Consider the following 72089-nt stretch of genomic DNA (forward strand, 5'->3'; position numbering starts at 1 on the left):
CTCCACAACTCTGTGATGGGTCTTGAACTCAGTTCTAGGCCAAGGGCAGGATCATCTCTACTCTGTCCTCATGGATCCTTCAGAAACATGGAATACAACAAATATCCGAAGATCTGATAACAATACAATACTCAAAGTCTAAGAGTACTATATGATCTTTCTGACATGTTACAACAAATATGTAAATGCCAGATAATCTTTTTTTTTTTTTTTGGTTTACTGCCAGGTTTGGGGTCCTTTAAAAATCTCCTTTAGCAATTTCTTCTGTCCCAAATTTTCAGGCAGACATGAACTTGGCAGTTTCTATAGAAATGAGGAAATTACAAGGCAGGGTGAACTGCTCAATGACTAGATTTATCTTTGAAATGCATTTTCTCTTCATTCTTTCTTCCTTGTTAATTATAACTTTGAACATTTGAATAGCAGATAAGTTGACAGAAGGATTTGCCCCCTCTGGTTGAAACAATCATAATATAGTGAGTAGTTCTTCCAATTGTGTGACCCCAGACCGTGATAATTAGAATTGTGTTTTTCCTAGCAGGAGAGTGTAAATGCCTCAAAATGCCTTGACAGTGTTTGAAACGATGGCAGTCACATGAAGACAGCTAGTAGCAATAGAAGACACACTAAAAGATCTTTAAAATTTCAAATAGGGCCTGGGGTAGAGCACTGGTGTAGCTCAGTGGTAGAACATTTGACTGGCATGTTTAATCCCCAGTACCATCAGAAAAAACAAAAAAGGAAATGGAAGTTTGTGATCAAAGGTTGTCATAGTTGCACAGTGTCATTTGCAGTTAAGTCCTTCTGACCAGAAAATTCAGTTATGGGGAGGAATTGTGCCTAGAGATTGTACTCAGTGAGCGGTTAAAATAATTAATGGTGTGTATCACTGTATGTCTCCTTTTGTGCACATCTCCATCACCATGTGTGTTTCCAAGAGGAGTTAATGAACATGAACATTTGGAAATGACTACCAAAGCAAAGAATGTTCCTTAGCACCCATCTCCACCCCTCTGAGAATGAACTCTGCTAAGTCAGAACAAGGTTTTCAGGGACTGCAAGCAGCATCTTGTCAGTGAGATGGGCTTAAATGATTGCAACATCATTTGCATGTAGTATCAGATTAATCACTGACCACAGTCAGGACAGATCTGAGATTAGTGATACTCAATGATGTCACCTGTTACCAGTCCATATGTGTCAATCTCAGGAGCTTGATCCTATATCTCATTTCCATGGGTTCACTGGCATTTGAAATTTACTTTTTTTCTTATATCCTGCACCCTTTTGTTTGTATAAATCGAATATCACATAGTCAAGGCTGGCCTCAAGTTTGCTATATGTTGGATACGTTGGAAGTTGTACTGTAAACTTCTTGCCTCCATCTGCTGACTGTTGGAATTAGAGGCATACATTACCACATCCAGTTTTATAGGGTTCAATAATGGGGTTTAGGACTCCATACATGCTAGAAAAGCACTCTACCAAGGGACCCACATCCCCAGTAGCTTTTATCATGTTTCATTTGATTTCAAAACAACCAATGCTCTATCATTTAAGAATATTAGCCATTTGTCTAATATAAACCATAAATATCTTTCTGATTTTAGATGTATATAATTTTCTCATATAGATCACTTTAGTTTGTACAAATGCAAAGCACTCAACTGTTCCTTTATGGTTCCAACTTAAGATCATATTTAGAGACTCTCCTACCAACCCAAAATTTGGAAAATACTTACCTTATTTACTATAGGCTAAAATGTCTTTCGTTTTTCTTAACAGATAAACAGGTAAAAGTGAATGACCTTAAAGCAAAGGAAGATACATAAATTCAAGTTTATGTTTTTTAAAAAACTATTAAATTTACTTATTTATTTTGAGGAGTGTGCATGTGCATCTTTGTGCGTGTGTACATGTATAAAATTGTGTGTGTGCTGTGGGTTCTTGGGATTGAATTTAGGGCATCAGGCTTAGCAATAAGCGCCTCTACTCCCTGAGCCATCTTGCCTCACCCAAGTTTATATACATTTAATGATGATGTTTAACCTCATAAGACTTTGGATCTAAGGTAGAAGTGAGATGTATACAGTAGGTTTATATACATATTTAAAGACAGAATGAAAAGGGGGAATTTTAAATGATGAATTTTTAAAGATTACAAGGTTTTGAGTGATTTGTAACTAAACACGTTGCTTTCCACATGACCACACAGTTAACAGCACTGTGACAAACCATGCACCACACAGGACTCTGCAGGCACATGTGTCTACTATCCCAATTAATGCATGCCTATCACTAGCCAACAGCAGAACAGTTAGTGGTGTTTACATCTGCCTCCCGAATTGCACCTTTTCAGCGATGTGGTTACATGCTCACATGTTTACATAAATGGAATGTTCTCATGATATTCTATTGCCCAGAGAAAATGCCTAGTGAATTGCTTAATGATCCAAAGTATGACAAGAATAAAAAGAAACCAATGATTTGCTTACTGGATGCAGCAGCACAGTCACGGTGGAGGGCATGTGCTGAAGAGATAAATTATGCACTAAAGCCATTGCTCTTGTTCTACTCCATATTTAGACAGGGCAGTTTATGCCATCCTATAAAAAGCATATTGTGACTGAGAACAAATGATATTCTTACATACTTTCCCTACAAGGCACAGTATGGCTCTTTTTAAACACAAATGCAATTGTCTTTATCAAACTAATGACATGCAATGAAAATATCTAGAGTAAGAAAGAAACACGGACTGTATCCCTGTCCCTTTTCATCACTATCAATTTCAAGTGTTAAATTTCCAAGGTAAACTTGATGAGATTAAATGTTCCCAGAAATAATTCAGGCAAGCCAGTGCAGGCTTTCATACAGCTTACAAAAACATCCAAGAGAAGAGTTAGTCTACTTTTTATATTCTGTCCAAATTCTTTCTTTTGGAAAAATAGCCTCTCCTTAAAAATGCTTGGAAACCCTATCTCTAAATGCTTGAGAATGGTAGTTTTGGACTGGGGAGATGGGCCAGTAAGAAAACCCTACACAAAACTTGCAACAATGAAATCAATAATAAAAAATATCAGCCAAACAAACATAACTTTTGCTCAGTACAGTAAGTAGTTCATGCCTGTTATCCCTGCATTTATGAAGTTGAGGCAAGAAGACTGTGAATATGAATTATCCTGCACTACATGGTTCCTGGACAACTACATTATTAATTAAGAATTTGTTTAAAAAAACTGAAAAAGAAAATAGAACTTTACTTTTTTTACATAAACAAAGTGAAAACTAAGCAGTAACAAAATGAATAGACTTTCTGTTTGGAGAAAGTGAAAATTTAGGAAAGAATTATTAATAATTACAATAAGAATAAATATGTCTAGGTGGAAGTTTACAGTGTGTTCACTTGCCTGAAAATGACTTTTGGGGCAAGAATTCATAACAAATGAATTAAGCCATACTTTGGATCATTTAACTAGAATTAGGTCTTCCTTTGTGGTTTGCTTTTCTAGGGGCCAGAGAAATTATGGTTCCATTGGTGCATGGTGCAGGGCTGATGTGGATGTTCTGAACCTTTAATACAAAGTTGGTGAGGTTTCCTAGTGTCCAAAGAAATGTGGCTATGGCCTCTATTATCTGAGGTCTCAGAAGAATGTCTTTTTTGAAGTCTCTGGCCTCAACTGTCATCCCCATTCTTCTCTCCTCAGGGTATCAAGCTCTTCATGTCCACCTGAAGCAGAAGATGGAGGAGCAAAGAGTCTTCTGCAGACCAATGGGTTCTGGAAAGTCATATGGCAGCAACAATCCATGTTGTGACCCTTTGTAGTCCAACACCTAGTAGCTGATTTTTCCAGTTTCATTTCTACCATGATAAAACATCCCCACAAAAGGCAATATAAGGTTAGGAAAGGGTTTATTTTAGTTTATAATTTCAGGTTATAGTCCAAGGATAGCAAGGCAGGAACTTGAATTAGGTCATTTTTATATCCATAGTTAAGTGCAGGATGAAACAGATGCACCCACGCTACCTCTTCATTTGCTGCTGATTATGCTCAGCTTTCTTCATTCTTATGCAGTTCAGGCCCTAGCCTAGGGAATAGTATCACCCATATTTGTCTGGGTCTTCCTCCATCAGTTAACAACACAATCCTCCAGACACATCCATACATCAACATGACCTAGTTTCAATTCTTTAACTGAAGCTCTCTTCTCTGGTGATTCCAGGTTATATTAAGTTGCCAGCTAAAGCTAACCAGCACAGTGACACTATTTCCAGATGGAATCCTTTTCTCAACTTTGACATACCCACTGAGATGCTAGTTGAACATGTTGAGAAACAGATTGTAAATTTCTAAATAATAATTTCCCTTTCAAACAAATAAATGACTGACGAACTTGGCTGTCTCCATGCCTCTCTAGCATGCCTGATAATGGCCTTGATTCTCTACATTTACAAGGAAGACTTGAGAACCAATCCCTGATTAGTTCCTATTTAATTTTTATCACTACTAATTCCTATCAGTACCCCCAAACAGTCTCCACAGAGATATTGCTCATTGTTCTAATAGGAAAATGCTGGAGACTAAGTCATCATTATACATGATTATTCCTGTTGATTGACAAGGAGGTTCTAGACTTAGGTCTGCTAAAACAGAGGCCACAAGAAACACTTGTTTTCATCATGAAGACAATTACACTTCTGTAGAATTGTGGATGGGAGGCCATCCCCAGGACAGCTGAGAGTTATGTGTTAAAGATGATGGAAATGTGTTGAGTCACCAAGTCAATGGTAGAGGGAGAATCTGCAAAATTCTAAGACAATGTCAATTTTGGTTGATTTCCCCCCAACTCTTAGAGTTGAAATCCAGGTGAGTAAACCAATCTTTTGTTAAAGTTCTTCATGGGCAGAATCTACAGATGGCAGGTGAAACTTCAACCTTGTAGCTAAGATCAGTCTTCTCAGCTTCAGAAGGAAACTACATCAGAAGATGTTACCTTGGTCAGGGTCATAGACGTGTAAAGTCCTTTATAAGAGTGGACTCCTTCAGGCTCATATGTGAGGATGGGCAGTGATGTGACATGCTGAGGTGTGCTGTGACAGTATTAAGGCCAGATGAGTAGCAGAGAAGTCAAAAGTGACTGCTTCATCTCTTCTCACTATGAGCATATTTCCATTTGCCCACTGCCTTGTACAAATAGTCTGCGACCAGGGAAAATGCAGAGAGAACAACTTTATTGAACTTGACCTTTTAGTTGATGGCATTCAGCCGAGGCTCTCTCTAAACATTACTATGGTCTGCAAATAGCTGCCCTACCTACATGACATTTTCTGTGGACAGCTCATATCTAGGGATTTGTACATAATTTTCTAGAAAAACTCAGCTACAAACTAAAGGAAGGGTCATTCTGAAGGGCCATCCCTGCTTCAAATCTGATAGTACCAGCTGAGGCTTTTCTGGAAAATACACCTGTTGTGGAGCTATTCCTTTAAGAGGAAATATTCTGTTAAAGTTTCAGGAAATAAATAAAACTCACAAGTCTCAGTAAGCCCCTGAAACTAACAAGATTCACAGACCCATCTCAGAGCATGTGAAAGCAATAATTATTACTAGGAGAGGAGATTCTAGGACCAGCCAAGTTGCCTGTCAATTATTTTGGGATCTCCAGGGATATAGCTTGCATAGGTCGTCATCTGTGATGAGGCAGCTTTTTTTTTCTTTTTTTTTTTATATTTCAGCTGACTTTGAGCTACCAGTGCTTCTTTAAGGAAACCTTCACTCACAATCCTTTAAGTAACCCTAGTCAGCTACTTGGGCTTAGGAAGCTAGACTTTGGTAGAATTATTTATTTATTTCATCTGTTGTCTATGATCTGTCCAGAGTTAATGGATATTTGTTCATGTCTCCCCAGGAAAAGCAATGCAATAGCATTATAATAGCTCCCAATTCCTCTGTTTGCTTGCCTTACTGCCTTTCCTGCCTTTTGAGTGTTCATACCAGAAGTTCACCCCAGTAGATTTCATATAAAGACCCATCTTAGAACACGTATTTCAGAAAATACTCTAGGACAGGTTAGATATACAACAATCACAGTAGGGGATTTAAATGCAGAAGCTGAAGGTAACAGTGTGACAGTGTGAGGCAGAACACATCATTAAAGCAGTCGATAAGAACAGAGGTCCTGTACACAAGCTAGCTGGGACCACATCCAGGCTCTGTCGATTACTACTTCTACAATTTGCTTCCACTTTTTTTTTAACCTTTATAAACCTCTGTTTCTATAACTCCACCACCATAGAAATATTAATAGCACCTAGATCACTGAGTTATAAGAAGGGTAACATAATAAAACACCTGAAAATAGTGTAGACATTTCCTGGCTCAAAGTAAGAATTATAATTGTATAATTGAATGAACTAATGAAACAGAGTAGATACAACATTATTATCCTACCCTGCCTTGTCCTTTGTTCCTTTTGCCTTGAGGATTTGTTTTATATTTCTCTTTATATTAGTCTTTGTTGCTCGGTGAATATGATTTTATTATACTCCTTTTTGATTCCCATGAATGGCTAAACAATAGGAAGGATAAACCTGCTTCTGAAAATTCCTACTCACAGACATAAAAGCTAATGTAAAAAAATTGAATTTAGAATACAGTTGCTTTTATTTCTTAATAATTTTTCTTTTCCTTATAAACTTGAAGACAACTCCTCTGTTATAGGAAAGGAAACATTACTGGAACGTAGCTCAGTGTGTCACAGCTGTGGTTCGAATATGTCCACCATAGGGTTTGTGTGCTGGGAGCTTGTTCCTTAGTGTGGTGATATGAGAGGTGATGGAATATTTAACATGTAGAGCTCATAGGAACATCCTCAGGGATACTTCCTTCAAACGAGATTGAGCATGGTATCCTGGAATGAGTTAGTTGTCCTCTCAAGACTTATTTGTGATAAAAAAGAGTAAACCTGGCCTCTTGATCATGCTCTAGATTCCTGCATCTCCATGGGAATTCTTCTTGCATGACTCTGCTACTATGTGATGTCGTTAACTGTTTCCACACAAGCTCTCTGGTGACATATTGTTGGACTTTCAGCCTCCAAAACCAAACTAAAAATTTAATAACATCTTTTCCTTACAAATTACCCACCTCAAATGTATAGTTACAGTAATGGAAAACTGAGAAATAAAATCATATATTAAAACCAATCATGCTGTGGCTAGAGAGATTGCTCATTGTTTAAGTGTGTGTAGTGTGCTGCCTTTGTAGAGGACTTAAGTTTGGTTCTGGGTCACTAGATTTGGTGGCTCACAACTAATTGTAACTCCAACTCCAGAGCATCCAATGCCCTCTTCTGGCCTCCACAGGCACATGCATTTAGATATGCATACCCCATACACACATATACATATAAATTTTCTTTTAATCATATCTTTGTTTAGTGCACACTATTCTTCATGATCAGTATTTGATTAGTGACTATTTTTTTTTCTACCCTAATCTCAAGGGGTTTTCCTGGCAACAACTGGAGACATTGGGACTTGTCATAAGTTGGGAAAAGATCTACTTGTACTCTAGAAAGAAAAAGAAAGAGATGCTAAATATCCTACAGTGCACAGGACAGCCCCTCACAAGAAAGAATTCTCCTGCCCCAAACATCAGTAGGGCCAACACTGAAAAACTGACCTAGATGTGCGTATAGCATGTGCTTATTCTCTATAGCCTTTGCGCTTGTTGGCTGAGTTTTGGTCACCAGATTTTAAAACTCAAGGTATGTTAAAAATATACTAAACATAAGCATGCTTAGAATTATTTTGATTACCAGGATCCTAATGAGTTCTATCTGATGGCAGCATTGTCCCCTGCCCAGTATAAGGGATTTAAATGCAGGAATTGAGAGTGTCATGATAGTTTGTTTAGTGAACACTATCAATGCACTGTGGGTAAAAACAGAACTCCTGTAAACAGGCTAGCCAGATCCATATCAAAGCTCTGCCAATGACTACTTCTAAGATTTTGTTTCCAAGTTATTTAATGTTATACATTTCCATTTCCACAACTCCACCATAGGAATTATTAATAGCAGCTAACCTATGAATTAGAAGGAAGGCTACAAAATGTAACACTTGAAAACAATATAGACATTTCCTGGGTTTTCTCCTCTTTCTGATATGCACATTGACAATGTGATCTCTAGGTTCTTGTCTACTGAGGTAGTGTAAGTAGAAAGTCAGATCCCTTGGAGTTGTATGAGTACACATGTTGGAATAGTCAGAGGGCCTATCCCAACTTAATAGTGTTGTGTGTGCAGTTTGAACTGTTAAGAGATAAGCACTCTCCAAAGACAAGTAGTACATGTCTTCATATTATCCTGTCTTCTTTACAATGCTAATCTGAGTTGTATGATGCCTGAAAAGAAATGATGAGATGAATATCTCAGTGTGGTTAAAGGTACTCTCTGAAATCTACATGAATGCTTCTCTCCACCATTAGCCTTGAGACATGGCATCCTGGCTCCACAATATCCCTGGGAATTGGCAGTTTCAAAAATTATCTTTAGATTCATTGAACCCCTTCTTCTCTGTGGTCTATAATAAGGTGGGAAGCAAAGAGATGGAAGCACTAAAGACTGGACAGTGGAAGAACAACAGGTGAACTTTGCTGATAGGAATGGAAGGCAGGGAATTTCTATCCATTACAGTACAATTCAAGAGTCACCCTAACTACATGAGATCCTAGAATTTTGTATATAGGAAAATCTGGTCCACTGGCCTATTTCTTTCTGTCAAAATTTATTAGTGCAGACTTTATTTTGCCCTGGAGATTTCTCTATGAAATCTAAGAGAACTATCAAGGACTTTCAAAGATTTTACTTATTTATTTTTAGTTTTTTTGTGTGTGAGTTAATGTGCAAGATGTGAGTGAAGTACCCTTGGAGGTTAGAAGAGAGTAGAAGATCTCCTGAAACTAGAGTTATGAATGGTCATGAACAGCCTAATATGGATGTTGGGAACTGAACCTTCATCCTCTGTAAGAGCAGCAGGTGTTCTTAATCACTAAGCCATCTCTCCAACCTCAGTCAAAGGCTTTTAAGCAGAGTAAAAATGATGTAACATGACTAGATTCTGATTTCCTAAGATTACAGCAAAACCATGTTAAAAAAAATGATGGGGAAACAGGGTTAACAACAGGGAGATCTATTATAACTTCACTGAGGGGATCCAGGTGAGAAGTGGTGAAGGCCCAGACTTAAGCAGCTTCTGTGTGAATGGAAAAGAAGAGACAAATTAAGAAGTCTCTACAGAATTAGAATGCACATTCTTGCCAATCCATCAAATGTAAAGGTGTCGAATAGGTCTGGGTACAATGAAGTAGGAAATGTCTGGATATCTCCAAGAGGTTGAGATTAGCTGACAAGGTGGGTGTTAATGCCACTAATTAAACAATAAAATCAGGGTCAGTCCCCTAAGGAGAAAATGACAAATGGAATGAGATGTTGACATGGAGGTGACTATGGAAACCCTCAGCTGAGATAATGAGAACGTTGATTCAATAAGCAGGTTTGCTGCTTAGCAGAAATAGCTAGCATAGAAAAGTTTGAGGTCATTAGAATATAATAATGAACAAATATAAAATATATAAAATGACTTGCCATAGTCTTAAACAATTATAAAAGAAGATTGAGACTGTCTCCTGATATAACTACAGTTCTGTGTGAGAACTATACCTTTACAAGAAAATCCCCTGTTTCTCCTCTCTCTCTCTGTCTCTCTCTCTCTCTCTCTCTCTGTGTGTGTGTATGTGTAAGCTAGAGGTCACACTGAGTGTCTTCTAATACGGCCTTCCACATTAGAAGGTCTATCATTGAACCCAGAGCTCACTGATTGGTGGGACTAGCTGGTCAGGAACTCTATGACTCTACCTAACTCTGCCTCTTCCAGCCTTAAAGTTACAGAAGCCTATATCCATGCTGATTTTTACATGAACATAGGTGAGCTGAAGTCAGGTTCTCATGGTTACATAGCCCTTTATAGACTGAACTATCTCTCCAGCCCTAAACATGTTACATTTTACTTGCTCTTGTTTCATAACTTATACTTTCAATATTTGTATTGTATTTATTTGTATTGTATTTAGAGTTGATCATTGCTATAATTCATGCTAGCAATGCTATGATTTTTATAATTTTTAAGTAAACAAATTACAGGAGAGATTATGTGCTCAGGTTGTTCTCTTGGGATATTTTTGATGTGATCTTGGATATGGAGAGGGTAGCAAGTGGGATTGGGCAGACTCTATCAAATTGGTCTTCAGTCAGAATCTAATCCACTTGGAAGGAAGAACACCCACCCGTGTAAAAGTTAATGCATTTGCATGAATGGAAATTGATTGAATTGATTTTTGAGGTGCTCGTTCATTTACTGCCATTTCAAAACTCAATACCATGGAATGTTCTAGAATAGGGTCATTATAAAGAGCAACAGGGAAAAGAAAATAAAAAGTTGTTCTTAAAGCATGAAGATCCTGCATTTGCAAAACCTTTCATTACACAAGGTTTCAGTGAAATTTGAAGTTTTAATTTAATCATAAATCTATAACATTCAAGTAATCTTGTCCTTTCCAGTGCTAAGAAATCTATTCTTCCATTGGTGTGTGAAAGATGTACGTGACCAATAGCTCTGAACACTAATAGCTTCGCTTGTTTTCCCTTCATGCGTCTGCAGCATACTTTGCAATTGCCCAAAGGACTCTGAGGAGCATTGCTAAGCACATTTAAGAATGAAACACTAAAATCCTCCTAAATCATGATGCCAACATGATAAACCACCAGTGGCAAACATACGCATCAAATTATGACACAGGGCTTTCTTTATTCCATTAAAAAAATAAGAAGAATCAATAATTGAAATTTGTATTCAGACATTGCTATTTTTATTTTTTTATTGATTAAATCTGTTCGTTGACAGTTTCACACATGTGTAGAGTGAATTCTATTTTCTTTAATTCCTTTATCTGTTCTTATCTCCCTTCCACCCCTGTAATTCTCATTTCTTCCCAACAGGCCTCTTCCCACATTCATTCTTGTTGTTGTTCTTCTGTTTTGTGACCCTCTGATTTTAACTGGGACCATCTGTGTGGTCATAAAGTTGGAGCCGGGTAGGTATACAAATGTAGGAAATGACTGTCCCTTCCTTAGAACTCTCCTGTTGACTACCCATAGTTCAGTGAGGTGGGATGGGTGCCCATAAATCCCTCCCTGATCCATGATTGGCTGTTGACAAGCCTGGTCTTGAATTTTTTTAAAGGGTCTCTTTACAGTGGTGATAATTAACAACAACAACAACACTAACATGCTTAAACAGTATGCGTTTGTAATAGTTTTAAGCATAGTAAATGATTTCAGGAGGCAATGTTTCATGATTTTTAAATTGTGCTGTAGACCTATAACAAATAAAGAGGTGTGTATGTGTATTCAGCTTACTAAAAGGATCAAAACAGAGAACTAAGTGCTGTGGGATGGTCTGTATGCCAAGTGTGTTGCTGATTGGTCAATAAGTAAATCACTGATTGGCCAGTGGCCACGCAGGAAGTATAGGTGGGACAAGGAGGAGAATAAAGCTGGGAAGTAGAAGGCTGAGTCAGAGAGACACTGCCAGCCGCCACGATGACAAACAGCATGTGAAGATGCCGGTAAGCCATGAGCCAAGTGGCAAGGTATAGATTAATGGAAATGGATTAATTTAAGCTATAAGAACAGTTAGCAAGAAGCCTGCCACGGCCATACAGTTTGTAAGCAATATAAGTCTCTGTGTTTACTTGGTTGGGTCTGAGCGGCTGTGGGACTGGCGGGTGACAAAGATTTGAACTGACTGTGGGCCAGGCAGGAAAACTCTAGCTACAACTAAGGGTGTAGTTTAATGGTAGAATCCTTGTTTAGCATGTTTGAAAGCTCATATTCAAGGCCTGCATAGCAAAATAAAACATAAACAAAGGACATGAGCTATTTCTTGATTCCTCTCTTATATAGCAGAAATATTACAGGACACCAGAAGAAATTCAAGCAGCCGGCACATTGTGTCTCACTGGGGTATGCCATTTGAATCTTGGTAGGGCTATATTCTCTTTTGACCTCCTTGGGATGACAGCTTGAAGTCTTCACAGTCCTTATGCTTCTGCTGCCAGGTTTAGACCATGCAGAATTGTATATATCTGCACCCTGCCCATGCCATGGAAGAAGGGTCTTCCATGTTGGCTAAAGAATGACTTAAGCAAGTACCTATGTCCTTATGAGAGTATGGTTCTCTTCTCCACAGAGCAAACATGTGTTCTCTTGTCCGCAAATGCATTAGTATGATATCTCTGACTCCTTAGGCTCTGGTGATTCTCATTGATTTTTTTTTGTTGGTTTGTTTTTCCTTTTCTAGAGTTTAAAATATATATCTAATATCCATTATTTTCTCCCAAAGAATGACAAAAAGTGATAGAGGAAAAGGAGACCCTGGACGGGAAGCTGCTGCTGTGCAAGGCATATAAACACATTTCAAATCTAAGAACACATTTAATCTTCATAAGGATGTTGTGAGACCAACGTCATTTCCATTTCACACACGATGAAAGCCAAAACGACAGCAATTAAACAGAGTGTTCTATTTCTATAGCTAATGCCGAGGCCGGCAAAATTCACCCCCTTCCGGCATCAGAAGTCATTCAAGTTGCATTCTTTTACAGACAAGTTCCAAATGATTTTAACTGCAGAATCATCTTTATTATACTATTATCAATAGTAATTACTCAAAATCCATTACTGGTTTGTATGTATACAGTTAAGGATCTCTTTATTCTTGTGAATGGTTTTTATGTAAATGAAGATTTGGGAAGAACTGAGTTTGTCATATTGTCCCAAAGTTTGTTGCATAAATATGATCAAAACTTGACTCTGCTTTACCCAAGTGTGAAGTCATTAGCCCAGCTAATAACTGATGTGCACAGCAGATGGATCCTTGTGTTGACAGTGAGTTGCTTAAAATAAACCCTTCATCTCCATTTGAGGCCACCCTCTGCTGTGTGTCTGATGGTTAACTGTGTCTCTCCATAAGAACTTCTGTCAGTCTTCACTCATTTACAATAGCTATGTCTCTTCCATTAGTTTATAGTAACCCATGGTACCTTCTTTCTTCTTGACTAAGCCAGCCTGACAACAGGCTTCTACACTGTCCCTTCTGTTGGTTAATCTGGGAGCATTTTCCTGTCATTAATTTTCGGACCCTTGTAGATTGTGCTAACTCAGGTCATTGGTAAAACTTCCAGGCCACCTGCTAGAGCATAGCACTTCAGTCTAGTGATTTTTTTCTTCCAGTCTTTCCCTAAGATTCCAAATGAAATGCTTCTATTTGTGTTTGCCAACTTGTTCAGAGTTATGATCACTGCTGAAGCTCAAAGTACCATTTTCTCTTGATCTAATGCCCAGTTTCTAGGGTTTTGTTCACCATTATATGTCTGAGATGGTTTTATAGATGATTTGTTAAAGTTAGAAAAAAATAACAACAACCAGAAAAGCTAGTTGTCTCTTTAAGACATTAATCAAGATCTGGCTGGAAACATATTCTTAAAAGCAAGAACTTGTGATTAATTTTACCGACATGCCTTGTAAATAAAAGTAAGTACACAGGAATCACATGAAAAAATACTGCATTAGCAATAATTCCATTTCAGAGATCTCAAATATGCACTGAAATATTTTCCTGAGAAATACATTCTGGGCTGGGGATGTAGCTCACAGATGACTTCTATACCATGCACAAACCCAGAACTATAAAAAAAATCTAGATAACAATGATTCATTTCAGGGAAAAATAATCAAGGGAATTTATCAAATAGTTGTAGGCCACTGGAACTTAGAGTTTAATATCTTTATCCCTTAAGAGAATTTAAGTAAATGTATAGAAACTATATGCAGAAAGTTTATAAGCAGGTGTGTATATTAGAAAATCAAAGTGAGAGATGACATGCCTATGGAATCCAGGAGACGTCAGAGTGATGCATTTGTTAGCTAAAACCCAGGGAAATGGAGTCCAATAACTCAGGCAGGGTCTAGAAAAGTGTGTGGGGGGAAGCAAGGAAACAGACAGACAAAAGACACATAGATATATACTTATACACTTCTTAAAACTTGTGATGGTAGATCAGTTAATACTATTTTAAAAACTTCTAGAATAAAAAGCCATTACAAGTAGCATAAAATCTATGGACATTTTATTTTCAAGTGACTGAAAATTCTTTGTCTTGACTGCTGTGGTCAGTCATGAGTGTATATTGATCAAAACACTTCAGATTGTCTATTTTGTAAAATGTATGCAGTTTGCAAAAGAAAACTTTACATTAGAAAATTCTGGAAAAGCATGCCCAATAATAAAGAAATGCTTATTCAAAAAAGCGGAGGCTGAATCGTATTCAGCAGCCTTACTTTTCCCACTTATGATGATAAATTGCATAACTGCCCGTGATTGGTAGTATAATGGGCCCCCAAATAGTTCTGCATTCTAATCCTTATAGTCTGTAAATGTTAATTTACATGGCAGAAGAGACTTAGGAAATGTGTGTAAGGCTCTCAAAATGGGGAGATTACCCTGAACTACCCAGACAGACACACAGTAAACAAAATGGTCCTCCGAGGACAAGGGAGGCAAGAAGGTCTACAGGACAGGAGCTGGAAGCAACCATGAGTCAGAAGTCAGAGGTCAAAGTGATGCATTTGCTGGTCTGAAAATAGAAGGGGAGCAAGGAATCAAGGCAGGCAGGGGAATTCTAGAAACATGAAAATGCAAGAAAATCGATGCTGTAAAACTCTTGGTCACCAGGACTACTATAGCTTGTGGATTCCAGGCCAGTAAGACTATATCAGCTCTTTAGAACACTAAAATAATTAATTCCTTGTAGCTTAAGTGGGTATGTTTATAATGATGTGACAACAGTAATCATAAATTAAATTAAATTAAATTCATGACCCTAAGAAATGGTTCAAGAAAGTCGTTGTGCCCTATGGCTTGATAATTGAACTTTTCTAGATTTCTACTAATTTTGCATGTTTCCATCTCTTCAAATACAGCAGCTCAAATCTAAGCATGCTGTCATTAATGAAATATTTTTTCTACAAATGGAACCACTACTTCCATCATAACCAGGACAGACAGCAAGGCAGGTGTGTGTCTCTGTCTGCTTCCAGGGGGAATCATCATGGTGGGTGCTGGAAACAGGAAGGGGAGCCATGTGTGGACCCATATGTTTGTCAATATTATATATGGTAAGAAAAAGGCAGAATAATTTCTTAATAACTCTTAGTGTCATTACTTCATTGGTGCACACATCTTAGTCCTTCCATAAATGATTTCTAGAGGTAGCCTTGTTCTAAATATGCAAATAATATGGATATCTGGAAATTGCCTCATGATTTGCACTGCTCAAGTCACAGGCATTATTTTACAAAACGTTTCCATGATTATGCCATAATTTTATTGCCTAGATTATGTGAGCAAAATAAATTTGTATCTCCCCAAAGGATTTCAGAGATAGATTCTGCGTACTAAAGAATTTTTTCTTTCTTCTCTTCAGTAACGTTTTAAAATAAATCATTCAAATGAGTCCTGCTGCATAATGTGTTTTTTATTTAGCTTTTCACTTTTTTCCCCCACCAGTCTTGCTTGGGCAGATACTTTTAGAAGACTTTAGTAGTTGAAAATTATATGGAGCAAAACTAAAAAGATGCATTCACCACCCCCCTCCATTAATTTGCCAGCTTAATGCCTGGGTATCCAAGGAGTATTGCTACAGAAAATAGAAACCTCTGAAGATGTTAATTAAACAACTGATTCCTTTGTTTTTTGCCCTTTTCTCCCCCAAAATCAAGGTTATGTTTGAGATCTTAACCTAACAGTTGCTATTTTTTAGTCTTGAGTGCATGCTACAAAGGTTATCATTGATAAAGACTTATGACTAATACTCATGACAGTGGATTGGTCCGTCAGCCAATTTACATTGTTTACTCAATAGCTGAGGAGCATAAGAGAAGCCTCTTTTCTCAAGTTCAATGTTCTGAGCACATTGTTGTTTGCTCTTTGTGCCTTTATTTCATTCTTAGGTAATAGGCAACTGAAAATATTTTAAATAATTTTATTATTTTCAAAATAAAGCAAAGCTAGTGCTATTACTGAAGATAATGTAATAATTTGCTGAAATTATCCAATTTTCAATGATACTTTCAGTTTAATTTGTAGCTAGTTATTTTCTGAAATTAGACAGCACTAAACTATTTTAATGTGAGGTAGGTAGTTTCTGGTGAAAATTATCAGAAGAGCTGTGGAAAATATTAGAATGTCTATTTCATAATTTATGATAAATAATAGCATAATCAAATCTAGTCCTAAGTATATTTTCCAAAGCTTTAATTAAGCTTAATATTTTTCTTCTTCTTGAAATTCTACATACTATGTAAAACATCAATTATTTGAAAAACCTAATTTACTATTAACATACCACACATAGAAGCAAAGTTTAGAACCACTGCCCTTGCAGCTCATTATCCAAATGGAATCTGAGATCCAGGGAATGGAAATAGATGGCCTGGCTGACTCATTCCTAGGTGAGTAGGTCCACGGACACAGTCCCAGAAGGCAGAAAAGGGAAGGGAGCCTGACTCTCCACCTCCTACTCTGGGTGAGTAACCTCCAGTTCACACTCATGAGTCATGTTACACAGTTGTCACTTTTAATAGGACAACAACTAATCATCTCTTGTTATGAACTAGGTGTTTGTATCTCCCCCTAAAACTCAAACGTTGAAGCTCTTGTCTTAATGACAAATGTATTTAGGAATTGGGCCATTGGTATTTGTGAAGGATTAGATCAAGACAGTAGCGTATGGTCCTTGCAGTGAGATTGAAGTTCATATACGCAAAGGAAGAGAGACCGGAGGCTCATACGCTGTCTCTCTCTTATCTACCCCGAGGACCCAGGCAGAATGCAGCCATCTTGCAGGCATGAAGGGAGTCCTCATCAAAATACAACCTTGTCAGCTCCCTGACTAAGACGCTTGCCTCTGGAACTGTGAGAGAATCCATTTCTGTTGTGTAAGTTCCATAGGCTCTCACATTTTGCCGGGGCAGCCAGAGCTGACTACTACACTGGACAAACGAATTTCCCCAGTGCTGCCAAGAGAATAAACACTGAGCTGAGTTCCCAAAGCAGTCATTCTTTGTATGCCAGGCCAACCTGTTTCTCGGGGCTTGGAAGTCATGAGCCCATGAGGTTGTCTAACATTTGCATTGATGGCACGCCGTTTCTTAAACTATCAGCATACACTGTAAAATAATAATGCCACGAGCTAGCATTTATGGAGCATTTACACTTGTTAGGTTCTGTGCTTAATATTTTACAAAAGTTACCTCATTTAAGCCAATTTCTTGTTAATGTTCTCTGTTTTCTTTATTTTGAAAGATGACACCTTATTCCCACCCTTTTCGATGATTTCTCATGTCTGATTGAGGGTGGTGGTGAGAAAATAGCTCGACCCAGAAGAAACCTAGTTTATTCAAAGGCTACTTCAGACAAGGGCCTTTATGATTCCTTATAAAAATGTCTTGCGTAGGACTCAGTGAAAAGGGGCTTGTTGCTAAGGTTGATGACCCAAGATTGATCCCTGGGATTCTTAGGGTAGAAAGAAAAAAGCCAATTCCCCAAAGCTGTCCTTTGACTACCACACAGGTGACATGACATGCCCACTGATGTACACACACACACACACACACACACACACACACACACACACACACACAATCACAGAGAGAGAGAGAGAGAGAGAGAGAGAGAGAGAGAGAGAGAGAGAGAGAGAGAACAGATGTAGTAAAGTGTTTAAAATGCTTTGTGCAAGTAGTGTTATTTCTTGAACCTGTGTTTAAAGAGGAAACTCCACTATTCAGCACTATTTAGTATTTGCCATGAGCCTGAAGCTAGGAGAAATTGGACAGGTTATCACTATTACTGTGTTATCACTCTTTCAATGGACAATCTTCAGTAAATAATTTCATTTCTTGATCTCCCCGCCAATCCTGCCATCGGTTCATGGCCGGTTCTTGTGAGAGATTACAGGAAAGTACAAAATAATGCATACAAATGTTGACCCTGTATCTTCAAGCCAGTGTTGCAGAATAGCCTTTGGGGACAACAGGAGAAGGGAGGGTTTTCCACACAAAGGAGTCGGGAGCCTATGCCTGGTTGCTCCCCTTATCTCACTTTCAGCCTGTGCTCCAGCTCAGCAGAAGATATCTCAGGGCAGCCCGGGAAAATATTAGTAACTAGCCAGGCAAAGCAGCCTCTGCACACATTCCTAATGAGAGTCTATGGAGATAGAAGATTGATTAAAATGAAAATGAGGAGATAGAAGGGATCTAGCTGGGGTCCTGAAGCAAAGGAACTACAATCCATGGAGGAGACGAGAGATGAGTCTGTATATTACACAAACACACATTGGTGCTCCATCAGGGGAGACTGAGCAGTGAGAAAGGCCTAGTCTTTAAATCTTGGGATCTATTTCATTGAAACTGATGAAATCATATGATGAAATAATAATGTGTTTTATATATACATACATATATACTGTAGGGATAGATTTCATAAAATGAATTATTTTGACTACAGCTTATACACTGTGTTAGTTACTTTCTATATTGCTAGGAGCAAGGATGGGCTAGCTAGCTGGTTCAGTTGGTAAAGGCACTTTCGGTTAAAGCTTGATGGCTTGAGTTCAGTCCTAGGGATCTGCATGGCAGAAAGAGGGTACCAATTTCCTGAAATGTGCCATTTGATCTCCACACTGCGCAGTGGCATATATATACCCCCTATACAAAATAAATATAGCTCTAAATGCGTTACAATTTATTTTGACTTATGGTTTCAGAGAGTCTCAGTCTATCATGGAGGGGACTACATGGAGGTTTGGAGTAGACCTGTTCATGGTAGTGCGGCTTTGAAATGGAGGCTTGCTCATGTGGTAGCAGACAGAATACAGAAAGTCCAGGCTGGCTGATAGAAGACACAGGTGTACAATAAGGGGTCCACTCCTAATGACCTACTTTTGCCTGTCAGGCCCCATTTCCTAAAGATTCCACTCTCTCCAAAATAGAACTGCAAGCTGGGGGACCTCGCATTCAAAACATGAGCCTGTGGGAGAACTTTCATGGTGTCATATGCTGTGCAGAGATGCTAATGTGGAGGCTAAGGACTGCTTAGGAGAATGGCTTTCAGAATCAAGTGGACTTGACGTAAATTTCATCTTTGCAAAACACGTGAACCTCTTATAAACTTACATCATCTTAAGCTTCAGGCCTTCCGCACAGTGGAAATTATCCAGCTCCAACTGTGAGTTGTTTTTTTTTTTTTTTTTTTTTTTTTTTATTGTGTGTGTGTGTGTGTGTGTGTGTGTGGTGTGTGTGTGTGTGTATGAGAGAGAGAGAAGAGAGAGAGAGAGAGAGAGAGAGAGAGAGGAGAGAGAGAGAGAGAGAGAGGGAGGAAGGGAGGGGGGAGAGGGAGAGGGAGAGGGAGAGGAGAGGAGAGGGAGAGGGGAGAGGGAGAGGGAGAGGGAGAGGGAGAGAGAGAGGGAGAGGGAAAGGGAGATAGTGCCCATAGGGATCAGAAGAGAGCATCCGATTCCCAGAATTACAGTCAGAATTACAGGAAGTTGTATGCTCCTAAACCGAGGAGCTGGGAACTGAACTCAGGTCCTCTGGAAATAGCAGCAAGCGCTTTTGCCACTGAGTCATCTCTTTAACCCTGCAGCTTCGACTTTCCATTGAGAAGATGAAAATGATAGCCATACAAGGCACATCAGGCATGTTAATATGAAGATATATGACATACTCTTTAAAATATTTGATACTATTGGTACTCTAAATTTATCTGCAATTCAGGAATAATTTTGTTTTCTAAAAAATAGATACCACAGGGAGGATATTGCCACATTAGTTCCTATCTCTTAAGAAGCAGACACTTGTACCCAGAATTAAATGCAAGCTGCATATCTTGAAATTGATTGCAGGAAACATCATAAGAGGTCAAGAATGAAAGATGCAGAAGGAGAAGGAAGCCACCATGGACCTTATCCAGCATGCCCTACAGCTCAGCTCTGCTGGGAAACTATGTACAGTGAGGAATATGCACCCTTGGCTTCCCCAACTGAGGCTATAAGGAAGCTAGACTGCACATCTACCACCATGGACTCTGTTTATTACCAATTCCCTGACAATCCAAATTCCGGCCTGTTATGGCAGAATAACCTCCAGAGGCAAGGGAAAAAGAAATATGACAATGGGAGGCTGCTTTGCATTCATCCTCTAAGAACAAATAACTGCGTATTTAGTGGCTTGAAATAATCACCACTTAATATGCTGCTCTCCTGTAAGTCAGAAGTCCAAGGTCACTAGGATATTCTGAATGTCCACCACTTGTATTCATTCCTGCAGACCCCAGGGATAAGTCCATCTAGGTAGAGTGTGGGCTCCATTTTGTTCTATTACAAGAGTGAGTTCCTTTTATTTCTGCTCCCCCACCACCAGCTTCCCAGAGTGATGATGAGCTAAATATCTATTTTCTTATGTCTCGTGTGTGCATGTAGGGGGTGTCCAGAAGTCAACCTTGGATGTCAGTCTCAGGAGCCATTCACCTTTGTGTGTGTGTGTGTGTGTGTGTGTGTGTGTGTGTGTGTGTGTGTGTGTGTGTAGGTGGGTGCATATGTTCTTGCTCACATGCATATAGAGGCCACAAGAGGCTGTCAGGTGTCCTTCTCTATCACTCTGCCTTATTCCCTTGAAATGGTGTCTCTCAGTGAACCTGGAAGTAGACTGTCAGCCAGAAATTCATGTGTCTCCACCTTCCATAGGGTTATAAGCATACAGGCATTCATACCTGGCTTTTGCATGGGTGTTGGAGTTTGAATACAGGTTCACATGCTTGTTTATCAAGTGATCTAATACAATGAGCCTCCTACCTTGCTCCTACCTTGGTTTTTGAGACAGAGTCTCATGCTCAGCCCTAGGACTCATGAAGGATTAGGATGGGCTGACTGGCCATCAAGCCCCAGGGAGCCTCTTGTCTCTGCTTTCCCAGGCCTGAGACCCCAGGAGTGTGCTACCATGCTTGGCCTTTCACATGGCTTCTGGGGATTGAACTCATGTCTTCCCATTTGCATGGAGAACACTTTACTAGTTGAGCAATCTTCCTATCCCTTAGTTTTCTCTTTATATTGTTTACCTTTGTACCACCGTGACAGAGGAAATAACAAAAACAATGTAAGAGAATAAGGACTTCTTTTGGTTCTTGGTTTCTGGGATTTTAGTCCATAGCCATCGTTTATGTTGATTCTGGGCCCATGGTAAGACACAACATCATGGTGATGGGAGCATGAAGAAGAGGAATGTGTTCTCCTCACTAGGCAAGAAGCATAACACAGGAAGGGACTAGGGGCCAGGTGGAACCTTCAGAGAGCCATCCCCAGTGTCTTCCTTATACAACTAGGCCCCCCATCCTAGAGTTCCCAGAACCTCCCAAAATAGTGCCACCATCCAGGGACCAAGTGTTCAACACATGAGCATATAGGGGACCTTTCGTATTTAAACCATAACATCCTTATGCCTCAAAGCTTCAGGAAGCCTAGAGTTGATAGCAACTATCTGTGAACTACAGATGTGCTGAGCCTTTCTGTTTTAGCACATGCCACCCTGCTTAGGACTCAAAGCTGTCAACAGGCCAAACCTTGAGCATCTTGAGAATATTGTGTTATATAGGGGGGAAAAGGACCACTGCATACATATTTAAGATTATAACATTAAACAGGTATTATCTGGGTGGGCTACATTTGATCATCTGAGCCTTTAAAAGCACACACCTATCTGCAGCTGATATCTAATAGGTGGGACAGAAAAGACTTAGTCAAGGCATAGGAAGGTCTTAGCCTACCTTTTGTATGTGGGAAGCTGGCTGGAGGGGGGCGGGTGGGAATAAAACACAGCTCACCCCTATAAGGCATGGAACTAAATGGAGCCAATGTATGCACCTTCCCCCCTCACACAAAGAAATATCAAATTCCAAGATGATATTTTTGTCAACAGCCAAACTATCCTGAATGCTCCTGAACTTGTCCAACGTAATATCTTAATATAGGCAAAGAATAGATAGCGTGGTCCTTCAGGTCTTCCTTGTTAATTGACAAAACACCAGTTCAACTGCAGAAAGAGGAAAAGCTACAGCGATGGACTCTTGCACACAGAAAACCTAAGACTAGAAGTATGGTATTTTGACATATGCTTTATTATTATTTTTTTGTCTATGGTCTGTAACTCATACCTCCCATAGCTCTTATTATTTAAGTGACTAGAATAATGTCAGAGTGTTTTAGGACTCAGAAAGCAAAATATCTCTCTCTGCCCTCCTGCCCTCCTTTCACCTCCTTCTTTCTCTCCCCAAGGCAGGTCATAAAATTTCTCTTTCTTAAGCTGGGTCACAGGAACTAAAAATACATGCTAGCCTTTCTCCCTTCCTACTCTGGAGACAGTCAGAAAGAAGGGCTCTGATGTGTCATCTCATATGAAACTGCAAGACCCACCATTTCAGAAGGGGCCCTGGCCCAGGCCCAGAAGGAAAGAACGCTGCAAAGAGAGGGTGTGAGGAATCTGGACAGGCCTTGTTGGCTTTCCCCACTCAGCCCATTAGCATCAAATCAGATCCTTTCTGTCCAATCATGACTCTCCATGATACGTGGACTTTTTTGGGGACTATGCATTGAAGTCTCCAGAGAAACCAAAGAGGGCAGAGAGCAAATAGAGACCCAAGCCTATTAAGGCTGGCAAGAAGTTGCTTGTCTACAGGGAGGGCATACTTGACCTGCACAGAGGTGGGACTCTGTGCCCAGGATCTTACCAAATCTCACTCTTGTGTTTTCCTTCATCTGCTTGCTGATCTGTATGATTAAAACTGTCCTTTATAGTGATGCAGTAACTGGAAGCATAGCATGATCCCTGAGTCATGTGAGCCACTTAGAAAATGATTTTACCTCTAGAAGGGGATCTGTGGGAACCCTAATGTCTAGCTAGTTGCTCAGAATCTCAAACAGACCTGCCACTAGCATGTGTAATGGCGTAAGGTCTTAGGATGGAGTTCTTCACTTGTAGAGCCAGATATCACCTCTTGGTGAGGTCCTGTCAGAATTAAATTGAATTAGAGGGGTCCCACCCTGTGACCATGGCAGAAATGAATGTCTGTTTTCTGAAGTGACAAATCTCACACACACACACACACACACACACACACACACACACACACACACACACGCTCTGTACTATGTGCATACAGCAGGAGACAGTGAGTTAAAATGTCCCTATTTTTCACTCTATATCTTCAGAACAAACGTCCAGAATTTACATAAATGTATACGTTATTCATGGTGTATGGCCAGGAGACAGCCATTGAGATGTCAAAACTTACATGGAAGTGGAGCGAATTGATTCCAAGATGTTTTCATAATGGAGCCTGGTGTATGATACATTAAGAACCACCTCCGAGACTCTGGTCTGACAGATATTTCTGGAATAGATTCATTCCAGATGCTCTTTGAGGCAGAAAATAATAGTGGATGCACTTGTACCCATTCCAATTTATCTCCACAAATGTTTTTCCTCTATTTGTGATCACTTGAAGAAGTCTTCATCATATCCATCACTAACCAGAACAATGCAGACCCAAACCCCACCTTTCTGTGGGTGACTGCTGAGTAGCATTTTATTTCACCTCTGAACATTTCTTTTTTGATGTTTTATGTGTAAAAGTAGAGTGGGCTAAGTACCTCTTCTGCAATTGTAACAATACTGTACTCAAGGTACCACTGAGACCCATTAAAAATTATCCCAAGAATGTCTGAAGTTCCAGCAAACTGAGAAATAGTGCCATAATGAGCATGGCAATTATCCAAAGGGGCGAGGGGCAAGGAAACTCTTGAATAATAAAGTAAGACTTCCTGCTATGTACCCCCAAACTCAAGATGGTCTTTGCTCCCCGTTTCATCCACAGAATAAATAAATGATAGATAGATAACAGATAGATGATAGGTAAGTAGATAGAATGATTGATAGATAGATAGATAGATAGATAGATAGATAGATAGATAGATAGACAGAATGATAGATAGATAGATAGATAGATAGATAGATAGATAGATAGATAGATAGACAGAATGATAGATAGATAGATAGAATGATAGATAGATGATAGATAGATAGATAGATAGATAGATAGATAGATAGACAAATAGATAAATCAGAAATCAAAACCATAGCCTCTGCAATGCTTTTTATACTACCAACAAAACCACAACTCTTTTCTGCCCCCCGAATGGCACTGAACATTTTCATGGCCATTGTGCAGCCTTCCACAAAGCCAAGTCACCTGTTTCATGGTGTATCTGAGGGTTTGTTCCAGCCGTGCATGTGATTGACCCTCCTCTCGCTTCAGGAACATACTAAAGAAAATGTTAGTGGTTTTTGTCTGAGGTATCCCTGTGGCTTCATATTTGACCAGAAACTTTTTCTGACACTAAAGAATTTGCTCTTTATCCATCCTCACGTCTCTGATGTATCCTTATTTACCAGCTCGGTGGTTCACTCGGTTCTTACTCCCCCTCACGGGAAACGTCTAGAATGGAGCTGTATCACCTCAGCAGGAAGTAAAAAGAATCAAACGAGGACAAAACATCAAACCACAGAAATACCACCATGTTCTTGGCTAATTTTATCCCATGAGTAAAAATGAAAACAAAAACTACCCACAAAGTAAAATGAAATATAATGCCTGAATGCTGAACTGTAGTTTGCTTAAGGATTTAGTTGCTTATCCACAATCTTTGCCTTCCACATATGTGAAGAGAGTTTAGTAAAAACAACTGCTCCTAAAACAAAAATCACTCTCTTGTTTTTATAACTCAGATTGTATCATTGTGGTCATGGTTATTTCCAAACAATAGAGTCTGTGGTTCAAGCTATACAGCAAATGATTCTGAGTGACCTCTTTCTTCTTTTATTTTTTTTATGGTATTATGAACAGATATACCTGAGAGTCAGAAGTATGTTATTCACAATTGTTTATTTTTAAAGAATTCTTTTATTTTTATTTACATGTATTTTTATGTGTGGAGGGAGTACACGCAGGGGTGTGTGTGTGTGTGTGTGTATGCTTGTGTATGTGTATGAAAGAGACAACTGAGGCCAGGAGAGAGTATCAGATCCCCTCCCTCTGGAGTTACCCCATGAGGGTGCTGGAAACTGAACTCTGGTCCTCTATGGGGAGGGGAGAAGCAAGCTCTTGTATCTGTGGACCAATCCCTCCAGCCCCTACAATTGTATCTGGTTTACCAGAAAACTTTTTGAGGCCTTTAAGATAATACCAGTAGAGTACTGCTAAGTTCTCTCAGAAACTGAACCCAGTTGCAAACATAAGCAAGCTCATTAGCAGGTTGTGATACTGTATAAATTAAGACAGAAACTGCATCACTGTGCCATTTAGTGATGCTTTTCTTTTCAATAAATAGTTATTCTGTGAAAATGACTTCCATTTCTTAGCAGGCAATGGAGTTTAGCTGAGAAGAACTTGTGTTTTACATGTGTACTCTCAATCATCTTGTTACGGCACCAAGCCCCTATCTCTAAACATGAAACCCATGGGTGTGAAATTCGAGACTTGCACTGTAAACCACTGATTGCCAAGCAATGATTAGCCCATATTTGTTATTTCTGTGTTGTGTGTATATATGTATTTACTGCATTCGTAATCATCCAAATTCCTTAAGAGATAAGAGGACATTCATCACAAAATTCCTTGGATGGGTAGGGAAGAAAGGCTATAGCAAAGCCCTCTGGCTAACATTTTCTTTTACTGATTATGTTTAGTTACTTGAGACTGATCCTTTTTACCCACTGGCACCCCATTTTACACTCAACATTGCACATGGGGTAAGAAATGGGAATGTGAAGAAGGGGGTATACTGTAATTCAATGATGACTCCTCCATCCACCCTGGGTTTAAGAATTCGAGTCTCGCAGGCCAGTTCAATGGCTCAGTTGGTAAAAGTGCTAGCCACCAAGCCTGACGACCTGAAGTTCCAGAACCCACATAGCAGAAGGTGAGAAGAGACTCTTGCAAGTTGCCCTTTGATCTCCACCCATGAGCTGGGTCACACATGTGTATGCACATGCACACGCACACACACACACACACACACATTAATAAATATGTTAAAGCTTTCAGAACAACTCACATCTCTCCCTCTTCAGACTCCCTTCATCCACTGTCCTTCCATCCTCAACCTTCCTAATGCTGTGACCCTTTAATACAGTTCCTTATGTTGTGGTGACCTCACCCATAAAATTACTTTATCACTACTTCATAACTCTGATTTTGGTATTGTTACAAATCATAATGTAAATATATGACATGAAGGATATCTGATATGTGATTGCCAAAGGGTTGTGACCACCAGGTTGAGAACCACTGCTCTAATGTGCTACTTACAAGATACCACCACAGTGAGATCTCATCAATGATTATCCTAAAATTTAGTACTAGAAAATGTCTCTTTTGAAAAGCAGACATGTTTTCTTTAATCAAACATCAAGTAGCAAAGATTCTACTTGAAAGTAAATTCCTTAGAATTGCCAGACTCATTATATTATACCAAGAATTTTAGACTTATTCCTACCTAAACTTTACAATATTTTTATCTATGCCCAGTTTTGTGATTCTAAAGTGTGACTAAGAATATGGCTTTTTATATATGCCCTTCTAGAAGATAAATACATACATAAACATCTGTTCTTATAACCCATTTGAAGATAACCTCAAGACTGTGAACTATTTTAGACATCAATAATGATCCTTCACAAATCCAGGTTTCCTACACAAATAACTCAAAGCCAAACACAAGCACCACATTGGAGAAATGGCAACCTAGCCCTGAGCCTGCTGCTTTAGAAAATAAAATTTTAGAAGACAAACATTGCTGTTACATTAGGCCTGGGCTTAAACTTGAGCCAACTTAACACTACCTCAGTTTTCTTTTTCCTTTGGGAATAGATTGACAAAAAAAAACTTTGAGACAGAGATTTGGTGCTCTGTCCTTTGAAGAAAGAAAATAGTTAAAAAAGAGACAAGGAGACAAGAGAGAGAGACACACACAGAGAGACAGACAGAGAAAGAGAGAACTAGAGAATTCAAATCTATAAAATAATTTACAGTCACTGTACAATCTGGAATCTTCATGTCCTACTTGTTTTTATCCTCAATTAAATGCCATATCTGGTGGTTATTGGCAAGTGCACAGAGTAATGTATGGTTGAAGGTGGGATGTATGAAGGATAGGCTTTTGTTTCTGACAGCCAATGAAGATCATTTTTGGTGTTCATCAGTGAGCATTGCTTAGGTCACAGTAGGGACAAGAACATGGTCATCATGTATGCCTGAGTCCTCTCTATGATTTTCAGATCTGTGTCTCCTATGCTTGATGAATGAGAGTAAGATCTCTCAGGCCATCCATCACAAGTTCTTCTACTTATAACATCTCCCTTTTATTGTGCTGCCCAGAGCTGTCTGTGTTGCCCACTTAGTAGCTCTGCATGTAGAGTTGAGTATTTTCATAGGCTGAGGTCCTGAACCAAAGGACAAGAATCTGAAGCGAATTTGTATGCAAGTAGATAAAGCACATTCCTAGTAGACCACTGTATAATTGAAGACATGTGTGGCTAACATGATGTGGTTTTTGAATAATGTCGGGTATAATTCATTATGCACACTCTGGATATCTTAGGTTTTAATATTCTTATATTCATTATAACCACTTCTTTTTGCACATAGTGAGCCACAAGTTAATATTCAAAGCTCTGCCTTGTCTCTTTTTATTGTTAATCCCACCAGGTTAGTTCAGGTGATCATTGAGGGATTGTTATAGGAATGCTCTAGGCTTCCTAAGACACAAGGCCTTCAGAGATATTAATGAACTTTTCAATATTTGACAATCAATTTACATATTCAGTGTTAAAATTATTGAGCATCAATTGTTAAATATTTTACTACATACTAGATAATACCAGAACCCTGTCTCTAGGGAAAATTAGCAAGTTGCTGATTTACAATATACTTTTGGACAAATACAGGTTTTATAACGTATTTAACATTGAGTTTATGATCTGGGGAGTTTTCCACGCATGTGAAAAGTTAGGCTTAGACTGTTGGCAAGATAGAATGGAACTGACTGGAGGTTCAGACACAAGGCACCACACTGTCAAAAAAATTGGAACATAACTCAGGACAATAGGTGACTGAAAATGACCCTGCAGTTTTGTCACGGGGTACTGCAAAAGAGGAAAACTGTCAACACATGTGATCATAAACTTTCACATAGTCTTCTGCTTATGTCTCCACTTCCACCTAACATCTCAAGTTTCTTTACCCTGGAAATCCAGGAGGATGTGAAACTATGCTGACTTAAGCACCCTAGCCCTCAGCAGCAGTGTTTTGGAGCCTCTTAGATCTCCCGGTATCTTCTGCAGTGATGCCAACTGTGACATTGATAATTGCTGCTGACAAGGATTCTGGAACAGTCACCAGGGTAATGAAGCCGTCTGAAGCCATTAGAGAGGCTCGCCCTTATGTCTCCTCTCTGTGGGGATGTACTTAAAACAAGTCCAGCAGATGAAGTAGTTTATCAAAAGCCATTCCGTCAGGATTACAAGGAACTGTCAAAATCCAGTTGATCCATATTGGTTCATGGTTCTCTCAACATGGTCCATTTATAAAATTAGATAGAATAGGACCAGATCTCAGCATTATGAAAAAAGAATTTAAACTTTCAGTGCTTTGCAAGAATCTGAAAAGTTTGCCAAGGCTCGGGAGACTGTGTCGTGCATATGGCTTCTCTTTATCACTCCCTGAACTGCCACTTGGATTTCCATTTTAAATTATCTGGGGTGCAGAGATCCCGTTATTTCTGCACTATCACTTCTCAGAGATGTGAAATAGCTCTCATCATGGCTCCAAAAATAGAACACCCCAGACAGAACTAATGAAATGGGGGCCTTTTGAAATTAAGGTGGAAAGATGAAATGGCTTGTTTTGTTCCTAAAATAGAGGGGGCTTTTTTCCTCAAATTTTTCCTAAGAGATTGGAATATCTTAGTTAAAAAATGAAGGCTTATTTCATTACCTTAAAACAAAATTATGTGCCCAGGTGGTGGTGGCACATGCCTTTACTCCTAGCCCTCGTGAGGCAGAGGCAGGAGGATACCTGTGACTTCCAGGACAGCCAGGGCTATATTAGAAATCTGTCTCAAAAAATATGTATGGCTTATAAATAAATACAAGATTTCTGATTTTGTTCTGTATTTGCTTAGGTGCTCATTATCTTAGATGTATTCAGGGTGCAGTTGAGAACAAGTTCTATTTTTTTAAAGATTTCATTTTGAACGCTGTGTATGTGGGTGTGTAGGGAAGGATTATGTGTATATGAGTGTAGGTAACTGGGAAGATCAGAAGATCTGATCCCCTGGAACTGGACTTACAAATGGTTGTGAGCTTCCACGTGTGTTCTGGGAACTGAACTTGGGTCCTTGGCAAGAGCAGCACCTGCTCTTAACTGCTGAACCATCTCTCTAGCCTCAAAAGTTCTATCACATCCTTTCCAACAAAGAGGACATCTTCCCTTGAATAATTCGTGATGTAGTGGAAGACAGAAATAATAAATGGATACTCAAGTCTCAAATTGTGAAGCCTTTAATCTTAATCTGTATCCTAAGGATAACTTAAAAAGTAAAATTACTCTCTCTCTCTCTCTCTCTCTCTCTCTCTCTCTCTCTCTCTCTCTCTCTCTCTCTCTCTCGTGTGTGTGTGTGTGTGTGTGTGTGTGTGTGTGTGTGTGTTTATGTGTGTGTGTCCCAGAGCTGGTATTGGGAGTTACCGATTAGCTCTTATCTTTCTCCTTACTCTGATTTTAGCTTCTACAAACCCAAGAAGAAGAAAAATTATACTAAGAAGTATCAGATTAGCAGAGAAATAGACTCTGTTCCTTGCTTGAGTTGTGATGTTTAGATGTTACGAATTAAATAGATAAAAGCTTTCAAATACTAAAACTATGTGGCTCGTCCCACTTCACTTCAGATCCTGAGCAGAACATAGTCCATTGTATGTGAAGGGCAGATTTGTTTGCCATGTGGAATACCACAGACACTGGATTTTTGGATAGTTGCATGACACTGAAATTGTTATGTAAGTATCTTCAAATCCCATAGAAATTCAATATCTTATTTTCATACTAACACCAACAGTACTCATTTTAGATGATGAGGCATAGGGTTTGGGGAGGAGAAATCTTTAGATCTTTATGTGAATTTTTCCTTTTACATTTTATAATGATACTTTAAAAGGATTGAAACAAGGGAGTTAGTGTGTTATTCCAACATAATTTGGCTTAGAGCAGGTCATGAGAAGAGTAAGAATGGGGTATGATTTTTATAACACTCCTTGATCTCACCCAAAATTTGAAGAAATAGTGGAAAAGTATTGAAGAAAACTAACTCTTGACATTTATACTCTACAACAACCAGACTAGTAGTGCCATTGTTTTATTTATTATAACTAGCTTCTAGCAGTGTGACTCCACACCAATCATCTGCTCCCCCCTTCTCTGTTTGGTTCTTAATCAAGCAGTCATATTATTTTAAGATGTGTTACATTTGTTTATGCTGTGGAACATTTGTTTAATGATGCAAAGATGTGTTGCATTCTTTTACATTGCATTTATTTAATCTGTGAAGCTATGTTATTTTGCCTGTCTAAAACATCTGATGGTCTAATAAAGCACTGAAGAGCCAATAGCAAGGCAGGAGAAAGGACAGGAGGGGCTAGCAGGCAGAGAGAAAAGTTAGGAGAAATCTGGGAGGAAAAGAAGAAAGAACAAGAGAAGGAAAGGAGGAAACAAGGGGCCAACCAGCTAGCCACCAAGCCACCCAGCCAGCTACTGAGTAAGAGTGAAAGTATGATTACAGAAGTAAGAAAGGAAAAAGGCCAGAGGCAAAAGGTAGATGGGCTAATTTAAGAAAAGCTGGCAAGAAATAAGCCAAGCTAAGGCTGGGCATGTATAATAAAGAATAAGCCTCCATGTGATTTATTTGGGAGCTGGGTGGCGGGCCCCCAAAAAAGCAAAAAAGCAAAAACAGTCAACAACAGTCATGTGTGCACGCTTATGTTCAATGAAGACTGCTCATTTGTTTTAGGAGATTATTAGCTGCCTGAGGGTGAAGTAAATACCAAGACACACAAGGGCTCATTATCATAAGAAAGATGGACAGGACCCCAAGAAAGACACGGGGATCGCCCAATGACAGAGAAATGGAATGAGATCTACATGAACAGCCTGGACATGAGTGGGGGTAGTGAAAGGCGAGGGTCGAGGAAAAGAGAGCTTGGGGGAGTGGGAGATCCCAGCTGGATCAACAACAGAGAGGGAGAACAAGGAATAGGAGACCATGGTAAATGAAGACCACATGAGAATAGAAAGAAGCAAAGTGCTAGAGAGGCCCACAGAAATCCACAAAGATACCCACACAACAGACTGCTGGCAATGGTCGAGAGACAGCCCGAACTGACCTACTCTGGTGATGGGATGGCCAAACACCCTAATTGTCGGCCAAACACCCTAATTGTCATGCTAGAAACCTCATCCAACTACTGAGGGATCTGGATGCAGAGATCCATGACTAGGCCCTGGGTGGATCTCTGGGAGTCCAATTAGTGAGAATGAGGAGGGTTTATATGAGCGAGAATTGTTGAGACCAAGGTTGGATAAAGCACAGGGACAAATAGCCAAACGAATGGAAACACATGAACTATGAACCAATGGCTGAAGGGTCACCAACTGGATCAGGCCCTCTGAGTGGGTGAGACAGTTGATTGGCCTGATCTGTTTGGGAGGCATCCAGGCAGTGGGACCGGGTCCTGTGCTCATTGCATGAGTTGGCTGTTTGAAACCTGGGGCCTATGTAGGATTGCTTGACTCGGCCTGGGAGGAGGGGACTGGACCTACCTGGACTGAGTCTACCAGGTTGATCTCAGTCTGTGGGGAAGGCTTTGCCTTGGAGGAGATGGGAATGGGGGGGGCTGGGGGGAAGGTGAGGGGGGCGGGAGGGGGGAGAACAAGGGAATCCGTGGCTGATATGTAGAACTGAATTGTATTGCAAAATAAAAATAAAAAAAAAAAAGAAAGATGGACAGGGCTGATTCCTTCTCAGACTTTTTTTCGCAACAGGAGTATCACACTGTCAAAGAGCCACACTTCCATCTTACTATATTGAACTGGCATCTCTCACTGAACCTCTAGCAATGTTGACAACCAGAGGGTCCCAGTGCCTCTCCCATCCCTGCCTCCCACAGTGTTGGAATTCCAGTCCCACCACAGCACAGTCATTCCCAGCCTTCTACATGGTGCTGAGACCCAAACTCAGGTTGCCATATTAGTGCAGAAAATGCTCTTCCCAACTGAACCATCTCTCTAGCCACAAACACTTCTATTTATGATTTGTCTTTTATTACTGTGTGTTTTGTGTGTATATAATGTATGTGTGTGTGGTCACATCCATGATTCATACACATGGGGGTCAGAGGACAACTTCTGGGATTCAGTTCTCACCTTCCACCATGCGGGTCTTAGGTTTCAAACTCTTGTTGGCAGGTTTGTATGGCAAACTGCCATCCTGCCCCCACCTCTCTGCTGAGCCATCTCTCGGACCCAAGAGTGGATCTTTAGCGTTGTCCTTAACTTATGTCATCCACCATCCCAGAGGACAGCTTTGTAAATGCTGGCAGCACATTTAAAGAGTTTTCTCTAAAGAAAACATGCTACCTATCTCCCGCAACACATTTGCCTAAAACCAAAAGGCAGTTATATTCTTCTTTGTATCTTACAATGGATGGACATTATATGCAGACACCTCAATAGACCCGTATAACCAGATGCCAATTTCCCAATATCAATGTATCTCCCCATCTATTTACCCTCTCCTTAAGCCATAATATCTCGGAAACATCACAGTTCTGTGAAAAATATTCACATGCAAATTAGAGGCCCTAATTGTGTCATGCTTTGAAAGCAGCTCAAATATTTTTTGACCTAATTGCTTTGGGGCGTATGATAACAATAACTAGAGAGCTTTGAATAACTGTACCCAGGGTTCACTTCCATTGCTTTTCCTGGAAAAGCACACATTTTTCTTGGCATTTAATAAATTGGCTTCCTTATTAAAGTTTTTGCAAGATAACAGTACTCCAGAGTCAATGGTGTAATGTACATCTCTTACTCATTTCAAAGTGGGCCTACGGCTCTGACTGTCTGAGCTCTCTCTACAGGTGTTGTCTCAGGCAAACTGGGGTCTCAAAGATTTCCGGGGGTTTTCCAGAGAGAAACCATGTGATGGGCCTGTGCCTGTCCCTAGTTCTTTATCCATTTTTCATGTGTGTGTGCGTGTGTGTGTGTACATGCATGTGTATATTTACACACATATATGTTCACACATATGTATATATTATACATATATAGATGTATATGTGTGTGTATGTTTTGTATGTGTGTGGGCACACATGTATGAGTTCTAATATGAGTGTGTGTGTGTGTGTGTGTGTGTGTGTGTGTGTGTGTGTGTGTATGGATAGGAAGGTCTGGGGTCAAGGTCAGGAACCATCCTTGTTACTGTTCCACTTTATTCATTGAGGCAGGCTCTCCTAATCAAACCCAGAGCTCTCCTAGTCTTATTAGCCAGCGTGCTCTGAGGATTCTGCTTCTCTTCCATCCGAGGCTGGGGTTACAGGCAGCTGCCATGCCCACTTGGCATTCCCATAGGTTTCTGAGGATCAAGGCCAAGCCTTTACTCTTTCATGGAAGAGCTTAATTCTTGAGCCATATCCTCATCCTTCTTTTGAATTTTCCATTTTTTTTACATCACAGTTTTAATTGGGAATAGGCAAATATCACAGATATCTGTTTCAAAAATGTCAACAAAAATAATCTTACCAAGCTCCCATAGCTCTGACATTGTTAATATGTTTCATTCATATTTGTTTCATCATTTTCTTTTCTGGTTTATACATTTTCACTTTAAAAATCACAAATCACTATGTCTTGCAACTGCTAATGTCTTGGAATGACAGGAAGCCCAGTGACACCCCACTCTCGGCTGCTTCTGAGAAAGGGGGATTGGTTGTTGCTGAGGAATGGCCTTGGTCCACAGAGGGTGGGGTTGACACAAGAAGGGCCTTCCTTGTTGACTGACTGCTTACTTCTTTGTTCTTAACAACGGGAGTTTAAATGTGAAGCTGGGCCTCAAAGAGGTGGACACATTCCTGCCTCTGACATCTTATTGAGAGAATTTTAGCAACCTAGATTATTGGAGGACATTAGGATCAATCTCCGAATGCACTTCAAGTGCAGCAACTGAGTCAAAATATTCTGTGGTTTTTGTTTTCATTGTTTTGTTTTAGCAATCATGGTTTTATCCAGAGATAGCACTTTAGTATCCTGAAGCAGGAAAGAGTTCTGAAAACAGGTTGCCCTGGACATCTTGGATATTCTTTGAAGGAGGCAAAGGACGGAAAGTTGCTGTCTACTTTCAACATGGCAATTCCTTGTACAAAAAAAAATCCCTGGAAATTAAACAAATTAACACTAAATGGTGAGGCTATATAGTATTATGTCAGATTCTATATACCTAAAATCTTTATTTTAGTGAAGAATTTATAAGATATTTTTCCCTTCTCTGTCTTTGCTCACCATATCCCTCAGGAAGATGCTAGCAAAATAGAAAGATGCACACAAAGTTGATCATCTGCATGAGCCCTTTATAACCACACACAGCATGTCCATACATGAAGCTTGACCAGCCAACTCCCATCTACACACCTGAAGAGAACACAATGGAGCCACATGGCAGTGACATCTGTTTCTTATTGCTGGGAATGAGTTAGGAAATGGTGTTCTACTTGGATGTACAGACATCAGTGAGCCTCAGCTTGTCTTCTGTCTCAAACACATTGGACAATATTGAGGATTCTTACCTAAGTCCTCCTCAGTCAATGTGTGGGCTTACAGAAAGCAGGCTAGATGAAATGTATACATATAAATCCCAATCCCTGAGTGATGAAAGTGTAACCAGGAGATTGGAGTAGATTCAGTCCTTATTTATCTCTAGGTGTGGATCTCTGGAGCTTAGCCATCTTTGTATTTCGTAGCAGCAGTCATTTAGTGAGTTCCCATTGCTTCCGTTATTTATAAAAAGTAAAAAATTAAATGTAATCATTCATAATGTGGTAGGAAGGATTAAATCAGTGTAAAGTGCTTAACTCAGTACTCCAGAGCATAGTATGTACTCATTAAAGAGGATTAAAAGCCACAGTTACAAAACACACCATTTGGGCTGTTGGAAATATCACATTGGCATTCAGTGGACATGGAGCTATCTGCATACTGTAACAATTTCTTGAATAATTATAATTATAATTATTTTCTATGGGACATTAGAGACATGATTAATGAGTGTGTCGGTTGATTTTAGTAACAAAAATCTGTGAATATATTATTGGTATTTGCTTTTTAGGATGTGTAAGCCTTCAAAAATGTTACATTGATATTCTACAATACAAGTGTGTAATAGGGAGGAAAGATGAAAAATTGTGACAGGGAGGGGAACACACTGGAAATGATGTAAAAAGGATGGAGACTGAATTTTGTTGTCTTTTCCACATGAAGGTGAAAGGAAATTTTATTAATCTCTTTAATTAACCTTTGCCAAATATGATGAGACTATAGTCTCATACCCCACTTCTCAACTTTGCGTGGAAATGGCATGCCACACAGGAGATGGAGGTCCACCTTCTCTCATCCTCTCCACTTGCAGTCCAAAACATCACATTTCTGTTAATATGCAGTGTGCACATTATATCTACAGATAACAGTGAAAAATCTTTGTTTTCTATTGTCACTTGAAAAATAAAGACCTCCAGTTCCCCTGGCAAGGCTTGGCACCTGCTAAGCATCTTAATTTTTAGTCAGATACATATTTGAGATTCAAATATTGGAATAGAAATTAATTAGGGCCTTATTAATTCTTACAGGATACAAACTGACCTCGATTCAAATCCAAGCTAATGATTAGCTCAAACTATAACATGCATCAATTAGTTCATTAACTGGTAACTAGTGACTGTCTGCTTAGACAATTTTATGAAGGTGATTTGCACTTACAATGACAGGGGGTCAGGGATGTTACGAATGTGCCAAGCATAAGGATTACAATTAATTTTATTATGATGATTTCTTATAATGTTTTAATAACAATTTTGAAATTTTCTCCTGACTCTATGTTAATGACTTACTATTTCATTTTAATATTTTTCTTTCTGATTTCATAAATATTCTGAATCCTGTCTCTTCAGGGGCTGTGTTTTTCCACGGTCGACTGTGTTAATTTTAGTGTTATTTTGTGTTGTTGGTTCACATATTTAATCTCTCTCAAAAGATTTATTTTTATTTTACATGTCTGAGTGTTTTGCCTGTCTGTATATATGTGTACTATGAGTGTGAAGTGCTCATGGTGTGCAGAAGAGGGTGTTGCATCCCCTTGAACTGGACTGACAGATGGTTGTGAGCCACCAGGTAGGTGATGGGAACTGAACTTGGGTCCTCTGGAAGGGAGGCTAGTGCTTTAACTTCTGAGCCCTCTCTCCAGCCCCCACATATTTAGTCTTATACCTACCTACTCTGGACAATGGGTATTCTATACCTACTTATGATGTAATACAGTGAGGAGATACCAGGTAACTTCAGATCCCATACTATTCACTTGCCTGCAACAGTGAGACAGGTTAATTTCACTTTATTTCATCAGAGAACCTCTCAGGATGGGAGAGATTTAATTATCCTACATGCTAGGAAGTGCTTGTTTTTCTTTACAGCCTAATGAGTCGTAATTCCCCTTTATCTCTTTATGTCCCGGCCTTTTCTCTTCTTCTTCATTGACTCAGTAGAAGCAAGTCATCCCAGGGCACTCTCATTCACTTGATGTGTAAATTCATGGCTTTCATTAGAGTGGTGCTGATCTGGAGTTTGGGATACAAACTGCCTGGGATCAGACAGAAGTAAGTGTTGGCAAAGACATAGAAAAATAGAAAACCTGCTACAATGCTGCTGGGATGTGAAACAGTTCAGTCACTTTGGAAAAAGATTTGGATGCTCCTTATAAAATGTTTAAGTTGGGTTGGAAGATATCTGTAGCTAAAGTGCTTGTCTTGCAAGGATGGACTCAAATTTAATCCCCCGAACTCATATTTTAAAAAAAGCTGGGTGTGGTGGTCTCTGGTTACAAGTACAGTTCTGAGAAAATGGTCAGCCAGCCCAGCCCACTAAGTGAGATCTAGGACAGTGAGAGATTCTGTGTAAAAAACAAAAGAAAGTACTATGCATATAGTCACTAGTCATGAGCACATGCATCTCCATGCACACACATACCTCTATACACACAAAATTAAGTGTGCATTTCTTATGCAATTTAAGAATGCTACTCATAGGAATATACTCCAGTAAAATAAAAGTTATTTTCATACAGTGACTTTTAGGCACATGTTTATAGTAACATCATTGCTAATAGCCCCCAATTGGAAGGGTCTAAATACTATGCTTATCAACTGAATGAACAAGCAAACAGTATCTATTTATTCAATGAAATACTTTTCAGCAGCACAAAGGAAGCAATTGCTGGTGCAGGCAGCAGTATGAATTGATCTAAAAGGCATCCTACAATGTTGAAAGAATCAGATGCAAAAGGCCAAATATTCAGACAAATACAAAAACTATAAAAATAGTTTACAATTAGATCAGTAGGTTGGTTATAAGCAAAGAATTACAGATAACGTCTAAAGCTTGGTGAAGGTTGCCCATTTCATGTCATGGAGAAGATGATGGTATGGCTGGGGTAGAAACTTGAGACACTCTGTGGTGTAGACTCAGGTGAGCAGATGCCTATGAAGTTGAAGGTAAGGGCATCCCATTGTAAGAAGATTGATAATACAAATATGACATTGAAATCTATGACTGAATAAGTTCTCCAGGGGAATATATGGAAGTAGAGGAAGACTGATTTCAGAACCTTAGACAAACCATAGTGAAAAGGTCATGAAAATGGAAGAAATTAACAAATGACAAGGAGAATGGGTAGGCCGGGATACAAAAGCAGGGACTCACAGTGAATAAAACAAAGGGTTGATGGGTCCACAGAAGAGAAGAGAATGGAGACAACGCTGAAAGGACCAGCATACTGCTGAATTTATTTTAATTGATTAATGCGTATTTAATTATTTCTTACTGGTAAATATATTCTGCTAATTAAGCTTTGCATTTTGACTTCTTTTAATTTAATAGAAGCATTTTCACCGCATCCATAATGATAACGCCATAAAGTTTCATCTTCAGGAAATTAATTAAATGGGGAGACATGCTGGAGATGAGTCCATTTCTAGATAAATAGTGCCTGCTTCAGAAATAAATCATTGTATGTGTGTGATGATTATGTCAAGTATTTGAGAATTCCAAATGGCTATATTCAAAAAATGCTCACTAGTCTAAAGATTCTCAACAAATTATCCGTTCCCTTATTTACATAATGTATTCGAAACTGTGTTCCTGTGACAATGAAATAATGCCTGCCAGGAGGACAAAGAACAGGTAGGAGAGGCTTCAACTCTGATTTTTTATTGGAAAAAGTTCTTATCTTTAATATTCATTAATTTAATTTTTTTGCACTAAACTTGGTATAAAGACAAAAGCCATTGGAATTATGACCTTCTGATATGTGAATTTTCAATTAGCAACTTTCTAAATGTGCAATCAAATTGTTATCATGAATCCAAAGCTATAAACAAATGGGCTCAAGTGAAGAAGTGTGGTCTTTCCTTTCATTCCATCTTCCTCTGTGGATGGAAGGCCTGTGCACCGCCTAAGAACCCTCACAGTGACAATGATGTGAAGGTCACCAAGTGTCAGGGAAGATACTCCCAAAGGCCATTCCCTCCCATACTCCCCTGCTCAGTTCTTAAGGAGTCAGACAACTGTTTCCCTCTGAATGGACCATATGAGATGTCACATCTTTCTCAGTTTTAACCACTCAGCTGCTGATTATCATGGAACAAGAAATAACCACTAATATCAATAAGGCAAGAGTCACATCATGAGGTGCTGGAGAGATGGATCAGCAGTTCAGACTACAGACTGATCTTGCAGAGGTCTCAAATTCAGTTTCCAGCACTATATTGGGTGGCTCACAATTACCTGTAATTTTCAACTTCAGAGGATCTGAGATCCTCCTCTCCCCTCCACAGATACTGCAGGCATACACACATACTCCAACACAGACACATAATTAAAAATAAGATAAACTTTTTTTTAAAAAAAATCCATTTTTATACAAATTTCCACAGTGTGGTATGGTTATTGTTGAGCAGCATAAGCATTCATGATAACTGTATGTGTTAAAGAGTTAGAAAAATGTCACATTGAGAACAAGGAAAGCAAAGGAGACCCAAGAAAGCAAAGTATATGTCAGAATGTGATATTTGCCTGTGCCGTAAGTATTTTCCCAGAAACATAGCCTAAAATAAACTCGATTCTGTGAAATAGATCCTCATGTTTGGCACATTCTATTTTCTTGAACACATTTCAAACTAGGCCTTATGGCTCCTTGGAGAGATGTGTGATTCTGGGGCTAAGACGGGAAGCGTAAGAGAAGCCCAGAGCATCTTATAGGAAGGGATGGCTGAAGAAAATGAAAAAAGCCATGTCAAAAGGACAGAGAAGCCAACTGGAATGGGCTCCCAGAGGCCAGAGCTGGAAAATAATTCTGAGCAGCAAAATAAATCGTGATAATATTTTATTATAACTCCAAGAATAAAACATTGGAATCAATAAGAACTAATTAATGCATAAGAAGAGACAAATCCTCTTCAAAGAAGAATTGCAGCTACTATGTGTCCCTGAATCTTTTCCATGTGGTATAATTTAATTCTCCAGCTACTGACTACAGATGGGTTGAATCATTAGTTTCCCAAAAGCAGAGTATGAAAGAGGAAGAACAGGAAAGTGCAGGGTAGAAACCCAGCAGTGACGAGGATGGACCCTACCATTGAAAAGTCACCTTAGTGGCATGTGCCCCTTGAGACAACACAATGAGGCCATCTCCAAACTTATAGGCCAAGTTCAATCATGAGAAGGCCAGCAGAAAGCCAGGAAAGAGCTATTCTAGAAATTTCTGATCAACACTCTTCGAAACTGTCAATATCAGGACAAACAAGGAAAATCTGTGAGCCAAGAGGAGCCAAAGAAGGCAATATTAACCACATGTGATGTACCATGGCAGAATCACAGGAGAAACAGGGGATACTCACCTGAAACATGGTGAAATCCAAATGATACACATGCTTAACTAAGAAAGTCACACCAATATTGATTCCTAGGTTTGACAAGTATGGTAGGTTCAATATTAATATTGAAGAAAGTTAGATAAGTGAAACTTCCTACATCCCATTTACACCTTTTAAGTAAATCTAAAATGATCCCTAAAGGCTTTCTAATATAGTTCGTACACAGCAGTAGAAAGTCTTGTAAAACCCAATCACAGTTAGGTTCTTGGAGTTTGAATCACCATGACATAGCTGTCCCCTTTAGTAGCAAGGGGCCTAATCTTTTATATACCCATGTCAGGTAGGTTTTAGCTACTTTTCCTGTTGTTGTGACAATATATAATGACAAAAGCAACTTAAGAGAAAGAGTTTATTTTAGCCCATGTTTCAAGGATACAGTCTATCATGACAGGGAAGTTTTGAATACAGTTTCATTGCATATGTGGATGCAAGTCAGGAAGCAGAGAATGATGGATGCCAGTACTCAGCCTGCTATCTCCTTTTTATGCAACCCAGGATCAAAGCCCAGAGAATAGTTGCTATCTTTTAGAATGGGTCTTCCCATCTCAACCCAATCACATATAATCCTCACAGATGTTCCCAGAGGCTAACTTAATCTAGATAATCCTTCAGTTATGTCTAGAGACTTGACTCCTAGGCAGTTACAGAGCCTGCCAAGCTGATAATCAATACTAACCATCATGTGGTAGGCTACTTATGAAATTACAACATTCTTGACAAAAGGACACCTACCAGGAGAGAATTCTATAGATAACTTTTCAAGCTTAGAGAAGTCAACACTTTCAAAAAAGACTATAAGGTTCCCAAGGAGATGTCTGGAGAAGACATGCCCATGTAATGATCTCCACTGAGTTCTTATTCCTCACATGAAGTTGGCTACACTCAAGCATGGCTTTTCCTAAATCTTACATGGCCACCATGGCCACAGTTCTTGTTAGGAGCTCGTAGAAGGAAAATGTGACAAACAGTATCTTTTGCTACAGCTGATTCTGAAGCTATACCTGATCTTCATTGACTTCTTCATCTGCCTTCCACTTTAGCTTCCTTTCCATGAAGTTTGCACTTTGGTTAAGTTCTAAGTGTTGAGCAAACTGAATCCTTGGTTATTAAGCTTTATCAGTTGTTAGTTGCCATGATGCCATTTAAAGTTAAATCTAAGAACAGGAAATACAGCCTGAACATTTGCTCAACAGATTAATGTGTTGTAAATATAATGGGCCCAAATTATGTTCTACAAACTGTCCATTTGTGAACACACAGTAAAGCAATATTGTGATGAAAACAAGGATAATTAACATCATGGAAGAGGCAACTCCATGAACCCAAGGCAATCACAGAGAGAAGGTAGCCATAGATAGGACAAGAATGGCTAAAATCCAGAGTGGCTGGGAGATCCATCAAAAGGCACCAAGGATGTGGAAGAGTACCACTTTACTCACAGTGAATATTGTGAACAACAAGCAGCTAATATTTTAAGACACAAGGGGAAAAAAAATCACCCTTAAATTAAAATGCAGAAGCTATTTGAGGAAAATGACTGACAATTAATTTGTTATAATACCAAAAAGGAAAGGCCATTTACTTGTGGTTCAATGAGCCATGATAAATTTCATGAGGTTTCATTTATATTTACACTTGTAGAACGTGGTTAGCATGTGCCATCACTTTAATCCTGATAACTGGAATGAAAAATCAGGGATGGGGGAACAGAAATGTAATCCTTAAAAATAGTTTCATTTTGTGACTGCAGATATTTAACATCTCGGAAGCTCTCTGGCAAAGATAAATCCACACTGCTCAACCACATCTGTAAAGTTCCCAGTAACCTTTCATTTTAGAGTTAGACCGAATACAATATGGGGAGACTTTTTTGCAACTTACACTGTTTTGGTGAGTACATTCCTACAAGGATTGCTGATTAAGGAAAAGGGCTCAACTCTCTGGACATCTTAAATATTCAAGACATCAGAAAAGATAAGAAAAAACGAAGGACCCCTTGGAGCATGCATGCCTTGGCTATAGGATGAGCATGTGCCTACTCAAGTCATTTTAGGGCAAAGATAAAGGTTGACTTGTTTTATAGTTGTGTTTCACAGTGGCTTCCAGGCCATTTCATTGAACTTCATTAGGTAATATGGGCAAGCTGGATTGTAACAGCTGGGATTCTGTCAATGAGGGAATGCAACAGACACTCAAGACTTGGTGCAACAGCTGGGCCAAAGCACTTGCTTTGATCTATGATGTGTAGACAGAAGGGGACTGTGCAGATTCAAGTGCAGACCCTAAGAGGCCTTGTGTATTTCCACATGCTTTCTTCTTGGTCTTGTTTTCGCTATGAGAAGAAGATGCCATAGTGGTCACCATCCAAGAAGGATGGGAGGTAGGTGAAGCAGAGATTCCCCATCTGTTACGACTGGAAGGAAAGCTATTCAACCAAGCCCAGCCTTCATCAACCAAACACCAGATGAACGGCAGAATTCTAAAATGATAGTTCTTTCCCATGTCTCTGATATTCGGTGGAATCTTTAAAGTAGCAAACAATAATCAAACTAGATGGTGTTTGCCCACGTCAATGCCCCATGCTGATTTTTTTCTGGGGATGATCTAGATTGCCTCTATACTTTTCTTTTTCGACCCTTCCTCTGTTCAAGTTACTGTGACATTACCAAACATCTCGGGCAGCTTTTCTAACTACTTAGGACTTAGACTGGAAGCTGGACAAATGGCATCTATAGTCCCCTATGGGAGGCAATTACAGAATGAGGAAACATCCAATTCAATCAATATTATACTAACAAATGATTAGCCTGTCCTCTTTCTGTGTGGGAGCTGGGAAGTGGCTAATATTTCAGAAGTACTACTATGCATATTTAGCATATTCTGCTGTGGGTTTCAGTACTAAGGATGTAGTTTTAATCTTTGTAATAAACTCTCCAAACTCAGAGGGTATGATACATTCTCCCATCTGGGAACTACTGGTCTGAGCAATATCGCAAGACCATTTGATAAACAGCCCCCTCTTTCTCCACTTCCCAGGATGAGGGTGAGTTTGCATTGTCTACTTGACTATATTTAGAATCGCCAAGAAGATGACACATCACTGGGTGTGTCTGTGAGGGCATTTCCAGAGAGGTCTGACTGAAGAAGAAAGACCCACAGCAAATGCTGGTGGCGCTATCCCACGGACTGGTGTCCCAGAGTGAATAAACAGAAGAAGGCAGGCTGAACAGCAGTGTTCATCTCCCTCACATCCTAACTGCAGATGTGGTGTGAACAGCTGCCTCAGCCTCCTGCTGCCATGCCTTCCCCACAAGGGTGGACTAACACTAGAGGCCAAGACTATCCCTTTGTCAAGTTGTTTCTGTCAGGAAATTTGTCACAGCACTAAGAAAAGTTACTAACATTCACAGTGCTAGAAGTCCACACTGATGTTGTGATGATTCCTACTTATTTTCATCTCTAAAACACTGACTTACAAAATCTCATAATAGATGAGATAATGCAGAAAGTGTTTATGCCGGCTTATCTCTAAAATGATGTAGGTAAATACTCTGAGACACTGCATAATGGTGTTTTGGTTCACAGTGGACAACATAATAGATAATCATTGTCCTATCAGACTTTATCTCCTGGTGATGTAATAGCTATCTTAGTTTGTACATACAAAGTACATACAATGCTTGTGCAATGATAAAATCACTTACAATGAATTTCTCAGAATATATCCATGTCGTTAAGGAAGGCACGAGCATAATTTATCCCAACACCTGGGTCCTAATTACTACTTAGTACTAAGGGTTATGTCTCCTCAGCCTTAACATAAATATCGTTAGCACAAATGACAATAAAATATGTGGGAAGAAAATAGCTTTCCTAATCCATTTCCCAAGCCATTTATTTTGACTAGACCTGATGAGGATCCTTAACAGCATGATAAATATATTGTCTCTCGGTATAACATGAGAATTTTTCTTTGAATTCTATTTTTGTTGATAGAATGTTTAGTGTGTCTTCAGATACAGAAGAAGAGAACTTAGGGGTCTGGGTATCACCAGAACTCTAGACATGCAAAGAGAAGGGAGTAAATTAGGTCAGAGGAAAAAGGGATGAACCTTGGTTGTTGATACTAGCATAACTATAGTCATGTGACAGGAAATAAACTGAGTGCTTCCTGTATTAGTATTTCATGTAACCCTCAGATAATTAACATATCAGGTGCTGTCTTATTAACATACCTTTCCAAACTAGAAAAACAGCAACAGAGGAGTTAATTGACTTTCCCAGTGGAACACAGCTTTAGTGGTAGAATTAGAACTCAGGGCCAGGTTACCCCAGCCTCGGGGACTGTTACTTCAGTAACTGATTTTGGATTTCTAGATCTTGAACGGGACTTTTTGAGAACATATAATGATCATAAGTGGAGAATAGGAAAAGAAAATAGAAGGAATTGAGATGGAAATTGAATGTCTATAGGAAAAAATATTGAAGAGCAGAGTCCAATGAAAACTCACTAAAAAGCCCATTAAATCATGACTCAGTGCATTAAAGTAGGAAATGTAAAACAGAAATCAATGACTGAGATAAAATTGACTGCTTTTTTCCCTCTTCGGTACACTGATATATTCTTCTACACACACACACCACGGGTCTCATCTTTCAAAGAGTGGTAAGAAGGCAATTGGAACAACGTTGGATTTCCTCATAGTGTGCATCACACATGCAAATAGCTATCCTCTTGGTGCCATAAAACACCTAAACACTAATTTGAAACTAATACAATGTGTGACAACATTCAGAAAAAAAATAAGCTCAAGGCATTTTGAATGAGAATCGTATAAAACAAACGAAACACTTCAGTATCATCTTTTACCTCCCTGGTTGTAGATCATTAGTTGAAATAATTTTCTCATATGAGACACAAGCAGGCTTTAGGAAATGGCTGCAATCTATCCTCAGTGAGATAGAGTAGGAGGATGCTTAAGGGGAATAGGGAAGACACAGTGGGGAAAGGGTGGATCAAAAGATACAGACGTGCCAAGTTCCTAACAGATCCTGTGCAAGCATCCTCGGCAACAGAATGAAATACGACATGGAAAAGCTCCTTCCCAAAAACTAGTTTGGCATTTCCCACCAAGCAGCTCCCACTTTGCAAGGCAAGATTTCTGTTAACAAGGAATTTCAAAATAGTTCCTGCTTACGCAAGGATCTGCAGAGGCAAAGACCATTAATTATTGTGTCCTGACTATTGAGGAAGGACCAGTATGTTCTGTATGCTGTGGTGAAAGTGTTTTCCCCAGGGCACCTCGAGGGCCAGAGGGAGGAGAATATTAATCTCTTCCCCTGGCAATGCTCAGAGGGCTTTGTGACAAGTGAGGAGCGTAGTCATACATGGGTTATTCTTTTCTAAGTTCGAAGTCCTCAAAGCAACACTCGGCATTTCTTTTTAATTCTATTTGTGTTATTATTGAGACAGGGTTTCTGTACATAGTTCAGGTAGTCCTTGTAATTGTGGTCCTCCTGCCTTCACCTCCCAAGTGCTGGGATGATAAGCAAACACTTAGGTACTCATGCAGATGCCCACAATCATGCATGCTTACTCACTCCCACTAAATAGATAATAGATGATAGGTAGATGATAGATAGATAGATAGATAGATAGATAGATAGATAGATAGATAGATATAGATAAAATATTTTTTTAAAATACAGAAGATAACAAGTGTAGACGATGTGGAGAACTGTAAGACCTTACACCTTAAATTATGTGCATTTCCAAGTACTGGCCAGAAGAGGGAGCAGGTGTCCTTGCCCCATGATTTTCTAAGACTCATGAGGAGGTGCTTCCATTCCAAACCCTGGAATAGGTCTCCTAAAAATTGCCCAAGAAGCAACCACTAAGAGAAGGCCAGGAAAGAAGGAATCAGACTGTCGAGTCCAAAGACAGGAGCTACAGTGTCTTTTGAACCCAAGTCCTTGCTCTTCTGGACTTAGTACAGTGAGGCATGATGGCTGCCAATCTCCTGCCTTCTCTTTCTACAATTATATAGTCATAATCACATATTAATTTCAAAATGAGTCTTAGCATTGTTGAATTTGTTGCTGTGATAACACAATGAGCTTTGAATAATATAGCCTTGACCATGATTCCTGCCAATGAACTCAAAGCTATGAATTCTTACATTGAAAGTTGGGGTATTTCAGGTGACCCAATACCATTATATTTTTACTGAAGAAACCAAGCATAGTGGAGCTCAATAACCATCTCATTCAGACTGACCTAAACAGCACCCCCAGGTTTCAAACCAATGGCTTTAATTTTTTTCCTGTGTTGTCTCTAATGTGAATAATCAAGAAGCAACAAATGGGCCACCTCTGAGGATTCAAAAGGAGCCAAACTTCTTGGTCCTTGTAACTAATGTAGTTGTTTTGAATTAAGAGTTGTGTGTGCATGGTGTGTGTGTAAAGGGAATGTCTCTGCCACAGCACACATGTGGAGGCCAGAGGACAACTTTGCGGGCTCAGTTTTCACTTTCCACCTTTAGGAGAGTCTAAGGATCCAACTCCAGTTCCCAGGCTTGTACAGCAAGTGCCTTAACCCACAGTGGCATCTCATCAGTCCTTATTGGCTCTTTTAGTTTATCTCCTGACTTCTTTATTGGAAGCTTTCATGGGGACAAAGACATTTGTCCCTTTTGTTGATTGTGGATCCATAGCCCTCCAGAAGAGGCCTAGAAGATATGAGCTAGTCACTAAAATAAGTTGAATGAATAAATTAATAAATCTGATATTTTATTTATTTTAAAATAGAGTTTCATTTAATGAATATAGAGCTCATCAATGAAATATTTTAAAGTTTTTAAAATTTGGTTCAATAAAAATGAGGACATCAATTCAACCCAAACTCTAAGCAATTAAAAACAAAATCTATGTAAACTAGGCTATTCTTAAACTCAGAGATCCAACTACCTAGACTTTGAATGCTGAAATTAAGGATGTGCATTACCATGACCAGCTTGAAAGAAATGCCTTTATAGCAAAGAGTACCAGAGGGATTCAAGGACAGAGTGCAAGCTATTTCCTGGCTGTGAGCAGTCTGTTCCTTTATGTGGGGATGCTCGCAGCCCTGGTGGTCCAGAGTCCTGTAGTCTCTTTCCTCCTTTTATTTTTGTGTCTGTGTTCTTCCCTTTGCTCCTCTGTACATGGATCTGTTATGGTTACCCCCACCACTACCTCCTTCATAGAAGGAAAGAAGGGAAGGAGGGAGGGAGGGAGGGAGGGAGAGGAAAGGAGGTTGAAGGGAGGGGGAAGGAAGGGTGGGGGGAGGAAGGAAGAGAAAAGAATTGGCTACAATGACCTTATACCCATCCCTGTGTGAACAGACAATTTAACTCATTTAATAATCAATTAGGAACAAGTCTTTGATGCTTGACTATTTGATGTAGTGGGAAAGGACCTCAATAGAAGATACATTTTCCCCTTTCCATCTTCTAGAAGAGAAAGTTCAAACCTAGACAAGTTTTGAATGTCAATGTTTGCACATGATTGAGTTCTGACATCTTATGAAACACCTGGGACATTGGTTTCACAGTTAAGTGAAATAATAAGAATCAAAAATTTTGAAAATCACTATTGAACTTAAAATATTACCAACAATCTTGTGTACTACTATTCCAGGATTCCTGTCTCTAGAAGATGATATTTCTTCTAGTTACTCATGTACATGTGCATCAGCCAGTGTTTTGATATTATGTCTAATATCTGAGGAAAATAATGTAGGAAAGAGATGTTGATATTTTAGTTCATGGACTAAAGTAGAAGTGTCCTTCCATGCTGCTGGCTCTATGATTCCCAGCCCACTGTGAGGCAAAGCGTGCATAGTTATTGATTTCTTCTAATTTGTTTGCCCTTTCCTCTAGTTGTTTACAGCGTTCTTCACATTTTTTTGTCTTTTCCTCTACATAAGCCTCTACCTTCTTCATGATGTCATTCATAAGGCTGTTTTCTTCTGCTTCTTCCAATTTCTGATGTTCAGGTCTAGGTGTTGGAGGAGGGCTAGGTTCTGGTGATGCTGTATTGCTATTCATTTTGTTGTATGTATTTCTGCCTTGACGTCTGCCCATCTCCTTGTGGTTCGTTCTTGGCCTTATCAGCACACTTGGTTCAGACAGAGCTGACAGATTCAGGAAGTCTCTCTCTCTTGTCCAGATGGGAGCTCTCTTGTCCAAATGGGAACTCCGGGGCAGGATGGGAGCTCTTGTCCAGAAGGGAAGTCTAGGGCAGAATGGGAGCTCTTGTCCAGAAGGGAAGTCCGGGACAGGATGGGAGCTCTCCTCTCTCTCTCTCTCTCTCTCTCTCTCTCTCTCTCTCTCTCTCTCTCTCTCTCTCTCCCTGGCCCAGAAGGGAAGTCTGGGGCAGAATGGGAGCTGGGGGCCGGCCTGGCCTCTAAGTCTCAGGAAGAGGCTAGGGGCTAGGGCGGATGGGCGTGGGGGCAGGGCGTGGAGATTGCAGGGTCTGCCGGGGGTCTTGGAGAAGGGGATCCTTCCTGGTGGGGCTAGAAGGGAACCTGCCTGGTGGCCAGATCCTGGGGCCAAGTTGGGCAGGTCTGCCCGGTGGCCAGAACCTGGAGCCAAGTTGGGCAGGTCTTCCCCAGAGTGGCTGGTGCCCAGGGATGGGGTCCAGGCCGAGCTAGGGCACTCACCTCAAAGCGTGCATAGTTAAATGGTTCATCAGCCAAGTTGTTCACCTAGAGACAGCCAGGAAGCAGAGGAAGACCAGAAAGGACCAGAGCAAGGCCTAGCCTCCATGACACCCTTCCAGTGACTTCCTCTCTCTAGGTCTGAGCATCTGAAGTCTCCAGCACATACAAAACAAAACAAAACAAAACAAACAAACAAACAAAAAAAAAAACAGCACTGGAAGATGGGGACCAAGCCTATGGAGACATATCACAGTCAAGCCTTTACATCGTGCTTTTTCTTTTCCTCCTTAATTTAAGTGTAAAGACCTTAATTTCCTAACGGGTGAAAAAGCTCAGGGGAAGCAAAATAATAGCCCGAATCTTAACATAGTTTCTTGATGGAGGTAAAGCAAATATATCACCTTTACATAGATGAAAAATGAGTTTGTGAAGACCACTTATGTATAGAAATACCTCTATGCAAATGTTTTCACATCACAGTCATTCCTTCCTGAAGAAAAGAAAGCAGAGCCCTGTCCACAAGATTTTGATTTGTGCAAGACAGGAGCAGAAAATAAATATTTTCTCTTTCCTTGAGAAGCATCTGTTTATTATCCATTTACATATAGATGGTATAGTATATGTAATTCTGTTTCTTCCCTGGTACCCTTTTTATTCTCCATGCAACTGATAAAATCAACAGGGATACAGAAACGAAACAGGAAAGGGGAAGCTGCTAAAATAATATGCATAGTCCCAGACACAAATCAGTTTTAAAGGCCTATAATGAAGAAATAAAGACCCAAACCCCAAATCCCTCAGATGGATGTAGCAGACCAATCAGGAGTCTGATTTGTCTGAAAAGCCAGAGAAGCTAACAAAGCACTCCTAGGCAATGGTTAAGATCCAGTAGGTCTTTACACAAACAGGACAGTTCTGTGGGCAGTGGTTAGTTTGGACTAATGTCGTATTATTGAACTCAAGTTGTAAAAAATATACATATACATTTTGTTTTTTTTAATTTTACAGACTATACACAACCACAATATTTCAATGTTGACATTTTCAACACAGAGGCTAATATTCTGGAGAAATGAAGAAACCACTGCTTTTCATTCCACATAGTTATCAGGTACTTTTCAAAGAGATAAAATTTAGTTTTCCTGAGTGCCCTTGAACATGTTACCTTTTTTTTTTTTTTTTTTTTTTTTTTGTTTTGTTTTGTTTTTCAAGACAGGGTTTCTCTGTGTAGCTTTGCGCCTTTCCTGGAACTCACTTGGTAGTCCAGGCTGGCCTCGAACTCACAGAGGCAGAACATGTTACCTTTTTAAATCTTGGTTTACTCACTTGCAAAACAGAGCCTAAGCCACAGAAAGGAACATCGGGAAAGAGTCATACATACACGCATCTCTGTCCTTAAAACCAACAGTGTAGGGACTAGGGAGATGGCTCAGAACTTAAGGATCTTGCTGTGCAAGTGTGAGGACCAGGGTTCAGATCCCCAGAAACCCATGCAAATGCAGGGTGGACATCGTGTCCAGTCTGTGATTCCAGCTTCCAAAGCCCCAGAGGATCCCTAGAGAAAGCTGGCTAGCAAGACTAGCCACATCAAAGAGCTCTGGGTTGACTGAGAGCCTACTTCGATAAACAAAATAAAAGAGGTGTCAAGGATGATTCCTAGCATCATTTTTGGTCCTCATATGTACTGCCACACATACAAAAACATGCATACACACACCCACTAAACACATGCACATACATGTGGAAAATGGAAAAAGTAAAAATAGAAAAAAGAAAGAAAGAGAAAAGAAAAAGAAAAAAACAGAACAGAGCCCATTCTAGTAAAGTGGTTGATGATAGTTGCCTTTGCTGTGGCCATGAGTACTCTGTGTTAGGATGCTACCATGGGACAAATGTTCTCTAACAACCAATAAGTTGAGGGAATGGGGTTTTAGAATGTCTTGGGGTTACAAAGAGGATGTCACCCTGGTGAGTGGGGACACAAGCAATAATAAGGAAAATGCATTCATGTGAAATAGAATATATGACTGAGAGACTGCAGTGTGACTAGAGTGGCCACAGCAAAGGACCTGCCGACTTTCTAGTCATCACTGTAATGAACTTGCTTTGATGAAGCCGGACACCACATCCCGTCAGCTATCCAGCCATGCCAGGTAATCTCTCTGTGCTTCCGTTCATTTGCAGAGCACATTGAACATTTGATGCACATCTCTGAAACTCGACTGGTTCCTCTCTTCTCATTGCTTCGTATTCTGTAAAGACTTTAACATGGGGAGTAACTTAAGATGGCAAATGTTGCCAAAACAAGTAACTATCTAATCTCGTCCTTCCTTTTTATTTTCTCAAGGCCATCTTTGACTGGGGTAACAGCTCCCTTCAAACACTCGTTCACACAGAATGGCCAATCAAGGGCTGGTGGGGGGCCTGTGTTTATAGCAGGAGTCATTACAGTCTCCATTCTCTCTCAACAGGATTTGGTTCATTTCTTGCTCTTTCATTCAGCTTGCCCCCGCGCTGAATCACCAGTTTGAAGCCACATACAGACAATGTGTCTTTATTGAAGTTTCTAAGCTAAATCAAGATGACTCCTATGAAGCATATTTTTAGACTACAAACCATCATCTTTGAGAAGGATAAAAAAATACAACTCAAACAAATAAACAGAAACTAAGAAAAATAACCAACTAAATATCTACCCTGCTGATTTCAGAAAATGTCTTCATCGACCTTCATTGATGAAAACCAAACATAGCAGCCTAGATGTGTTTATTTAAAAGATACGAAAACAAATAAGCTTTGCTTTTCAGCAAAATGTACTGTTTCCAATACAAACCCCACTTTCTAGATGGGTGAAAAGTGATTTTTACAAAGTTAAAGACACATCATTTGCTAAGATGTGATTGGATGCCAGTATCCTAAGATGCAGCATCTAGACTTTGGGGACTTCCTGGGTTTTGCTGTTGATGATGATATTGCTGTTTGTGGTGCAAGGATTCAACTCCAGGATACACATTGCGTGCATACTATGCCAATGACCTACATCTTCATAATAAAATTTAAAAGTTTCCTTATTGGCATTATAAGCAGTTGTGAACCACCCAAAATGGGTGCTGGGACCCAAACTTTGGTCCTTTGGAAAAGCAGCAGGACTCTTAATCACCAAACCATCTCTCCAGCCTAGATAATAATTAAATTAGGTAAGGTATATCTAAGCAACACAAAAGCAGACTGTGAATCAGGTGAAAGGGTATATGGTGATGGTTTGGCTAGCACTACTACCTGCTGCAACCACGAATGGAAGATTCATGAGCAGAGGAATCACAAGCCATGGTTACCAGAGTTAGAATGGGCTTTAGTAGAGAGAAAAGGGGATAGGACAGGAGAAGCCAGGCCTGGCAGAGAGGAAACATAAAGGGAGGGGGAGGGAGGGGGAGGGGGGGGAGGGAGGGAGAGGGAGAGAGAGACTGAGAGAGCACATGGGCGTGCACCTCCAGCTCTTAGGCTTGGACGCAGTCGTCTCCTGATGACGTTATAAGGCGCCCAGCTGCGCGTATACAGAATCCTTATATCAGGTATCTCTCAAAACTAAGCAAATTCTAAGAAACCAAATTCTAAAACAATCAAACAGCATTTATAGAGAAACAGAAGTGCAACAGCAAATAAGTTAGTGAGCTACAACTTAGCCCATGAGCTGATCAATCGATTACAGTTTAGTTAGCTTACAGCTTAGTTAATGGGCTGTGTAACCTTCTAAAACCAGGCAAAAATTAGTTACTGGAGTTAATGTACATGTTGGTCTGTTGAGCCTGGTACAGATACTCAATCCAAGTGATGATCTCATATAATATTTAATAAGGGCAACTAAATTCATGTAAAATATGACATATAAGCTACTAGTTGTATCTTATGTAACAATTTAGTTATAATCATCAGACAATTTTACAAAGCATCTTGACATAGAGAAGTATCTAAAATATCTACATATTTTAATTATTCAGATTGTTATAATACTTGGAGTATTCAAAGCATTTAAAATATGCATAGATTTTGCATATAGTCAATCAACATTATATTTGCATATGTATGCTTTAAATAAAAGGTCAACTGCTCAAAACTGGAAATAGAAACATACTGCCTCACTGGTTGAGTTAAGTAAAGCATCATCTTTTACAAGTTGCCACATATAGATATAGAAACAGAAAAATGTGTTTCTAAGTACAGAAATTCAGACTAGGAATTCCCTGCCACTCCATGTTTCCTGCTTCTTCTTACCAGGACACAGAATTGTCTCAAGGCAAGCACTCATAGAAAATCTTGTGTCAATCAAATCAATACCAAGAACTAGAAAGGGTTTTTACAGGAATGATTATGAAGTCAGTTGTATTTAGCACAAATCCTTGTGTCAAATTTTCCAAAGAATTGGCATGAAATCCAATAGCTGTTTGTGACTCATATTTTAAAGATTTGTCAAAATAATACCAGGCATGGTGCTGTAACCTGTAATTTCAGCATTTGAGAGGTAGGAGTTGGAAGAATAGGAGTTTGAAGTTTTGGGCTACAGAATAAATTCAGGGCTAGCTAGGATTATGGCAGGGCTCAAGAGAGTTCCGCAATGTAGTCCAGTATGTCGTCAGAATTGTGCAAAATCTCTCTCAACACAAAAACAAGTGAGCAAACCAAAACAAAAGACTTGTCAGGGAACTACTAGCTCGCTTTCATAAAGTAGTTCTTTCATTTCAATTTCAACAAACTAAGTAATAGTATTATCAGAGCTTTTAAACCCAAAGCCTGGACTCTGCCCCATCAAGTTAGACTTGACTACCCACCACCAATATGCTAATTAAAAAACAAATAATAATGAAAAGCAGTGATAAGAGACTAATTTGATGTGGTCACAGTGAGAAAAGAAACAAACAGAAGGATTTAAGTGACCCTAATGTATGTATTTGGTTACAGATATTTTAAATACGTATGTAGGTATAGGTGTGTGTGTGTTTGTGTGTGTACATGCACAAGGGTACATGCACAAGAGTGCAGGTGTTTGCATAGCCCAGAGGGGTGGGATTCCCCAGGATCTGGAGGTACAGGTAAGGTTATGAGCTGATTTGGGTGTTGATAACTGAACCCAGGTCTTCTATAAGAGCAGTGTTTGCTCTTAAATGTTGAACCATATCTCTTGCTCCTAAGTTTTTGTGGGTTTTTTTAAAAAGATTTTTATTTTTATCTTTAATTGTGTGTATGTCTGTATATGCACTTGAGTGCAGCAGTTGCCAGAAGTCAGGAGTCAGAAGACAGGGTTGGTTCTAAAGTGGCTGTGAACAAAACTTGGGTCCTCTGTGAGCAGGAATTCTTAACCACGGAACCATCTCTCCAGTCCTGAGGGTTAGTATAGGAAGTACATCTTAGAATAAGCATTGGAAAATCCAGGATTGCCAATCTTGTGGGCCTGTTTTCTTCAGTGGAAGGAAATGAATGACGCCTAGTCACCTGGAATACCAGAGTGAAAAGTGGCCAATCAACTTGGTGATCTTTTTGCTATTCTATGAGCCACCCTTCCTGAATCCCCCAATATTCAGAATATTGTTTAGGTCCTAGTTCTAAGCCTTGTCTCTCAAGTGAATAGAAAAGGGATCTATAAAAGAAGTCCCATGTACTCTGCATTCTCCACCAATAGAATCTCTCCTTATGCTTATCACAGATCCTTCTCTAGACCCTAGCCCAGAGCTGTTTATCAGCCAATATAATTCATTCTTATTGCAAAGGTCACAGGCCACAACTTCTACTATGTTCAAATGTGTAAGGAAAATAAACTATTGGGGTCAGTCTCCGGAGATCTTGACCGAGTGCCTGAAAAAAAATGGCACTGTCCCAATATTTCATTCTTATCTCTCTGCAGTCAGCTATCTTGCCAGTAGCAATACTGCAGGAACCCCTTGACAGGATAGAGTTCAGCAGAAGGCTAGAGGTTCACATGACTAAGCTATCCTAGTCAAAGTCTGGTCCTGCCCATCATTGGTTCATCACTGTTGGAGCTCATCTGCCCTGCAAGACAGTCCAATGCATTATTAAAATTGTGTGAAATCTCAAAGGCAAGTTCCTCCTTTGAATGACAGCATAGGTTCAGTCCTTCCTATCCCTCCCATGGAATTCCTGGGGAAATTTTAATTATTTGAGACTCATTTTTTTTCAATAGTCTGGTAGCCCACATGGGAGAGGTTCATATATTTCTTTAAAATTCCTCTTCTGGCTCTTACAGTCTTTTGCCCTCTCTTCTGTGACGACATCTGAGCCTTGGGCAGGGAGTGGTGTTGATTAAAAAAAAAACTATTTAGAGCAGAACTTCCCACAGTCTCTTATTCTTTGCAACAAAACCTTACCTGTTGAACATGACAGTGTCACTGTACACATGAACTCATATGTCTGTGATTATGTGCACAAGACCTGCACAAGATAAAGCCAACCAAAATCCTGGCATGTGTGGGGGAGGAGCTTATGAAATCTCATCTCTAGCAAAGAAGCTATTGGCAATGGGTGGCTGCTGGGGGAGGGGAGTAAGTTTTCTTCATGCATGTTGCTGAAAGGCTATCCATGCTACAGTAAGTAGTCTTGTAGCCATGCACATACAGGCAGCACTAAGTGGAGCCAGTAGGTTTAAGTTAAAAGAGAGAGAGAGAGAGAGAACATGAAGTTGAGAGAGAAAAATGGTGGGAGGAGAAGGGGAAGAATTAAGGTGAGGGAATGGGGCAGGTGGATTTCATTAAACCATATTATACACGTGTGAAACTCTCCAACAATAAAAATTCTTCTTCTCACATGCTGGTTATAATAGGAGGAGGGAGAAAACTCCTTTTTTTTTCTGTGAAATGCAAGATCTAGCAATGCAGGATTATAGCAGCCTTGTCATTGGAGATTCTCATGGAAATAAATAAAACTGGTGCAATGAAGACTCGACAATGGGCATCAAAAGCCTCAGGTGATCGTTTGCTCCCAGGAAGGACATGCATATACTGTCTAAATTTCTCACAGTAACACATATTAACAACCCAAAGGACAAAAGCCTTTTCAATGGAGGAATGTGGTAGACCACACTGTAACCGAATAGATAAAGCACTGTTCTTCATCAGTAGGACAAGATGACAGCAGGCATTTGTTGATTTGAGCCACTAAAAAGGATAAAATGCCATTTTATGAGCATCCTGCCCAAACTGCACAAATTGGATGAAAATATGAGAAAAGATCTAGCCAATCTCAACAGACTGCTGTGCGGCCAGCATGCATTCTTCCCGGAAGTCCATGTTCTGAAAGAGGTCTAAGTAACTTCCAAATTAAAATATAGGAGAAAGACAGAGCAACTGGAGGCACCCTGTGACCTAGACTGGACCCATGAGATGGACTGAAAACGCTGATAAATAGGTAATGGGCAGGATTGGAATATGGAAGCATATTGATACATGGTTGAATCAATATCAGGTTTTTGAAACGGTAATTTCACTGTGGCTATGCATGAAGCTGGCCTTGTTGTTTGGCAAAACACGCTGAATTATTTAGTGGTAAAGAGTCATGATCTTTGTAACTTGCCCTGGAATGCTCAGTGAAACAGAAAGATGAAGTTGACTTGGTAGAGTAGAGAAAGCAGGCATGCCCCAGTTTCAAAAGTTCATGATCTAGAAGAAGGGGAAACTGGGAGTGCAAAGCAATACTCATTTAAGGTTTGTAAGTCTAATTTTTTTCAAATAAAAACATTCATTAAAATAATTTTAAAAAATCAGAAAAAAAAATGAAGACAAAATATCATATTGGGTCACTATTTCAAATAAGTAAACATCTCATCGTATAATTCACTGGTGGAAAGACCCAGAAGAGATAAAGTTTTTCCTACTTTCAAAACTACTAATAACCTTTCCTGGTTATTCTGGAGCAGGTCACTGAACTCCAACCTCCATTTTACCCTCCTTCTAGTTAATGAGGCTGAAAACGAACTGAAAACCAAAACACAACAAGAAGCTCCTTCTCAGAGTCCCTCACAAATTGACAGGACAGACTGGCAGGCCTCTGAAAACACAGGACTTCCTCACACAACAGCTGCTGCAGCAGACTCCGTCTGGGATGCTGTACCCCTGTTTACTCTCTGCTTCCTTGCCTTGGAGAGCCAGGGTAGCAACAACGGCAGGAACATCTTGCTTCCAACCAGGCCTAGTGGAGCCACAGAGGTTCTGGTAATAGCTCAGGGGTACAAGGCCAGCCTGGGCTACACAGCTCCTAAAGCTCCTGGAGCTATCAATCTCCAAGTGTTTTATCTGCACTAGGCCCAGCAGCAGCAGCTGAGAGCTTGTTACAAACACTGATTCTCAGTCTCACCTTACACTTACCAAATAAGAAACTGGTGGCAATCTCTGCTGTAACAAGTCCCCCAGGTGATTCTGATGGGAGCTCAGGCTTGAGTTACAGAGTTATTAAATACCGTTCTAGAATTTGTTAAAGGGACCCACACTAAATGCACTAACTGTAAGTCCTCGGCTGCATTTGCCAACTCCATACCTCTTTGTATTAAATTCTATTCTATTTAAAAATCTATCAACCAATCTAACAAGAATTTGGTCACTATCCTTAGTTTAATTGTGTAAAGTAGAAGTTATTAACCATTTTCATCATGAAAACAGAGAACATTAATTTTCAATTACTCAGCAAACCTGAGCTTTGTCTTGTGTCCTGATAATACAGTCTGAAGAGCAATTGGAATGCTGTTGCATTTCTCACTGGAAGGCAAATCCATAGAAAAGTGATAACAGGTGCAGATGGGCAGTTAAGACACAAGTTACATCACAGATAAGAAGAGTCTGGGGTTCCTGTGAGTCACCATTTAGTTTGAGTTAACTAACTCTTAAGAAAGACTATGCTGGAGAATTACAAAATAATCAAATACCCACATACCAAAATGACTACATTTTTTTTTACAACTGTACTTTTATAATCAAAACAAATGATGAGCATTCAAATAAAGAATGGGGTATTTTTCCTTTTGCAGTTCAAAAGTTTTTCTTCATTCTAGAAATTAAGAAGAAATATCCTCAAAAGTCATACATGTATGAATCCGAGAGGGGTCATTGGCTAGCTTTAATGATTGATTTTAATTGCTTTCAGTAAATCATTTTCTCAATACTCTGTAAATTTTGTTCCCAACATAAAGAAAATTGAATCTTAATAGGTGTAGGACGTGAAGTGAAAATATAATTTTAAAACCTCCTGAAGTTTTTTTGCTCCTAAAAGAAACAAAGGAAGAAGGAACCCATTGCTCCAGAACAAGGAAAGGAAAAAAGAAACAGCCAAGTGCAGCATCCATTTATACCAGAGTCTGTGTTCTTGGTGCTGGTGTTACATGCATTCTTAGATCTGTATATACTCCCAATCTTTCAATTTGTTAAAAAATGCTGGACTCTTATTTCAGAAAAGATTTCTGTTATCTACCTGTCCCTAGGAGGGTGGGCTAAATATTTTGACAGTTAACACATTGAAAACCAAAATTACAATATATTGTGAAGATATGCCCCCAATTTCCATTCACTGTATGAGCATTTCAATATACACCTCAGTTCAGTCTACAATCAGGCATGTCCAGCCAGCAGCCCACCAGCCTTGGGTATCTCAGGGTAGCTATGAGTACAGCCCAAAACAGTAGTAGATGGCAACATGAAGGACAACGTCAAAAGGTGATACATCCCTGCATGCTCTTCAGTGAGTAGCATTGGGAGTCAAAGCACGGAGGCAAACGATACTCTTTTTCCATACTCATGAAAGATGGTTTTTCTATTTTTATCTATTTTCAGTGAAAGGGATGGAGACTAATACAATCTAGCTAAACACCTGAGTTCTGACTTTGAACTCTGCAACTGGCAGACTGTTGGCGAGCTGAAAGCTTAATTCCCAGTACCCCCACCTGTGCCTCCCCACATGTTAGCTTGTTTTGAATTCTTACATTGATTAGGTATGACTGCAGTGTGATTCCCTTCCTGCAGACAAGTCATTTGTATTGCAAATTGTTAATAGTATCCTAAAATCCAATAATATCATCATCACAGGGACCCCACAGCCTTCATGTCCCCTTCCGCATTACTGAGCTAACAAGCAGGGATATGGGAACAGCTGTAGCTCCTGGTAAAGCTTGTATGCTGCCTTCCCCAGTGGGAATCTCAAACTATTAAAAGGTTGTGGCAGATTAGAAAATTTGATGAGTAGAGGTGAAATCATTGGCTTCTTTTGTCCTTTATTGGCGCTGGTACAAACTATATCAGAAATGATAATTTTTAGTAGATTGGTACCTGCCTATATGCATTCTATTTATACTTATTTGTAGTTCATACTCAACATTTCCTCTCCAAATCTAACAAGATGCAAGCTTATTGAAGAATGTATGCAACAGATACATCAACAGGCTTTGCAATAAAATGTACTCGAGTTGGAATTTTGGCTTCTCCAGTGCCTTTAATCAGGATCCTTTTGTCCTTTTTCTTGTTTCTTCATCTCAAATATATAAATAGCAGTAATCCTTTTGCATACTTAATGAGTTGTATTTAATGAGAATGTGGATTAAAGTACTTATGTACAATAAATGCCAGCAACAACAAGAGCTAATTATGTAAAATACTTTTTGCAATAAGAACATGTTATTTCATGGATTTTTAAAAGAGATTTGTTTTTATTTGTGTGTGTATGTGTGTGTATCTGCTTGTATCTCATGGTTGTAAGTATACCTGGAGGCCAGAAGAGGGCATCAGATCCACTGAAACTGGAGTTACAGGTGGTTGTGAGCAGTCCCATTTCAGTGCTGGAAATCAAACTCTACTCCTCTGAAAGAGCAGAAAGTACTCTTTCCTACAGAGTCATCTCTCCAGCCCCTATATCTTAGGTTTTAAATGAACTAAATATGCTACACATTGATTTCTATTCAACAAATATATATGCTTTCAAAACTGCATCCTGAATGTTGGAATCTCAAGGAACAAAATGAAAGACTCATTTTGAATTTTCAAGTAAGTAAATATTTTTTATTTGTGATATAGGAATACATTTACTTAAACATTCTAGATCAGAGGTAATTTTTATTATATTGACCATGTCCATTTTTAGGGCTTTACTTTTGAGTTCAAAAATACAGTAACTAAAGATTTCATCTTCCAGCTATGGTGGATTAGTATACAGCTGGACCAAGTATACACCAACTAGGAAAGGTAAATGCAAGAACAAAATCAAAACTACCAAAGTAAAATTTGTGAAGGTATCAGAGAGCAATCAAGACAATTACTAGATGTGGAGCCAAGAGCCTGGAGAGAAGGAGAAAGTGCTGGAGATGAGCCCAACATCCTACATTTTCTGTGGATGCATTTGCAGACTGTGGAACAGCATGGGGGCAGCTGCAGGAAAGCTGGCACAAAGCAGCTAAGCTGTGTTTTGCACAGGCTTACAGGTGAAATAGCCAAAGATTGGGGATAAGGTATTTTAAAGGAGCCAAGACTTGGGGTATCAAATCCTGAAGAAAAGGGAAATACATCATGTGCCCTTATGCATTCCTTTATGCTTCATCTTTAAGTTACTTGCCCATGGAAAGGGGTCACAGGGTGATGAGCAAAGGATAGATTGACTTCTACATATCTAAACCATGAGCAGGGATTTTCCAAAACTAAATGTACATGAAAGTGAAAAACTAGCATCCAGTTCTCCAAGGAAGAAGGACACGCTAGTAACCTACAAGTGAAGCAGCTCAGAAGTCGACAGGATTCTCAAACACTCGGAGCCTGCCCTTTACCCTTTGCATCCCCAGCTTGTGCAGGCTGATGCACAGGTGAACAGCACACAGGCTGAGGTATAGTTCCAATGGTAGACTACTTTGCTACAGTTTGGGCCCAAGAACTCTCAAAACTGAACATGGTGATGCACACCGCTAATCTCAACACTCAGGAGGTGGAGGCAGGAGGGTCAAAAGTGCAAGGTCATCCTTAGCTACACAATGAAATCAAAACTAGCCTGGAATACAAAAGACCCTGCCACAAACAAACAAGTAATGTGCATCAATTTGAAACTAACTTTCTCAAGGAACACAGGCTTTATCTAGAAGGTATGCCCAAACTTTTGGGCATTGCAATAGATCTATTATCTGCAAAGTTTACTACTGATAATTTGGCAACCAAATTACAAGCAATAATTGCAATATTAAAGATAATGTGTTAAGTAGGTTTATTATTTTGCATTAAGCAGCATTCACAAAAACATCTGATAGAGCCTGTGACATTTTGGGGGAAAAAATGGATAACATTTTAATTAGTAAAAGAGAAAAAAAATCCTGTAAGATTATATTAGACTCTAGGGTCTGGTCAGGCCACAGTAACTTCAGCAGCCACCTCTCCTCTTCAAAAGAAACTGACAGGCATCACATTGATACCTGAGCAACAATTAATGGGGAAAAGGGCCATGAATTTGAAAGGGAGCAGGGAGGGGTATGGGACGGCTTGGAGGGAGGAAAGGGAAGGGGAAATGGTGTAATTATATTATAAGCTTAAAAAATAAAAAAAGTAAGTTTTCAAATAAGGACATGAAGTTGGGGGACAGGAAGGTGGGATGGCTCTGAGAGGAATTATGGGAGGGATAATGGAAAAATACAAAATAATGTATGAAATTCTCAAAGAATTAATAAAACTATTTTTTTTCCTGCGAATTAAGTTCTTTCTTTTTTTTTTTAATTTATTTTAATTTATTTTGCAATACAATTCAGTTCTACATATCAGTCACGGATTCCCTTGTTCTCCCCCCTCCCGTCCCCCTCACCTTCCCCCCAACGCCCCCCCCCCATTCCCATCTCCTCCAGGGCAAAGCCTTCCCCACAGACTGAGGTCAACCTGGTAGACTCAGTCCAGGTAGGTCTAGTACCCTCCTCCCAGGCCAAGCCAAACAATCCTGCATAGGCCCCAGGTTTCAAACAGCCAACTCATGCAATGAGCACAAGATCTGGTCCCACTGCCTGGATGCCTCCCAAACAGATCAGGCATATACCCAAGAAATGCTCAACCACACCATAAGAGCACTTGTTCAGCTATGTTCATATCAGCATTGTTTGTAATAGCCAGAACATGGAAACAACCCAGATGCCCTTCAACTGAAGAATGGATAAACAAAATGTGGTACATATACACAATGGAATACTACTCAGCAGAAAAAAACAATGGCATCATGAGGTTTGCAGACAAATGGATGGATCTAGAAAAAATCATCCTGAGTGAGGTAACCCAGACTCAGAAAGACAAACATGGTATGTACTCACTCATAGCAGGATACTAGACATGAAACAAGGATGAATTGTCTGCTACTCACATCACCAGGGAGGCTACCCGGAAAACAGGACCCCAAGAAAGACACAGGGATCGCCCAATGACAGAGAAATGGAATGAGATCTACATGAACAGCCTGGACATGAGTGGGGGTAATAAAACTATTTTTTAAAAAGAGGCCTGGCTGCAGGCTCTTGCCATAATCCTCTTCCGTCCTCAGAAAGCTGTATCAATAGACTGCATGGAGTCTGATTTTTCTCTCCAGAGACTCTGCTATGCTGCCTGTTGTTGGGGCCGGGGCCCAAGTTCTCCTTGGAGGCCCAGCATGCTGTTGCCTCTCTGGCTGTCCATGATCTCACTAAGTCTTCTAATAAACCCCCTTACTCTCCAGCCATCAGTCTCAGTGTCCTCTTCAATCCCCTGCCAATCCCAAATCTGACAGGCCCTAAACCCCAGCAACTGGGTAATGTGAGAAACAGAACCAATGATCATCTGGTTTTTAGAGCAGCATGAAAAGTTTAAAACTATGATTAATATTAAAACAGCATATGTTGTAGTTTGGTTTTGGTCTTTTGATCTTTTTGGGGGGCCATCTACCCAGCAGCCCCCAAATAAATCACACACATTCTTAATTACGAATGCCCGGCCTAGCTTAGCTTAGTTTCTAACCAGCTTTACTTAACTAACTTATCCCATCTACCTTTTGCCTCTGGGCTTTTCTTGTTCTCTTACTTCTGTACATCTTACTCTTACTCCGTGGCTCACTGTGTAGCTGTGTGGCTGGCCCCTGGAGTCCTTCTCCTCCTCTGGCTTCTCCTTCTCTCTCCCCTCTTCACTCCTCCATCTCTTTTCTTTCCTTTTCCCAGATTTCTCCTTCTATGTATTCTGCCTGCCAGCCCTGCCTATCTTTTCTCCTTCCTTGCTATTGGCTGTTCAGATATTTATTAGACCATCAGGTATTTTAGACAGCATAGTAACACAGCTTCACAGAGTTAAACAAATACAACATAAACAAAAATAACACACCTTAAAATAACAATCCCCAACAGTCATACTGGATAGATTATGGTAAATAGATTCTATAGAGGACTAGATCCCATAAAACATTTTCCATGACCTTGGAGTCAACAAATATTATTAAAGTGGTTGTTTAAAAGAAACCAATTATCCTATAGGAATCTGTAGATAAATAGATTTCATGAAAATTAAGAATATTTGAATGGGGAAAACTATGATCTAAATATATGCATATATGTATAAAATAATAAAGTAACATGTTAAAACAATATTCAAGCCAGACTTGGTAGCATATACCTAGAATCCCAAACCTTGGGAATCAGAGGCAGGAGGATCATTAGTTTGAGACCAGATTAGAACACATAGTAGGACTATAGGACTAGCACACACACACACACACACACACACACACACACACACACACACACGGGTAAGGGGGGAGGTAAAGACAGAGACAAACAGAAACAGAGAAGCAAGCAAAGACCCAGGATTTGGGAGACACTATTTGCAATATAAAGCAAATGACTCATATCCAGAGTAGATCAACTGCATAGGTGCATCACACTCCACAAGGATAAGCCAGTTAGCCAATAAGAAAACATTCTATATTGTTGTGGGGGACCAGCCCCCACTTTTACAATCCAGGGTACTCTTGAATAGGGAGAAGTGAGAAATATTAGATAGAAGAGATACCTATACAATGAGAGGAAAAAACAGGATAGCTTTTGGAGGGCCTGGATCCTTATCTGTCAGCCCAGAACTTTATTCCAAAGGGCTTTTCATGTCAATGCCAAGGGGAGGGGCAAAAGACTTCCCCCTTGCTAGATGCAGCCAAGTGTAGACTCTTCCAAGCACCTGGTACTGAGGCCCATGGTCCAATTATCCTCTTTATGTAGACCTGCTGGATAAAGCCACGAGGAAACCTAAATAGGCTCCAACATATTGCTAATCATCCCGGTGTGAACATTGACAGCCAGAGTAGACAGTTTTGAAAGGGTGGCCATTATATTAGAGAGGACATGACATGACAAGTGTACTGGGGATTCTGGTGCTACAGTGGCAAAGGTACTCACACTTTGGGCAGTCTGTTGGCCCATATTTTGGATGTGAATCCATCATCATTCCACAGCACAATTCAACCACTGGATGGATATTCAACTGAACTGTGTAGGATATGGATATCCAAATACACATAGTACACAACAGCAAGATGACACCACAGGTGAAGAAGATGACCGCCAAGACTGAAGAATCTCAGTTTGATTCTTGGAACCCATATGGTGAAAGGAGAAAACTGAATTTTGAGAGCTGACCTCTGACTGCCACACATAAACTATAACATGTATGCATCCCCCACAGTAAGTAAATGTTAAAAAATGCCCACAATGACTTTAATTTACACTCACCAAGTATGTAGCGAACAAATATTTGGTGATCTGTTCATATAATTAAATATTAATATAAACAAAATAGAAATAATTTAACTACATTTCAAGAAATACAAAGACATCGATGGAGCTTAATGTTGAGCTGCTGAAATTAGACCAGCGATGAGTTGGCTAGGTTAATATATTTATAAACATTTTATAAGAACTATACTTAAAGAATGAGATTTGAAATATGGCAAATGATTATTATGCTAGCCTGGAAGCTCTGAAATTAATTTTATTAATTTTTAAAATTATTAATTAAAGATAATTAATTAAAAATATTAATGTTTTATATTATCAATATTATTATTATTGATACTTGTTGGCTGTTTTTTACTCTTTTGGGGGGCCTGCCACCCAGCTCCCAAATAAAACACACACAAAGGCTTATTCTTAATTATGAATGCCTGGCCTTAGCTTGGCTTGTTTCTAGCCAGCTTTCTTTAACTTAAATTAATCCATCTACCTTTTGCCCCTAGGTTCTCTTACTTCTGTAAATCTTACTCTTACTCCATGGCTTGCTGTGTAGCTGGGTGGCTGGCCCCTGGAGTCCTCCTCCTTCTCTGGCTCCTTCTTTCTTTTCTCTTCCCAGATTTTTCCTTCTATAAAGTCTCTCTGCCTGCCAGCCCTGCCTATCCTTTCTCCTGCCTTGCTATTGGCCACTCAGTTCTTTATTAGACCATCAGGTGCTCTAGACAGGCACAGTAACACAGCTTCACAGAGTTAAGCACATATAACATAAACAAGAGTAACACGCCTTAAAATAATCTTCTACAACAGATATTAGATATTATCAATCTAACTTGACCATCAAGTTTTGAAGCTTGTCTTTGCTTCTATGAGGATCCACTTTGTGTCTCTCTGACTTTAATTTTTCTCAGTATCTACAAAGTGAAGATTGCTTCAAAATTTAACTTTCTAGGAAGGCAGGAGCACTTCGTCAGCTGCTGTATCATCATTTCTCAAATACTAGAATTAACTTTTTTACTGTAGTATAAAAGAATTAGTACATGACTCGGGCTGCTGGATATAATAGCAGATGGGTTTTGACATCTACTCTTCTGATTGCTTGAATTATACCATTCTACTCACGACTTGCCCGAAGGTCTTTTGTTCTTTGCATGCACATGAAAAAATCTAGAAGAGCCATGTCCAGATGGGAAAGCCTCTCCATCACCACAACTTTAACAAGGACAACGATTTTCTTCAATTTCAATTTATTTTCAGGATCCAAGATCCACCATCATTTTTCAGTAGAATCAACTTAAGTTACTTTACATCCATATCCTTACCAGGGAGGGGATGGTGGTGGTGTGTGTGGGGGGAAGGAGTTGCTTTGTTTTATGCTTGTTTATCTGTTTGTTATTTATTGCCAGCATGCCCTTGAATCTGTGAAATAACTCTCTCCATGGAGAAGTTAATATACTGCATGAAAAGAAAATATTACTGTTTTTATAATTACTCATCTGTTTAGATCTTCCAACAATCTCATAATGCAGTGTGTTCTCTTGCTTTGCAGCTTTGGTGATTCCTACTATGAATGGCTTTTATCTTCACCATTCACATTTGGAAGAAAAATATTTTTCCTCTAAACAAATAATACTTTAATTGCCAGCAAACAAAATGGAAGATATCATCACCTTGCTGATCTGTGAGTCAATATCCAATAGGCATCTGAGCCAGAACACACAGTTCAGATGGATTCTGCCTGAGGAAGAGGGTGAAAGTTAGGGGAACTTCTATCCTTTTAAATCCAAGAGCAGAAATTCACCTTATGATAATAATAAACTAGTACATCAGAACAATTTCCATCCAGAGGATTATGAATATAAACTGGATGACGTTTGAGTGCATGCTCCCCCACATTCACAAATACTGCACACATGTACACATTCACACACATGTGCAATACACACAAACACACTCACATGCACATACACATTCACAATGCTCGCACATGCGTGCACCTACACACACATGTACACAATCTCACACATGTGCATGTACACAAGTGCACACATACATAAACACTTACTCTCTTTCACACACACACACCTGAAGACACTGGACAGTTGCCTTTAAAGCAGTGGGTATTGGTGGACCTAACATCTAGGAAAAGGGTAAATCCAAGGGACAGCTTGTCCTGATATTTGGTCCCATTCTTCAGACAAGGCTGTAGCAATCCTGAGAGTTGCTAAGAGACCAGGAAGAGCAGGGATTCTACAACTGCATGGGGTCAGAAAGGAGGAAACAGAAGTAAGACATATACTCACCTAGAAAAAGTCCTGTTAAGTTAGTCAAGTTTTTTCTTTGGGTTCCTGATGTCTCCACACAAGTTCACACCAGAAGGCTGCTCTAACCATCACTGAAATGTCTAATTTAAAATGAACTCAATTCCCCATTAGAGCCAGGAGTTGTTTCTAACTAGTTATCTGCTTAAAATATAAATCCTTATGGCATAACTCTGGTATAACATTTAAAATTCAAAAAATCATAACTTGACATAAAAGAATTAAGAATAAAAGAAAAACCATATATTAAACAGATGCAAAAGAGATCAATGCAAATATGAAGTGTGTACCTTGAAATAATAATACTGTTGGAAGCATTAAATGATGGGACAGAATTTGGCAGGGAGCAAAAGCCTTCAATAAAGTGTCAAATGAAACTTCTAGAAATATAGCCACAAAACTGAAACCAGCTGTTACTTGGAAGGAGATAAGGGCAGTGTAGACCCAGGTGGAAAAATAATTTAACAGAACAGATGAGAATAAAATTTCAAGCATGAACCACAGAAAGAAACAAGCATTTAAAATGCTGAAAATAATTTAAACAGATGGGTCATGGACATGAGGCTGATGTAAGTGCTACTATAGTTCCAGAAGAGAAAAGAAAGATAATGGATAGAAACAATATGTGGAGAAATAGTGACAGATAAATGTCTAAAGTTAATAAAATAGACTAAGCCACAAGCCTATGAAGTGCTACAAATGACACATAGAAAAATTAATAGAGGTCCACAGATAAAAACTAATAAAAGTAAAGGAAATAATCTCAAAAAATGGACAGAAAAAAAGAATATGTATTAATATTACCATGATAATGAAACTGATAGGACTGATGGCTAGCCTATAACATGAAGCACCGAGGGTGGAGACTTAGATCAATTATTAAGAGCACTTGCTTGGGCAAAAGCTTGGTTTCCAGCACCCACATATGAAGGCTCATGCCCTCTTCTGGCCTCTTTGGGCAACAGATACAAAAGTATGTATATGTATATGTATATATATGTATATATATATATATATATATACTGTTAATGCTGGTAAATACATATACAAATAAATAAAAGTAAATATATAAATCTTTAATATTAAAAAAGGTTACAATGAAGGCCAGACTGCAGCTGTTGCTCATTATTTTATTATTATTTTATTTATTTATTTATTTATTTATTTATTTATTTATTTATTTATTTATTTTGGTTTTTCGAGACAGGGTTTCTCTGTGTAGCTTTGCGCCTTTCCTGGGACTCACTTGGTAGTCCAGGCTGGCCTCGAACTCACAGAGATCCGCCTGGCTCTGCCTCCCGAGTGCTGGGATTAAAGGCGTGCGCCACCACCGCCCAGCTGCTCATTATTTTAAAAATTGAAAGAAAAATATAATCAATATAAAATTCAATATCCAATAAAATATTCTTCAGAAAAAATGGATGCAAAGGAAAATTCAAGGGCATCTCTCACCCCAACTCTTCATGAAGATTGCTTTTAGCAGCAAACAGATAACACCAATGGTGTGAGCAGAACTGCATGGATAGATGAGGAGTAGTAGAAAGTGATTGTTATTTGTCCATGTTAAAATTTCCTAAAGTCTTAGGAGATTTGAAAGTCATACAGTCTAATCAGCATCAACTGTCCTTGAGTCAGAGAGGGACTAGATAAGGTCCAAGTATAAATCTATGTGTAGCAAGAGTAAATTTAAACTATGCTTCAAATTAATTCAGTGTGCCCTAAAATCTATGGAGTGACTTTATTTATTCATTTTTTTTATTTATTTGTGTGTGTGTGTGTGTGTGTGTGTGTGTGTGTTTATTATGTGCATTAAGGAGCCCATAGAGGCCAGAAGAGGGCAACATATCTCCCAGAACTGAGTTACAGAGATTGTGAGCCATCATGTGGGTGCTGTAACCCAATCCCAAGTCTTGTGTAACAGGAGGAAGTTCTCTTAACCCCAAAGCCATCTCTCTCCAGCTCCTAGAGAAACACTTTAAAACAAAAGAGGGAATTCACTAATTTATAAACTAATAAATATGTAAGAAAAATTTAATAATAAATAATAAATCAAACTATGCTACCTTAGCCCTCCTGAATATAAAAGTTTTTGAGTTGGCAGTTTTAGAGGGATGTGATCTCAGTGGGGAGACATAGAAGTTGGAGGCAGAAAGGAAAGAATGCTAAATGAGAGATGTATTTGCTTCTTAGCCACCAGGATAGGCTGCCAGGACACAACCATCTAGTACTACCTGGGGAGTTTTCATGAAGTAGATATCAGAGATGAGTATCTGAGGAAGAGAAAAGGGAACATGAGCCTATACTCTGCCCATTGCTCAAATGTGGCCTCATGGAAACTAACCGTCCTTTACCTTTGGGCATTAAAAAGCGTTGCAGTCTAAAGTTCCAAGGAGACTACTGTTTAGGCAACAAGATGTTGTATAGGCAACCAATCTCTGATAGCACTTGCAGAAAGGTGGTGAAACTCTCCATGGAACTGCTGTCCAAAGCCATGCTTAGATGAATAATAATGGGGACTCATAGTTTTCAACTGGTATGTAAGAGACCTTGCTGTAAGATCTGTAGTAATGGTCCTGCAAAAGATACAGCCCAGTTCTTCAGACCACAGGTCCTTGGAGTTGCTCAATTTTCTAAAAATAAAGCCTGATGAATAACCCAGTGTGTCAGTCTCCTGTAAGCAACTGAGAATACTGACTGATAGAAAATAGAATACTGAGTATTTAGGCACAGTCTTCGACTTCAAGGAACACAAATGTTTGCAGGCATATCTCCAAAAAAATCAAGACCTCTGAGAAGAGACAACAGGGTATAGCTTTATAAATGAGACAAGGATTTCATATGCAATATCTCAGTGGTTCTCAAAGGGTCTCTGTTAGGATTCTACCCCCACTCCAGCTGCATGCTAAGTAAGGGGTCTTGTGTCTTATGTCATCAGTGCATGTTGGTGATTACATGCACGCAGTGTGGTCACACAATCAGCGCATGTGTGGTGTAGCTCCATGAGCCTACCTGTGCATGTGCACAGGAATCCTTAAAGAGCCAGACACAGAACCCCCCTCCTCTCTGCTCTGTTCTCTTCTGGCCCCACTATCTCTATCTCTCTTTCCCTTTCTCTGTTCTCTGCACGTGCTTCTTTCCGAGGCCTGGTTCCTTTGTCCCCCCCACCCCACCCCCCAATAAAGCTCTGATACTAGGTTTTGTGGCTCATGCCTCATGACCTTTCTGCATGGTAACCAGCACCACTTATCATTTTTAACAGTCTCAACCCCCTTTGGGGGTCAAATGACCTTTTCACAGAGGTTACATATCAGGTATCTTGCATATCAGATATTTAGATTATGATTCATAACAGTAATAAAATTACAGTTACAAAGTAACAATGAAATAATTTTATGGCAGGGGGCTCACCACAACATGAGGAACTGTGTTAAATGGACATAGCATCAGGAAGGTTGAGAACCACTGTCATATCTGGATAACCAGAGATATTGTGAGAGCTCTACCAAAGAGAAAGAGGTACTGAGGAAGGCAAAGCCTCTGAGGAGAGGCATATGACTGGAGGTGTTAAAAGACAGGTCTAGATATGAAACAGTTGGAAGAAACAGACAAAAGCTAACCAAAGGAGGATGCTCAGAGCTGTAGAGACAGTATTATGGAACTCCACCAGGATATATCCTGGATCCAATGTTCTATCTAAATGCAAGAAAAACACTTAAAAGTTGTTTTATACAAAGTAAGTAGTATGAAAAACAAATACATGACTCAGGGTGGAAATGATTATTAGAAGATGGATTAAAGCTACCAAGTTAAAAAAAACTCACCCTTAATTTGTCTTTTTCAATTTCACTAATAATCATTAACCTGTGATATAGAAAAATTAAAATATTTAGGTGTATATGGAAACATTGGAATATGATGAATGTCCTTTGGTATTTAAGAATAATTTATTTTCTGGATATCAGTCCTCTGTCAGATGTGGGGTTGGTGAAGATCTTTTCCCATTCTGTAGGCTGTCGCTTTGCCTTGTTGACCGTATCCTTTGCTCTACAAAAGCTTCTCAGTTTCAAGAGGTCCCATTGATTGATTGTTTGTCTCAGAGTCTGTGCTACTGGTGTTCTATTTAGGAAGTAGTCTCCTATGCCAATGCGTTCAAGACTACTTCCTACTTTCTCTTCTAGCAGGTTCAGAGTAGCTGGATTTATGTTGAGGTCCTTGATCCACTTGGACTTAAGTTTTGTGCACGGTGATAGATATGGATCTATTTGCAGCCTTCTACATGTTGATATCCAGTTTTGCCAGCACCATTTGTTGAAGATGCTTTCTTTTTTCCATTGTGCACTTTTGGCTTCTTTGTCAAAAATTATATGTTCATAGGTGTGCGGATTAATGTCAGGGTCTTCAATTCGATTCCATTGGTCCACATGTCGGTTTCTATGCCAGTACCAAGCTGTTTTTATTACTGTAGCTCTATAGTAGAGCTTGAAGTCAGGGATCGTGATGCCTCCAGAAGTTGTGTTATTGTACAGGATTCCTTTGGCTATCCTGGGTTTTTTGTTTTTCCATATGAATTTGAGTATTATTCTTTCCAGGTCTGTGAAGAATTGTGTTGGTATTTTGATGGGGATTGCATTGAATCTGTAGATTGCTTTTGGGTTGGCTGTTTGAAACCTGAGGCCTATGCAGGATTGTTTGGCTCGGCCTGGGAGGAGGGGACTAGACCTACCTGGACTGAGTCTACCAGGTTGAC

Source organism: Peromyscus californicus, unplaced genomic scaffold (genome assembly GCF_007827085.1).
Source record: "Peromyscus californicus insignis strain IS unplaced genomic scaffold, ASM782708v3 Scaffold_8__1_contigs__length_139910024, whole genome shotgun sequence".
NCBI classification, from domain to species: Eukaryota; Metazoa; Chordata; class Mammalia; order Rodentia; family Cricetidae; genus Peromyscus; species Peromyscus californicus.